At 43.3% G+C, this 66,515-nt stretch overlaps 1 protein-coding gene across 1 annotated transcript; it reads right to left on the bottom strand.

Moving 5' to 3' along the window:
- Positions 1-6,005: 6,005 nt before the first annotated feature.
- On the bottom strand, positions 6,006-17,235 carry IL11 (interleukin 11). The gene is made up of 4 exons (XM_075605301.1): positions 17,082-17,235; positions 15,165-15,251; positions 6,959-7,111; positions 6,006-6,407 (listed from the first exon to the last, which is right to left on the bottom strand). The coding sequence occupies exons 1-4, from the start codon at positions 17,151-17,153 to the stop codon at positions 6,240-6,242; spliced, it is 480 nt and encodes a 159-aa protein (XP_075461416.1). The 5' UTR covers positions 17,154-17,235; the 3' UTR covers positions 6,006-6,239.
- Positions 17,236-66,515: the final 49,280 nt, after the last annotated feature.

Genomic DNA, 66,515 nt, shown 5'->3' with positions numbered 1-66,515 from the left:
TGGGATCAATAGTTCTTTTGAAAGCACCTTGTTTTGTTCCAGAATAATTTTGTGTATAGTTATCATATCCCCTCTTGGATGCCTCTTTCCTAATGTAAACAAATCTAAATTGCTAGCCTCGCCTCATAAATCAGAATTTTCATCCCCTTTATTAGTTTGGTGGCTTTTTCTAGTTCCATAATGTCTTTTTTATGGAGTGGTGCCCAAAACTGTACTCCATATTCAAGGTGTGGTCTTACTAATGCAGTGGCATAATTATACTTGCTATCCTTCAATCCATTTCCTGTTTAATGCCAGAGAAGATCTTATTTGCCTTTGCATCTACTGCATGACATTGGGCACTATTGCTAAGCCTGCTGTCTACAAGCACTCCTAAATCCTTCTTCATCAAGGATTCCCCTAATTTATCCCCATTAAATTTGTAAGTCGCCTGTTTATTCTTGCTTCCCAAATGCATTACCTTACATTTATCTGTATTAAACCACATCTGCCATTTACCTGCCCAAGTTTCCAGTCTCTCCAAGTCCTTCTGGAGAGAAATTACATACTGCTCTGATTCTACCTTACACAATTTAGTGCCATCAGCAAAGATGGAGACTTTGCTCTCTATGCCAACCTCACAGTCATTAATAAATAAGTTAAAAAGCAGGGGTTCCAGTACCGATCCCTGAGGTACTTCACACACAACTTTACCTAACCTCAAAAGAAACTAATAAAGTTAGTTTGGCACAAAGGAAGGATAACCCCAAACGGGGTCAATATGTACCCCGCACAACACCAACAAGGAGGATAGATGAATGTCCTGTATTATGACAGGAAACTACACTGCAATAACGGATGTAAGGGTGGTGCTGACTGGGAATGTATACTGTAATGAACAAAAGAAAGAAAGCTCCCTATTGTGTCGCACTAGAGAAAACACCCTTAACTGAATTAAAAATACTATTTATTGATGAATTAATTAAAATATATTTTTGCAGCGAGATATACAGTGAACCAAATGATTAAAACAAATTAAAAATGAAGGAGGCGTCTGTGTGCTATATATATCAAAACAACAGTGTGAATGAGGGAATAGCTATTAATCACTATCTTTTCCCACGGTTATATTAGACTAGCCATGGTAGTGGCTATTCCTATACAATTGTAAGTCGTCAGATAACTACTCCTATATAGCTGAGAGTGTTGATGATTAAGGAGGGCTACTAGCTCTGTGTGTCAATAACAATGTTTGTATGTGGGGTATTGTTAATCCACACCTCTATATTCACATACACAGTATTACCAGACCACCAGGTTCAGAAATAACTGAGCCTGTAGGCCTGTCCTGGTGAACCACTTGACAAGTAATAGCCAAATACTCCTATAGAAGGAATATAGAGGACATAGCTCTCTTAGACCACAATCTAAGAGTCTGACACTCAAATTGCAGAAATATATAGGATGTAGTCAGAGCGTTGTGCTTCCCATGACGAAGACTCCGAAACGCTCGGAGAGAAATGAAGCACCAGACCCCTCCGACTAGCCTGCGCACCTGGTAGTGACGCTGAGCCTGCCCAACATATGTTTCACCGTTTTGGCTTCATAGTTTGGCACAACCTATCTTTCATAAATCCATGCTGACTATTACTAATAATTTTGTTTTCCATTAGGTATTCCTGAATATTACCTTCAAGTAGCTTCCCCACTATTGAAGTCAGGCTTACAGGTCTGTAGTTCCCTGGTTGTGATCTAGCGCCCTTTTTAAATATACAGTAGGCACCACGTCTGCTTTATGCCAATCTTGTGGTACGGAGGCTGTGGAAATGGAATCCTTCAATATTAAATAGCCAAACCATTATATTACTGAACTTAACTCCTTTAAAAACCCGTGGGTACATGCCAACGGGGCCAGGTGCTTTATTTACTTTAATTTTATCAAGCCGCCTATGCACTTCTTGCTCAGTTAGCTATTTTAGATATTGCGGCTCTATAGAGCGTCTTAGATGTCTCCAAATGTTCACAATTATTGTGTATACATGACGAAAATGCATTTGTGTGGTGGCTGCACTGTGTGTAAAGAACATTCACGACTCAAAGAGAGAACAACTTTTTTTCAGTTTCAGTATTTTTTTTTTATTCAATCTTGATATAAAAAGACATCTTTACAAATAATAAATAACTACTTTACAAAACATAATAATAAATTAAATAACTTACAAAAAGGAAACAAAAATATATCATCTTTAAAGCAGCAGTCCACACCGTTTGTTTGTTTGTTTTTTTGTGTGCGGGCGGGTTATTGTAAAAAAGATGAAAAATGTTACCTCGTTGGAAACGATCTGCTCTACCCTGACTTCTAGAGACATCCCCCCTCCCCCTGCGTCACCAGCAGGTTCTGCACTGGGTAAGAATATTTGCCTGGGTGACAGTATGGCCATGGGTATCGGCCTAGAAAGCTGCAACTTTCTTGGAAGATAATGTCAGGACTTTCTATTAATGACCACGTGGACATTTTTGTACTTTTTTTTTTCTTTGTCCGTGTTTCAAAACACAGGCGCTAAAAGCTACAAATATCCTGGGAAGCTATACGGTTCCCTGAGGTCGGGCAACCCTCCCTCCCCAGTTAAAGTACATTAAAACAAACAAAAAAAAATGGGGACTGCTGTTTAACAAGATGGTGGAAACTATATTTTAAGACTAATGTGAACATTTTGCCTTTTACCTTTTTACTGCTCGAACAATGTGTAATTATCGTTTTCATTATTTCTTAAATTCACTTTAACAACATGGAAAGTAAATAAATATAAGAGAGAAGTTACAAAGCTGTTTTAGCCTATTCTAGAGAGATGTGCTAAGCATTTGTATTAAACACCCCTAAAGCACTACAGAGTGAAAATGGATTTCTGCATATTGCAATGAAGTAATACAGCATTTCTTGGATGATGTGGAATATAAATTGTACCTGAGCTGGCTTGTTTGGCCTTTACACAGTTTTAAAAGCGGCCTCCCTTATATCACTATTTCATAGATCCATGAATTATTACTAGGCGCAATCTTGCACTTGTTTGTGCGAATAATTTAGTAGGCATGTACAGTAGGTGCTCTCTAGTGGTGTAATGATGTATTGCAAGTGCATGCTGGTGATCTGAACATGTTACTCACTTGACATTCCCTCTGCTACATTGTGTGCGTGTTTTAATTATGCAAAACTGCAATATGATTTTATCTGTGGACTCAAAAGCCCAAACTTACAAACGAACTTTCTTTATCTGTCTGTTTCAGTTGGAACTTTTAAGAACTGAGGAGTGGCTCAGTGAGTAAAGACTGACTCTTATAACAATGATATTGAGTTTGAACCTGGTTCAATTCCCAGTGTTGGCTTCTTGTGACCTTGGGTAAGTCACTTTATCTCCCTGTGCCTCAGGCACCAAAAACATAGATTGTAAACTCATCCGGGCAGGGGCTGTTTCTGTAAGATTCTTATATACTGTGAACCGTGCTCTATACTGTAATTGTGAAGCACTTTGAAAAGTGCTATATGAAATGTATTCTTAAGTCAAGTTGCATGTTAAGTTAAAATAAAATGCTGTGTAACTACTATGTAAACTTTCATTGTAATAAGGTAAAGGCAAAATTAAATATTGCAATGCTTTAAAGGTTCTTTAATTTTTTTGTTTTTTTTTTTACCGGGTCGTGCCATGTTTTAGAAATCTGATTTGTAGTTTCTGGCATAATTATTTTTTTTTTTTTGTAAACTCTGATATAACTGTAGTACTGTAAAACTGCATGTTACTACCAACTAGATTATCATCTGATACCAGAATCAGGTTGCTTATTAAATAAAAAATGTAAATACAAAAATGGTTTATTTTAAGGATTGACCTAGAGTAAAAAGTACACAAAATAATAATGCATCCGATCTTGAAGACACGTTCTGAAGATAAGTTAGCAACATGTGTCACCTGGGTATATTGCAAGTCTCGCACTTCACCTGATGTGCCTACGACCTGTTACTTAAAAGAATCAGGATACTACAAATTGAATTCTACTATAGTGAGGTAACTTCAGGATTTAGAACAGCTCCTCATCCCAAAAAATCAAATTTAAAAGGTTTAATAAATAACTACAACTATAAATAACATAGCATAAAAAGAAACATGAAAACCACATAAAGAAACCTCCTATGTGCAAAGGCTTTGAACAGTCAATCTGTATTCTGCATTCAAACAGCATTGGCAATCTCTATAAAAAAAAAAAGTCTCTGAGTTGTATGTTTGTAACATTTCCGTGACTTTTACATCACTGTTGCATTGGTTAATACAATTCCCTACACCCATCCAGTTGCCTGATATTATAGGCGAAAACCAACAAAGGGATTGCTGAAAATTTGCTCCGTACGTTGAAGTCATTGTCAACTAACCGAAGACGTGGGATCAACAAAGAACACCTTGTTGCTAAACAGAACATTTTCCAAGGCATAAAAACAAATATTGTTCGTCAAAGTTCATACAGCAACGGATTAAACCAACGTGGCCAAATGGTTTTTTTCAAGTTATTAAGGTTGTGCTATCAAAGAATCAATTAGGTATGTCATGAGAAATGGAAGGGCACAGTTTCTGTTAAATGTAGAATTCACATTGTTAACCGGTTTTAGGCACTGTAGTACAGGGGGCTCAAGACCCCGAACAGGTCAGGTTTTAAGGATATCCCAGCTTCAGCACAGGTGGCTCAAGTAGTCCCTGCTTCAGTACAGTTGGCTCAGTCTTTGCGTCTTTGACTGAGCCATTGATTGAGCCACCTGTGCTGAAGCTGCGATATCCTTAAAACCTGACCTGTTGGGTACTTAGGACTGGAGTTGAGCCCCCCTGATGTAGTAGAATCTGTTCCACAAATGGGGGAAATAAGTGCAAGATGTAAAAGGCAGATATGGATTTATCCAAGCAGTCACAAGGTGGCGTGTCCCCATTGCTTTACAAAACACCATTGGCATTACAGATCTGTCAAACAGCTTGGCTGAGAAAAGCCAGCTTGTTATAACAAGGCATAATATTTCGGCACATCTCTAAGTGGAAGGATTGAGTGCTGGGCTGCTAGGTGTCACACCCTTTCAGAGCAGACCATGTGTGAGAGGGAGAAAGAGAGGAAAAGCCTACAAAGGTTGTGAGGGAAAGAGGAGGAATAAGAAGACCAATAGCTGAAGAAAATATGATGTAACTGAAGAACATAATAATAATCTCCTATATAGGGGGGCAATATTCACTCAAATAGAATTGGAGCATTTTTGCATTAAAAGCAGGGTAGTGCCGATTTGTCCCAGTGCAGAACTTTAAAGGCACTTGGTACAAAAACCTTTTTTAATGACTACATACTATAACGCAGGACTGTAAGTAACTGTGTGCTGCAGCAGGACACTGCAAGGTTTTTTAATACAACATACAGTAGACAGCTGTGTAATCTGCACTGTGCAACAATTCTAACCAACAGGAAAGTTTGTTCCCACGCTATGAATTTGTTTACTATTGTTTGGAGAGGATCACGAGATGTAATTAATAGGGGACGTCATAAATATCTTTGTGGTCTTTGGCTCTGTATAGAAAAGAAGCTTCAAATGGTTGGAAATGTCAGTATTTGTTTTTTAGTGCCGCGTTTATATTCATTTAAATACTGGATATATGACCATACTTCCTCTCTGCATCTGTCTTGTTTTCTACTGTACTTTCCTGGATTTTTTTTCTTAAAAAGAGAGAGGCAGAAAAGAGTAAAAATAGCAGGAACACGAGTTGATTTCCTGTAACAAAAGCTCCAGTCATTCTGAAAATGTCCACATCAAAACACATACACTTTGTTTGAGAAGTAGCAAACACTGTTTTTAAAATGAATGCCAGCCATCCGCACAGATAATTAAAAAAAAAAAGTCAGTACTCATTTTCCAAAATGTATAAAAACCACTATTTTAAATATTACAAAGGACAATAAATAAATAAATAAATTGCTGGCTGTATAAATAGAAGTGCTACATCTCTATTCTAGGCATTACAACAACATAAAAAGGCATGGCGTGTCCCCAGCGCTGCCCTCCCTGCATAAATAAGGTGCGGTTGGAGGGGGATGGGTGAGTTTGTCCTGGAAGGTCCTCGGCACTGTGACGATCAGGTGAGTGTCTCTTCCCTACCTCCAGGTCGGCTTGGTGCGGTTTCCAGCGAGATCGCCATTGTTGGAGCAGAAGGCCATGTTGGAGGAAACGGCCAGAATCGCTTTCACAACTTGTTTCTCATCAGAACCAAAACACGTGTAGCGTAGTCCAAGAAGAGGTGAAAGTGGTCAAAAATGGCGTGGCCAGTTTGCACTACCCCCCACTGGGTGGTGGAGTTGGGGAGCTGGGGCACTGGTGGATCACTGACACGCGCTATGTTTAGTTTTATCATCTGTGAGAGAGAAGAAAAAGAGGAAGCTCAGATGACTGAGGCAACATGAATATTTACGCAGAATGAGCGGATAATCCCAAGGTTAATTGGTCTGATACTTCTTATTTTAGCCTATACGAGTTGGGTAACTGAAAGGCAGTAAAGTCTCTTATAATCAAAGCAGAGAAGATGGGTTGGTTAAAAGTAACCAAAGAATGGGAGAGAAGCCTTTCATTATTTATTATGGGTAAGTAATTTGGCCAACATAAGCTTGCTGTTTTGCACCCGTTATGCTTTAAAGGTGTAAGTACTATATCTGTTCATTATTTAAAATACAAAAATGTCCCATAGGTTGGGACTTGAACGCACACACAGTGTCACAAACCCTTCAACACAAGAATGGGAATCTAGGTCTGTGCACAGAGATATCATACCCTACCTACCCTAGGTCAAGTACAATTAGGTTTACCAGAATGGTTATGGAGGATTCTTATTTCTTTTATAAGTTGGTTATCACCGACTTTGTGATTTACCTCAAATAACCATCATGGCATTTCAAGCATCCCCCTTACCAAGTGGTCCATTTTCTTCACCAGCTTGTCTATGCGGTTATGAATGCTGGTAAACTCGTGATCCCGAACGACGTGAGCTGCCTTCTTCAGCCAGTCAAAATGCTTCTGATATGTGAAGAGGTCAGAAGTGAGCTTTGTGAGGCCTGTGGTGACCTAGAAGGAAATACAGCCATCAGATATGGAGCAAACATCCCAGTAAGAGCCACATACAGTCATTAATAGCATACTGTAATAACACTGGGTCTCCCCGTGTAAAAACTAACCATGAGTGTTTGTCACAGAGGAAGTGGAAGTCTGTACAATAGAACATGCATCAATATTCCGTTTCCCTACAACTTCTAAATAGGAAAATACTGCACCAGTAGAGCTGCTTTTCCTTGGTGATACAAAACAATGACATGATTCAAACTATTTCTGTCAAATGTATTTAATTGCGTATTAACCATAGTAAACCTTGTACCTTAATCCTCCTGCAAATACAGTACTGTAAGTGAATTCTCCAACTATGTTTAGAAGTAGAATTGTGATCATTTTCAAGAGCCTATCCAGCGACGTAACTGCTGTTTGGGGAACAACCTGGCAGGCGGGTTGTGTTAATGGCTTACTGATCCCTTATCACATCTAAAGACTACACTGCAACTCACATCATATCCCCTTTTTCCTTCTGAAAAAGCCTGTTAAGTAGCCTCCTTTGTGTCATCCTTTCCTTCAATTTATAGTGCTCTTTTCCAGGCCAGTGTGTAATTAAAATGTAATATCTTCTGCATCCTGCTCCTTCCATTATTTTACCATGAACAAACTCCTCAATCCACGTCCTGGGTTCTCCAGTTTAAGCTGTGCTGAAGGGGTTAAGAATGGTAAAGCAGACGCTCAATGAAGTGTTAAAGCAGAAGTTTCGTAGATGGTGAAAATATCAGCCTTCAAACGTCCTTTGATGAGTGGCCCAATTCCCAGGAGGCTGGAGTGTGGAACACTTTTATTGCATTAGAAATTGCTAAAGCAAGTTGGGAATTATTCCCATGCTTCCAGTGCGCTTATGGAAATTAAGCCGACACAGTAATACATTCATTTGGTAGGGATGAGAAAAGTGCTGGCAGATGAAGGGTTACCTTGTTTCGAGGCCCAAGGAGAGACTGAGTCAACCACATGGAAAATCTCAAGGCACAGGGCCCTATTTTTTTAAATTTTATTATATATATAAATAAAAAGAGTTTTTCGTTTCTCCATTTCTGAGATTAATACGGGGGGAAAGTGGCACAAAGAGAACTGATAGCAGTTCAGGCTGTGTAGTAACGAGTACTGTAAGTACTTCAACCCTTCTTCATTAGAGACCCAACCGCACAGCTATTAGATTTATCCCGAAACGGAAGGGTTACTTTAGTTCAGTGTGTGTTCATAGGGAGGTAATACAAAGTATTTATTTATTAACAGACCTGAAGTACCCCAACTTTTTTTATTTACACTCACGTTCATTTTTAAATAAAAAATTTTTTAAATGGTGTTAAAAACGAGTCACATTTCTGATTTAGAGTACTGTATAACATCTTCCTACAATTGGCATACAATAACTTTGCCTCAATGTTGAATATATTTTATTTTAATCCATCACAGTACCGCTACATTTCCTAAGAAACCGCATCCACGGTTTGAGGCGAATTTATTTTTTGTTCCGTGTGACCTTATCTTAATGATTCGAAGACTCCATGACTTGTCTAAGAAAATAGCTGTCAATGGGGTTCCTTTTCTATAATAACCTCAAGGGTTTTTGGCACACAATTGGAGCAGGGAAATGTCCTTTTAAATTGCGCTTGTTGTGTGTCTTAACCTGAAATGGCCTGCGCTAGGTTTACAGATATTAGAGATACATTATTTAATAGTAATGTATTACATTATATATTAGAATCTGTGTGCCAAGAAAAAAAGTGCAGCAGGATTGTTCAACTTGGCATATATCCTAATAAAACTCTAAAGTGTTAGCGCAGAATTAAGTTGCTATGTAAACATTTATTTGACACAGCACAGCTGTTTCAGTATATAGGTTAACAAACTGTATTATTTTCACAGTATGGCCGCTGTAAATAATATTACCACTAATTATTTATATTTACTAATACGAGTTATACACAAGACAATACACATAATTCTGTTTTAATATAAATCGTATTTATCATGACGGAATGCGTCACAAATCATTTAAAAATATATATATCCTAGTACATGTTGTCCTCATGTTGATGCTGAGCAACTTTGGTACTGTACATAGAGCCCTTGAAGCGCTCCTTTGAAGACAGTAATCATTGAGTAGGAGCGGCTCAGTAAGTAAAGACACTGGGGACAATTCTCAAAGCAGTGATAAGTGGTTTTAAGTGTGATAAATGCCCTTATAGCGTGATACTGCCTGCTCTGCTATTCACAAAGCTGTGATAACAGTGCAGTATCGCGCTATAATTGCTTTTTATCACCTATAAACAGTCAATGAAAAAAAGTCGTACGATAGGCCAAAGAATAGGTGTCTGGGGGCCCCTGGGTGGTGCCCGTGGGTGTCTGGGGGCCTTTGGGGCAACACCCTTTTGGCTGTCCGCCTTTGGGGTAACTCAGATGTACACTGGGGTGGTTGGGATTCACTGCAGCTAATTGATTGCTGGTAATTTTGTGGTGTTTACTTGTTTATTGTTGTTTATTTGTTGATTGTTTTGATTGCATTGGATATTGTTGGTGGTTGTTTATTTTTTAGGTTGACCATTGACTGCCATCATGTTAAATTATGCCCATATTATATGGGCATGATGTACACACTGTGCAAAACAATTGGTTGATTGGCATTTGTAATGTGTTTTTATTTTTCTATGTAATGTGTTTTATTTTCGGCCTGCTTTTTTTCCCGCTTCACTATTTATTGCTATAGTGGCTAATCATGCCCATATTATATGAGCATGATGTACCCACTGTACCAGTGAATGGGTGGAGGGTGGGGGTAGTTGCCTGGGGAGGGTGGTTAGGCCTTCTGCGTGGGTAGTGGGGGAGGGTCGGTTAACCCCTTAATTACTATAGCGGTTACTAAATGTTACGGTGGTTAAGGGGGTAGGGGCCATTAGATTGTATTTTTTATTGTATTGTTTCTGGCAACAGAGGACATGGACGGTGATGGGGATGAGGACGGCCTTCATCGTGGCAGCCTGGCAGGGGTGAGAGCAAGTTTTATTTACTTTATTTCTGCTGGTTAATGTTTTTTTTTAAATGGGGAAATGCACTATTATCCATATCTGGATAATAGTAATTTTGCCTATTATTGTACTGTATGTATTGGGGGGAGGGGGGTGGGGGTGGTCGTGGAGGATGTATTTATTTGAATGTGTGCATATATATATTTTTTTTTTTTTTTTTAGGCACCGAGGGCCCCTGCCGGCCTCTGGTATCATTCCTGTGCATAAAAACAAAAAAAATTGCTTTTGTGTGTGTTAGGGGGGTATAGGGGTTGTTGGGGGCATAGGGGGGGGAGGTTGTGTATTGTGCCTTAGCCCTTTCATTGCCTTAGTGGCTATCCGCTAAGGTAATAAAGCTGCTTTAAGGTAAATTTTATTAATAGTGTGCGGGAGCAGGTCTCCTGAGCTGAACCACTTTGATTTCTGCCTCAGGGACTCCCTGCTTCCCGAATTACAGGCCCCAGTATGGGGCATCGGGTGCCGGTATTGCTGCCATTTTTTAATCGTCCGTGTCACGTGACCGTGGGATTTAAATACTAGAGGAGATACCGGCACCCCATATCAGGGCCTGTAACTCGGGAAGCAGGGGGTCCCCTGTCATGGGAGAGGGGGTTTGGCCGGTATTGCAGGGGTTACACCCCATTTGGCCACCCCCTGCTCTCACGTGGGAAGCAAGGGATTAACTGGACTGTGGTCCACTAATGTGTTTTTACCTTGCTTCAGCATCCTAATGTATATTCCCCTGTAAAAATTTATTGTTTCTGTTCCAGTGTTTGCACCAACACCTACACTGGGATTGATGTGGGAGGGAAAGGGTTAAGGTTAACTTAGTGTTTATAGCTCTTTGTTCCATGTTCCCGCCTTTTCAGGCACCATTTTGCAGAGTCCCATAGGTCGCCATTGGGGCTCCATGTATTCCAATGGCAGAAGTAGCAGTTTTGGACCTGTTTTTCAGTGACGACCAGTAGGTGGCGTCCGAGAGGAGGAGCGGCGGTTTCCCATTGTAAGTCGATGGGGCCATTGACTTCAATGGTGATTCCTCGACGCCGATCTCCAGGAACAGGTTGGCAGCCATTCAAACCGCAGACCGCAAAAGCGGATACAATGTCTTTGAAAAGAGCTTTATCACTTGGTTCAAGTTCAATGACAATTGGCGTGGGAATCTTAGGTTCTAGGGCACCTGGGAATAAAATTCTTTTTGCGCCTAGCACCTAGGAACCCACACACACGACCCCCTACGGGTCCGGGAATGAAGGACCCCCGTAAAGGGTAGAGCGGAGAAAGAGGGTCGCGCCATTGAGTTTAATGGCGGAGCGGAGGTCATTGATTGATTCCAATGGGGGAAAGCCGCGTAGCGTGAAAACGGCTAAGTCCGAAATGGTGAAAAATGTAAGTCCATATCTCCGGTTCTGGAAGGACCAGAGGGCTAGGATTTGGGTGGCATGTAGCCAAGGTTCCAGCATGAATGCATGGCCATTCCCAGCCCTCTCCGAACAACCAGACAGAGTGTGGGCAAATGTAAAGATTTTTTGGTTTTTCCATAGACTGCAATGGCGGCGTCTCCCCATTGAAAGCCTGTGGCGGGGAACTCCATTGACTTCAACGGCGGAGCCGCGCCATTAAAAGCCTCTGGCGGCGGAACCCGTTGATTTCAATGGGCAAAGACTGAAAAGCAGAGATTCATTTTTAAAGGGAAGAATCCTGTATTTTAAAAGTGTTTTTACCTGCATTTGTGTATCTCCGGTTCTGGGGGTCGCACAGGGCTGAGAGTTGGCCACAATGGAGATACAGTTCCGGCAAGAAAAGCTGGCAAATATCAGCCCACTGGGCCCGACAGAACCGATTATATTAATATGTGAAGATATTAAACTGTGAATGGTATTTTGGGTCTGGTATGAAAACTAAGAACCCATCTGCTAGGTTAATTTGTAGGATGGCAGACCAGTTGTTGGTCATAAAGCCTCTGATCAAAGGTTGACCGCCCTGATTGTTTACAGTAGGGCGGAAGAACAAAGGACCTGAGTGGTCTGTAAGTGTCATAATTCACACTTGCAGAGAAGGAAGATTCTACTTTAAAGGGGTTTGCTAGCCAGCTAGGCGCCCAGGGTTAAGAGATAGGCCTGAGATTGTATATAAACAAAGCTCAGCCCTTACTCATTGTCTTTTGTGTCATCCTTGAGATTGCTGTATGAACTGCTAATCAAATTTTCTGATTATTTCGTCATTCCAATTCTAAGTAAGTACATATTTTATCTGTTATTTGTATATATCGTGTGTTCACCTTTTTCAAGGAATAAATTATATTTTATCATATCTAGTCGTGTTCAGTTCAACCCAGGTATTTTTGGTGTATATTATAGCTTGTCATAAAGTTACCGTGACATCCCCGAGGCTGAAATCAATGCAGTTTATCTCAGGAGAACCCCTGCTCCCGCACACTATTAATATTTTTTTTAATTAAAGCTGCTTGATTACCATAGCGGATAGCCGCTACAGTAATGATTTTTTTTATTGTTATTGGTGCTTTGATAATAGTGTACATGAGCAAGGGGTCTCCTGAGCTGAACCTCATTGATTTTAGCCTTGGGGACCCCCTACTTCCTGCGATACAAGCCCTGTTATGGGGTGCCGGTATCGCTCTGCAGGATTTAAATCCCCCGGTCATGTGACACGGGAGATTTAAAAGCACTGGGGATACCGGCACCCCATACCGGGGCCTGTATCTCGGTAAGTAGGTGGTCCCCGAGGCTGAAACCAATGCGATTCAGCTCAGGAGACCCCCTGCTCATGTACACTATTATCAAAATCAATATTTTTACTGCACGATCGCCTGTAAGAGCCGTGCATGGAGACGCAGTGTCTCCATGCAGCTCGTACAGGCTGCATTTTTTTTCTATCAGCTATAGCAATATAGAATTTATAGCGCGTTAGCACTGATACAAAAAACAGGTCGCACGATAGTGCATTTTTTTATCGAACTTTAAAAAATGGCCTTCACTTCATAGTGAATCCCGCATTTGGCTTCCTGTCTTACAGCACGATAAAAAAATGCATTGTCGGACGCAAAAGCACTGATTTTATCACTGCTTTGTGAATAGGCCCCATTGAGTTTGAATCAGGGGAACCTGGTTCAATTCCCTTTGTCAGCTCTTTGTGACCTTGGGCAAGTCACTTTATCTCCCTACCAAAAACGTAGATTGTTAACTCTATATACCACCATTATATCCTGAAATCCATTTTAGCAAAAGGGTTAAATGGAGGTGCAAGTTAAGGAAGATTTGTAGCAAAGCTGGTGTAACGTGAAGAATTAATATAATGATTCTATTCATCAAAAGGAGACCGATACAGTAAGTGAGGAGGGCAATAAGCTGGGACCTCACAAAGGATCAAAGTGAGCTTCAAGTCTAATACATTTTTTAAATAATTTGTCAAAGTGTGAACATTTTCCTTTTTTTAATTTGCAGCAGAACTTAGTCTAAGCTGCTAATCAGATTCATCTATGCCAGGGGAAATGTCCAAATAAAAACAGAACAGGAGAAGAAAGAAATGATGGAACCACCTGAAACGTCACGTTCTCAAATATTGCTTAGACAAGGATTCAAAAGTGACTTCACAGCACTGAAACTTGCCTAACTTTAACCTATTAAACATACAGCTACCATTGGTTCCATGTGGAAGTACATTCAGGAGATAAATATGCTTAATGCAGATGAGACCCATTGCTATTGGGCAGTTAAAGAAGACATACAGTTGTCCACAGGGTGTCAGCACAGGCCACAGTCTGCAGCACTGCTGGTTTGGGGTTTCCCAGTTGTGCGTGACCAGGCAAAGCTTACTGTACCATTTTTATATTTTATTGCTGATGCTGTTCCCCTCGCCTCCCTTTTGGGGATGTGTTGTTTTGGCTAGTTTGCTGCTTGTTTTGATTTCAGATGCACATGTGCCTAATCCACATAGGGATGACAGTGAGTGGGGACAGGAATCTATTTCCTGCTCCTCTGCATCCTCAACGGAACGTTTTTATGGATTGTGGGAGGATTTTTAAGCATTGAATTCCTGGGGTCAGGATTTATGCAGGAAGACCCATGTTTGGAAATGTGTTTTAAACAGGTTCCAGCTGTTGATGACAAGTACAGTACTCTGAACATGACTTTCATGTAACATAACACCAGAACTAAAGCCACTTGTGCCCCTTGTCACATCAGCTTCATTATGACATAAGCTGACCCTTGATGACACATTATTGTGGGTATATTATTAGTAACTTCCAGCGCCATTGCTTAGTCTGGAAGTGTTATTATCCTCAGTCCATGACATCATCATCCACGCACAATCGTTTGCAAAAATAGAACTGTTGTTTAAACAACTACACAATTAATTAAACTAACGGCTGCTTTCATGATTAAAATGAATTTGCAGCTTCATTTTCCAGTTTCCCAGCACATCGGTCTGTTGATAATACAGTAGATGAGGTCATGTGACAGCCACTGTTGGATGATGTAACTAATATGAATAAAATCAGTGTATGAGCCATTGCAGGTTTGCAGAATATGAAAAATGACTGCTAATTGTGATTTAATTTTTAGCTATTTAACTACTTGTATTACAGTTAACCCCTAGGGTTAAAGCAGTGTTTTCCGACTTGTCACAGAGTGACGGGAAGAGCAAACACCGTGGGAGATACAGAAAGAGGCAAAGAAAAAAAAGCAGACAGAGAGAGAAAAGTAACACAGAGAGGGAGTGAGAATTAAGGCAATGTCACTGCATCAATAACCTAATACATATATTCTGCTAAGTAAAAACTCGAGAGAATGGGACACTTAAAAACAAAACAATCGTTTTTGGTCCAACCAAGTGTAAAAAGTTTGGGAACCAGTGGGATTAAGGATTTTTGGTTAAAGATTCATATGTGGATTCTTACATAGGCACTTTTCAGGCACAAAATGAAAGACCCCCACCCCACCTCCCCACCCCCCAGTGTCAGAGAATTGGATGTTCATTACCTGAATGTTGGACAAATCCACAGCATTCATAGACAGTACAGGCAAGGTGTCCAGTTTATGCTCTCCCTCTAGCGGATACTTGGCTTTCTGCGGAAGGAGGATACAACGTAAATATGAATATCCAAGCTAACGATGCACAGTGCATTAAAGGAGCAGTCCAAGCAACCGTTTTTTATTTACGTATTTTTATTGATCGGCGAAGATTCGGCTCGGGGTTCACTAAATAACTGCAGAGGAATAGTGAATCAGTATCTGTGACTTTGTAAATGGTTACTATAGAAACAAAAAATGCTTGTTCTATTATAATACATTAAAAATGTCATACAGAGTTGTTTTTAAAAAAAAATGCTAGAAAAAGTATTTTCCTCATACCGAAGTACAGAGCTGATTTATTTACAAAAACAAACACATGCAGGATATGGCTCGGTCTGCAGCTGTAAGTGGGACATTACACTGTGAGAACCACTCTTGTAGTGGGCATCATTTCTATTTGCAACCCAGGGGTTATATGATACAACATAAAGGAGACTGCCTAATTAGAGCAAGACAATATCCGTTTAGTTTTACATAAGTAAAGGTAATGCTAAACATTGCTGTGTGTAGGTTGGAAAAAAACTGCAGCCGCAATGAATTTGTGGCCCCAAAGAGCTTACGCTGAAAATGTGTTACCTGGCGTGAGGACTACAAGTCTCTTACTTCAGAGCTCGGTGCCACGACCACAGGATTAGTGTTCCTTCAATTCCTAACCGTGTTACAGCAAATACAAATACCACTTGTGGGTACATTTGCATGTTACGTAATTTCTATTTTGCTCAACTCCTTGGTCAAAGGGGGAAAGCTATTGTCTATGCAGAATCAGAGCAATGTGGTTGGAAGACGCAAACTGGGGACATTCCTTGGTAATTCCAAGGAAATGCTACATTCATTATTTGTACTGTTGTGCTATAGAAAGTTGTTTGTTTTTGCCACAGTATTTCTATATTCCAGTTGTGGTTTTCTATGGGACTATGGCCCTCCCTGTATTTTAGGACTAACCAGAAACAGGATAAATAAAACTGTGAGCCATAGCACAGCTCAGAGGTCTAGCACATTTGGTCACAGCGATCAAATGACCGCCGGCGCTTGTCCACAACTCGCCGCCGCCGCTTCTCCGCTAAGGTAAGTCACTATCCTTACCCCAAAAACCTCTAATGTTAAGCCCTAATAGTAACTACCCTAAAAACCTTAACCCCTTACCCTGAAGTTAACCCCTTACCATGAAGTTAACCCAGGGGTGTGCAAACTGGGGAGCGTGAATTTTTTTTTGGGGGGGGGGGGACAAAGGGCCGCAGTCACAGAGGCCCACGCTTTTCCCCAAAGCATTTAAATTAAATGCCAGGGAGCGGTAACTTACCTTGGCTCCGGGCGACACGTGTCAAATGACGCCGCGGGTCACGTGATGTCACATGACCTTGGTGTGTCATTTGATGCCGGTTCTTAGGTAAGGGGGGGGGGGGGGCGCACGAGCACTGGAGCTGAGCAGGCAGGGGACGCAGCGCAGAAGTTTGCGCACCCCTGCCCTAACCACTAAAACCTCTAAAGTTAACCCCTTTAAAACTAAAACTAACCACCTACCCTAAAACCTGCCTTCTCGTCGAAGCGGCCAGCGGTGGAGAGTCTCCCTGTGGCTAAACCCCTGTCTCCCTATGGCTAAACCCCTGGCGGGGAGTTGGTGGTGGTGAGACGGCAGCGGCAAATGTCCCATTCCGCAGCACAGTGTGTGAGTTATGCTCTAAAAACCTGCACGCCAATGTCTGACAGCCCAGGAATTATCAGCTGTCAGCCATGAAAATAGTGTTTTTTTCCAGTCCCTGAGTCACTGCTTAACATCACTTTCACAGTTAGGTTGTCTCAGTATAACCCACTGAATGCACTTACAAAGTTGTTGAAGAGCCGTTTGGTGTCACCGAGGAGGTGCTTGGCCATGTGCAGTATGCTGTCAAAGTCCATTCTGGGGTCAGTAGGCTTGCTCCTTAAAAGAGGAAGGGCCCATAACCCCTCATAAAGGCTCAGTATAGCTAGAACTAGCTGGCACAACCCACCTGTAAGAAGAAGAAGAAGAAGAACAAGAAAATAAAAGGGTAATGGTCTTACCAGTTCAGAGCAAGAAACACATAATAACGAATTATAGCACCATTCACAACAGACCTCTGCAATACTGAGATGTGTCACAATCAACAGTTTATTGTTAAAATGAAAAACGCTCTGAATTATCCTGCGCTATTTATCTCATGCAAGAAAAGGGCTGTTAATGGCATTGTGTGGTTAAAAAATAAGATGCATCCTTATTAGCTAAGACTGCACATGTGAGTATAATGGTAGAAGGCATAGTGATGGCAGATGCTGGATTAGCAGTGCACAGAGTTCCACTCTAGTAATTGCCTAGTTTCTTTAGCTATCGGTGGCTATACATGTCAATAAAAATGTGAATAAATAGCCCTGTATCATTGAGGTACACGACTGACTCAGCCATTGCTTGTTTTGAGCTAGAAAAAAAAACACATAGTCAAATGTATTGCTATAGGAGGTTTTCTCCATTAAAACATTGTGGTACAATTGACGGTCACTGGACACATTGTGGGCAAGAAACATGATAACAGGACTATGTCAGTGAAAAAAATCTTATTTGGCCAGGTTTTACTAATAAGAGACCTGTACCCGTGCCATAACCACTGTTATAAACATGCCACCTAATTAAAGAAGAAGGAGGTGTGTGGGCCATGCTGTTTATTTAAGTCTAGAACAGCTGGATAACAGAATGCTGGCCGTCATCCACACAGAATGCAACTTTCCTGTCTTGCATTCTAAGGAACACCAGGGATGTAGAAAATGTAACAAATATGGAATATGAGAAACTACAATCTTAATTACATAGTGGTAGTGGAACCATTTCTGTAAATTACAGAGTGATTTCAGATGGGTATAAACAGTGATGACATGCAATAATCACTCTCTGGTAGCAAGAAGAACTCGTGTTCCATGTTACAGATATAACATATTTTACCAGCATTTTAACATCCCCCTTCCCCTGTAGTTGTACAGTACACCCGTGTAGAAAAAATGCCCTCAACTTATCAAAAATACAAATATTGTGTTGTAGTAAAAACTGTGCATTTGACACATTTATTTGGGAACATTTTGGCTATATTTCTTTGTTTAAGAATTTGGACCAGGTTGACATACAGTACAGTAAGAAAATGACAATAGAAGAGTTAAAAATAAAAATAATACTGTAATTGCCAGGCTTGTAAATTTGCTGCTTCTAAACTAAATGTAGGTCCAAACAATGTGGGTACTGGATAATTGGGCCAAACTCTTCTTTTTTTGTTAAATCTTCAAAATCAGAAACATAGACGAGACATTGTTTATCACCTCCTTAGGGCAGGGACCTCCGTCCTATTGCCTCAGTTTGTCTTGACATATATGTTATCATTTGTCATACAATGTCATTGTCCTCCTTGCCACATTTTACTGCGCTACGGAATATGTTGGCGCCGTACAAATAAAAGATAAATAATAAGGCCCACCCTGGGTTGCTATGGGGATCCAGACATCATGCAGCGGTATTTAAGGAGGAGAGACCGTTCTTGAATGTTAGGTTCCAGGAGGACATGAGGAGAGGAGCTTTGGGGAGAATAGAATAGACCAGCCCCCTCCTCCCCCCCTGCCTACTTTATGTTCTAGGGACAGTAACCTTGTCAGTTACGATCCCTAGAGAAGACTAAGGGAGTCAAAGATAAGTGCAAACGGCATGCGCCAGAGAGCTACAGTAACGAGGAGTTCTGGACGCCGGCGGATCGGCTCATACAGTGAATCTGCATATACATTCCTCTCAGTACGTGGCAGTTACCATAATGGCTAAAGGTATTTGTTTACTTATACAGGACTCGCTCGGATCCCCAATGGACCCAGTATTACCGAAATAATGAGGAAAGTTTCCACAAGTATTAGGAGGGGGGGGGGGAATCTAATCACAGTAAAGGAACAAGATATGTACCTTCATTGAAGTGTTAATCAAGGACACTGGTCGAAGAACGGTATTCATGTATGTCTGATGTAATATACAGTGCTACGTGTCAATATATGGATGAACGGTCCCTGTGTTTGGGAACACGAATAAATGACAGTTGTGCTATAAAAGTTCCTGGCGCTCATAATTATACAGCCTTGCTACCTCATCGCCCTGCCACCTGAATCCAGCACCCTGAGTCAAGGTAACCCATGCAGAGTAGCCATATATAACAAACCAATGTAACCTCCCTCGGAAGCCAGACAGTGATGGTTACATACTGTACTGTGTGTGTGTGTTTGTAATAGCTGTATTTTTAGAAACTGAGTTCAAAACTGTTTTTACAACGGAGTTCAAAACTGTTGAGTAAGTGGCACTGCGGCTTTAAGCTTCTCTTCCGCAAAGTGTCACTGAATGATTGTGTGTGTGATACAGAATCTGAACTAATGGAGAGATGTATGAATGGACAATCTTTTCTAAGCCTTTGTTTTTAGCTCTCCTACAGTATGTCCTCTGCCTTCCCCCTCTCTATGACGTTTATTCCTGGCAGCACTGGCAGAAATAGCCAGGCTCAGCTGCCAGATCAGGAACAGGAAACAAACCAAAGAAATATTATGTTTTGTTGTCGTATGTGCATCGGATGAGTTATGCAAGAACCATTAAAGTCATATGACATTCCAGCCATCACTTCAATGGACCCTTCTCTATCTCTTTTTCCACCCCCTCTTTCTGCTTGCTCCCTCCCACGGATACAGAACTGGTCAGCTTCCACATCGTTTACCTTGGGATCACAAAGAAGTGACACACTGGCTTACATTGGAACAGCTGCACCACTGTCTTGTAAAGCGACCAAGTGTCCCAGCTTGTCTCCCTTTGCAATGGTCTTAAAGGAGCAATCCAAGCAATATCCTACATGTGCGGTCAGTTCTGTAGTATTAGATAATACGTATGACCTTTTTTTATTTTAAAATCCAACTCTTAATGGGCCTAACTGTTGCTATGGAAACATGACGTTGAGGGTCACGTGACACCGGGCGAAGTAAGGGGGGGGGGGGGCAGCCAACGGAGAAGTTAAGGCAGGAGGTGCGGCAGCGTCACAAAAAAAGTTTGCGCGCCCCTGGTCTACAGTATATTGCTGGACAAAAGTGTAAACCTGTTTGAAATGGTCCAGTCTTCCAAAAAATTGTTACTGACTTGGCAACATTAAATTCAGACAGCAATGCACGGGATATAGTTCCTGTGCGCTACTGGAAAGCACTGAACAATGATTTGTGTGTCTGTGACCCTGTTTCTTTACCCATATCTTTTTTTTAATTTTTTTAGGTTATTTGTGTGGAAAAATGTAACAACCCTTGATGCTAGAAAACCATTGTATACCAAGTAATCATAAGACTTTTGAAGTGAAACTTCTTTAGTGGCACCTCATTCCTAATGGAACAAAAATGGATTGTGGGGTTCGAAAATAAAACGGATGTGACGTCAAAGCGCTCCCCCCCACCTGCTCAACATTTACTCGCCGCCGCAGCTCCTAACGAGCACTGCTCCCCCCCGCGCCGCTCCCCTCTCAAAATGTAATTGCCGCCACTCCCTGCTGACCTCCCCCGGCCGAGGCATGGAACGGGGGGGGGCGGGGTTGAGTGCGCTGCGTTCCCCACAGCACCATCAGAAGGGGATCGCTGCAGCGCTCCCCTCGAAGCCAGCTCCCGCTGACGATTACGCGCTGCCCCCCTTCCCCCGCCAACACTGCCTCCATCGCCTCTGCCCACGCAGCACTGCCGGAGGAGGGGCTCTTAATCACGGTATCTGCCCGGCCGCGTCTCCACACACATACATACTCTCTGACTGACACACATACATACTCACTGACTGGCACATACACTGACTGACACATGTGTGCCGAGCACGCGCGTTATAAGTCAATTTCTGTGACAAAAGTCAAAGAAGTTTCACTTACTATGCGCGTGCACAGCACACACAGCTTTTTTTTTTAAGACCAGGCATAGTTGCTTGATTTTTGATTAAATGAGAAAGTAATGTTTAACTAGTCTGGTACTCCTCAATGGCCAGACTGCAAAGCAGAAGCTCTCAGGAAACTCATTGACCCAGATCGACAAAGCGAAGTCAGGACTCCTGATGTCATGTTATCAAAATCAGTGACGGGCGTTATGTCTCCATGGCGAACGCGAAGCCACAAAGCTCACTCGCTCTGTCTCCGCAAAACCCATATTTCAAGGTCTGTATGGGAGATAACGCCACCCTAAGGTATGACCTAAGTAACGCATCATGAAATCCCTGCAGTAACTATATCGGAGCTCTGTGGATAGGCGTCGTTACAGGGGACACCTCTGTTGCATATTATTTGCATTAAGTCTATTATAGTAACGCAAGGGCTCATTACGGCTGAAAACAGCACTTAACGAGGTGTTATTTTAAGTTAACGTCTGGTTAAGTCATTAACGGAGCTTTGTGGATCTAAGCCATTGTTTTTAAATGCTAGAACAGACTGCAGATCAGCAATTGATGAAAAAGCCATATACAGTGATCATTAAACAGCCACTTGTTTTAATAATTAATACATAGGTGGAACTGTTCTGACAAGGAGACAAAAGTTAAACTCATTCAAATGCTATTTATTTTACTACCTCAATATTATTTTATTTATTAACGCTCTTCTTTTTTCCTCCATACCTTTAAAAATTCTGTTGCTTGTTTGTATTTGTTTTTTTTTTTTGTGATATCTTCCTTCTTAGTTTTACAATTAAGCACCTGAGGCAATTGCTTCTTATCATAAAGATTATCATAGAGATTCATTTATGCTTTGGCGGGATTGTTTCTTCAAGCTTTGCAAGACTTCTCCTGTCACGCACGGAAACGCAGAGCGGCGGTGAACGACAGGTCATGATTCCAATTTTAGTGCACTTAATTTTTAGGGAAATATGTACTGTACTGCGAAAGTACTGAAATAAAATGCATATATAAGATTGTGAAATATTATAAGCAAAATAGTCCCACAAGGCATGAAGCAACATGTCAAACTTGGGTTTAAATAATGTCACAGTCGGAGTGTAGCAAATGTCAAGAAACTTTTTTTTGCTGCAGTTTTGCGACATAATTCTTTTGCATGTGATCATTTGCGTATGTATTTTGATTGTGTTGGTAGTACCTGCATTATATCTTAACATGCTATGTGGCCAGTCTGTGTTTTTTCCTATTTACTTATTGGATACAGTAACATTGCCAGTTACAGTATGTACAAAGGAGAATAATACAGGCACAACATATCCCAAGTTTAGATGCTTGCACCCTAAAGCAGTATTCAAAGGATACGTGAAGTGACTTGCCAAATGTGACATTGTGGCTACCTCAATGCTAGTCTTTCTAGCATCTCTTGCATATTCATTAGACGGCATTAGGTCTTTCCTTCATTCACCAGCTGCACCTCCAAAATGTTTCAGTGGTCACAGTGACGAGTCAGAACCAATCCCTCCATTGCCAAATAGCTTCAAATGTGAACTTTTGGCACATTAGAGGCTACCTACAATTTAGCAATGTAGAGCTAAAATACAGTATATAGGCAGTTAAATGATTTTATTTATTGTTAATGAATTATCCCCTTATGGATCTGCAATGCATTAGTCTTCATTACTAAAGATTTTTAATGGATATTATTTTGGTGCAATTGTCCGACTCAAATTCCTAACTAGCCAATCGATTTGACCTCCTTAATGTACAGTATGTGAAACGATCATTAAATGGAACACAGCCAACAGCATAGGGATTTTATTGTAACCTACCATATTCTTTTAAATGATCAGGACAATAAGTAGCGAAGAACTTCTGAAGGTCAGGCCAGCAAAAAATGTAGAGCTTCAGTAGTGGTTTACCTAAATTGCCCCAATATCTCCTATAAACATCACTGAATCCCATGCAGGCTATTACAAACATGCCTAAATTCTGGAGGAGAGACAACAATTCATACATTGTAGACAGGGCAGAGATGCAGTATCTTTTCTGTTAAACTCCCTTCCCAATCCCTGGTCTGACTTCACCCAGAAGGGCCTTGCTCTGTCTGTGGTAGAATATTAACCTGGACACTATATCATCACGTGCCACTGAAGCAGGAAGTTAGGGAGAGATTACACAATCTGCAAAAATCCCAGCAAATAAAACAAAAAGTCAAGGCCTAGATCAATACAACAGCATTTGAAGTTTCAAACATTTAAGAATCACGCAGGCACAGTGTGGTGGGGAGAAAAATATCAGGGAAGGATCCAGCTGGGAAGAGGGAGTCTCAATTTCAAAACAAAGTGCATATTAGTGGTGGGCTTATGAAATGGAAACCTGCATATGTGTTTATATTCATGAATGAGGGGGAGTGCAAAAGACAGGTTTATTACAGGCATGAGATGGAATGCTACAAAGAGAGTAAAATACAACTTACTAGCATAAGTATCATGATATTTGCCATTATCATTTAGTTCAATATTTCAAGTTGTCTTCCATTGCTAAATCAATTGGGTATTAATGCAGCTTTCAGAATATCTCTGTTCTTGTCAACACCTACAGTATGTCATGTTTGGTAGTGTGCCACAAAAGATTACTGCCCCTTACACACTATGTTAAAAAACATGTTTTGTCTGTTCTCACTTTCTATTGAAAAGCTTTTATGATGCACACCTTGGCCAAGTGCTTCTGTCCCATAATGTTTGCAGATTTTACTTGCAGTTTCCTCAGTGTTCCTTCCCACCATTGATACAGATGAGCCAAAGAAGGTAGTTAAAATGAAGATGTTGGAAAAATTAGAGAAGGCAGAAATATATTTTCACCCACCATAACTTAAAACGTGATGGTAAACCCTACAGTCTTGAAAATGCAAAGCCAGCAGTACAACCAACTTCACACTGATGATACCCATTAAGGTTGAAACATGTCTGTGAATGGTTTCTCTGGCTTTGCATCTGATTCCCATGCTGTGCTTTAAAGCTGTGTTAACAGCAAGCATTAGCTTATATGGGCTCCATGTAACAATGGTTTTTCAGACAAAAGGTGACACGTGTGCTCATTTGCATGTCATTTCCAAGAATCCCTTGCTGCAGTGGAAGCACTGTATGCTGGGGATAATGGGGAATGGCAGGGTTGCAGAATATATATATATATATATATATATATATATATATACATACATACATGTGAAAAAGAAAAGATAAAAGCGCACCCCCTAATGCATTATCTTCACAGTAGGAAGATGAATATTTATTTATAATAATAGGTGGTTGGCAATGCACATTTACAAGAAATAAATATGCAATGTTCACATACAGTAAAAGGTATCTTTAAGGAGCCTCGAATGCCCAGCCGGTAGATGGATTATGGGGACACAACCAACTCACTGCGATCACACTGGGCAGATGGCGCCTCTCATAGCATAGACAGCTTGTGCTAGATGGTCAATGGCACAGTCCAGGCTTAACCGCAGGGTCCTCCGCCAGACAACAGGCAATCAATAGGCTCCTAAAAAGTTCAATGGAAGTCTCTCCAATAGTGACGCGGAAGTACCGCGAGACTCAACTGACGTCACCCCTACGCGTTTCGTCCGTGACTGCGTACTTCGTCAGAGGATATATATATATATATATATATTTATATAGGGTCTGCAACCCTGCCATTCCTTGTGGTTATAACTTGTGGTTATTTATCGAAATTTTCCCCTTGCAAAACTAGAGCATAAAAATTCACTGCATTATCAAAGCAAAAAAAACCCTCACATTCTATCCTATGGGACCTTATTCGTGGATACGTCTGGTGCAGTTTGTTTCCCCAGTTTTGCCGGCAGGAGACTTTGATACTTAACCCGCCACTCATTTCTTGTTTGCCATTAAATCACAGATAACGTTACAGAATGTAACCTAACCACAATATTTCACAGTGTGCGATGGGACTGATAAGGAAGGAAATAATTACTTAAGTGTCTGAGGTCTCGGAGCCCGATTATCTGTGATGCACATACATATGATGTATGGTTCTTGTTTGCCAAATGTCTTGCTGTGTATTGTACAGTAGGTTTTTTCGGCATCTGTTTGATAACTAATGTAGAGTTTGAATTGCGTTTAACTGGCGCTTGAACTTTAAAATGTTGACTATATTATTTATTCATTGAGATTAACTGTACATGTCAGATGTCTGGTTGTCCATCTCAAGAAAACGGCTGTCGGACCTGGAATAACTACAAACGTTACAAGTTCTTCATCCGGTTCCAAAACCGTAGAAAACTTGACATAGGTCAGTGATCCATAACTACGCATTCAGAAACGGACACACATGCAGCCGGAGAGAGTTCTGATCTAGTTAACTTAGAAACTAATAGGAAAAACTAAGACCAATAATGTTGAATAAGAGTTTTTCATATTCCCTGCTGTCATTCTGACATATAGTACTTAATAGGATTAAATTTCAATTACCTCTACATTACATCCTGCCACTCACTAACTCTGTCCCGGGAGCCTCATAAAAATGTCGGCATCGTAACTATTAAGTGCTACTAAACCTGTCTATCAAAGATGCCTTTGCATTTCTGTCAGGAGTACACAGTCAGAATCACTGGCACGTGTTTGCTTTGCTCTCGATTTTTAATGTCAGTGGGCTAGCACCATTAATGTTAACACGAATGCACAACCATGAAAAGTTGTTATTCCGGGCTGGAGTTAGAACTTTTAATATTCTATCATTATAAATATCTGCCATCCAACAAAGAGCGTGTGTGTTGTCTGTGATTGTGAACAGCAGAGGTTGGGTCCTGGCACGGCAGGGAGGTACAGAAGGCCAGGATACAGATGCACATTGCGAGGCTGTGTGTGTGGTCTGTGTAATGGGATGACAGGCAGTTCTGCATGTCAGGATTACAGCATAGAACACTGTGTGGGGTCACAGCACTGGCATACGACTTCAGGCATGTATGGCGATCTCTCAAACCTAATCCTTTCTACTTTGGAGCTAAGGATGTTCAATTCTTACTACAATACCCTTTAACTCCTGTAAAACGGTGTTGTTGATTTTATCACCCTGTGCTGACATATACAATGCAGTGATGCCCCTCACACACTGAATGGCTTAAAACACAACAGCTAATTTTGGATTCTCCATATACCTATCCCGGTGTTTTGTTTTCCTTATTGTAATGCACTTTGTAATTTACAGTAGAAAGTGCCAACACCAGATTTACACCCCACTCCTTATCTGCTATATATAGAATCCATAATTATAATCTGTTTTGTTTCATCTGCACTTAAGATGTTGCATAAACACCACTTGGCACTGATGCACACTGGCATTCGAAATGTCATCAAATAATCCAATAGGTATATGATGTTCCTTGTAGAAGACAAAGAAAATACACTGAGTACAAATGTAAGTGGAAAACTGCTATGAGAAATGTATGTGAACCTAAAGCTGGATGCACCTGTAATTCATTGAACATAGTAAGAAACAGATGTTTCCAGAAATGCATTTGTAATATGTGTGTTATAATCAAACTTAATGAAGCATATTTCATAAATCACAGGAGACTGGCTCTGGGTGATGTGAAAGACATTGAACAAGTTAAATCAACTTGTCTATTTGTACCCCAGGTACTGACAATTAGATTGGATGCTCTTTGTGGGGACAATTTATAATGTTTTACCATTCTATTTAAAATAAATAAAACTATACACATACACACATATACACATATGATATACACATACACACATATAAACACATACTGTACACACATACACACATACACACATATACACACACACTCTTAAGTTATGGTGGGTACAAAAAAGTGACACAAAACCTCCACAGTAAAGCATATAGCAAATGGAAATATTACAGTATGCTCATTTACATGTCTTAGACAGGTCTGCAACCCTGCCTTCCACCATTATCGCCCAGCACACAGCGCTTTCACTGTAGCAAGGGATTATGGGAAATGACATGCAAATGAGAACACAGTGCCACCTTTTGCTTCAAAACCACATAACATGGTCCCCTGTAAGCTTATGCTTCCTGCATTTCACAGCTTTGAGCACAGCCTGGGTTAAGATGCATAGCCAGTAAATCCACCCACAGGCAAATGAGCACACAGTAATATTTCCATTTGAGATATATATATATATATATATATATATATATATATATATATATATTATTGTATAGCAGAATGTCAATTTGAAATGCTTCATTTGCAAAATATTTATGAAAATGCACTACACTCGATAACAAAATGATTTCCTGGTTACATCTGCGTAAATATACATTGTGCATTATCCCCACAGAGTTTTACCAGGAGGAAGTTATGAGACCAGCAGGTCACCAATGGATATTCAGCAACCTTAAGTGGCCCGATATGGTATTGTAGAAAGGTGTGCCTCTGTTACGGAGAGCTAGGATAAAACAGCGCCCGCTCCCTTCAGCCTGAGAGCTGGCAGAGAGGTGCCTCGGTCAGGCCGGCAGTCAGTGTACCTATTAGAATAAACCCATGAGGACATCATTAGGCAGGGCGAGGTTGACCGGTGAATGGGTTTTGCTTTCAGTGCAGAGGCGGCCAATTTTATTTATTTTTTTGCCATGTGAGAACGTCCAACCTCTCCCAAGTCGCCATAGCAATTCCTCCAAGCCGTAAAAGAAGGTAAGGCGATGTAAAGAAGGGGAAAAAAAGGAGAGAGAGAGGCTGAAGTGGAATTCGGAAACACTGATGATGCTCAGGCTTTCCAGGGAGGCGAGGCTGGGCGAAGTCAAATATTTTATGGAAAGAGGACTGTTAAGAGCGAGGAAAAGGGCATTTAGAGAGAGGTGCCACTGAATGGGCCATTCTTTTTCCACCCAAGCCGAATACTTATTGGAACGCTTGATGTTCTTCCACTAGGAGAGACAGTTAGTCTGCTGCTAAGCACTCTGCCATAGGCCAGTTGCCTGCGCTGTTCAAGTGAATCCTTTATTACAGTGAGTACTGTGATAGTTAATCTCCTGGTATAATGAACGCTTTTATAAGGAAGTTCACAGCCTAGGTGAAATCACTGTGTGGTGGGGTGGGCGGATCAGAAATATATGCTTAGCCCAGCTTTGCAGACTTTTGGATTTATTTAATGATTGCTGTGGGTATGTACTGTAGCACGAAGCAGCTGTCTGCTGCAAAATGAGGCAGAAAAATACTGAGACTTGCTCAGCACTGCCGTTTTTTACCTGCATTCTTATAGCATTTCCTTGTCTGCCCACATGAGGGCATCTATAGAACACATTCACACATCATATAATATGGTACAAAAACACTAATGGTTTCTATGACAATGCACTCTATAAAGTTATTCTATTTATTCTAACTAACATTGTTCACTATTTCCATACAACTGTATATATTGCATTGAGCTTCTGTCTACCACGTAAAAAGTTAATGATATCAGAACACGTACTCTATTGTGGGGAGATGGGTTTTCTTCGTAATGCATCAAGGTCCTCTAAACAGACCCCAAAACAAGCAAATTATACATCAACAATGCTACGGGCACTTCTATAACAATAAAGAACAAAAAACTCGAATATATCAGTACCATAAGTAGAGAGATGGGTCAAACAGACATCGCACAACTGACTTGTTTTAGATTATGCATGTCTCTGACATTCCTTATGGCTGTGTACACTAAGCACGTGTGTGTGTGTGTGTGTGTGTGTGTGTGTGTGTGTGTGTGTGTGTGTGTGTGTGTGTGTGTGTGTGTGTGTGTGTGTGTGTGTGTGTGTGTGTACGTACACACACACACACACACACAACCAGACATTTGATATGTACAGTGTGTGTGTATATATTCACACACACTGTACATAGCAGATGTCTGATATATACATATACACACCTGCAGCACTCACCGAAGATAGAAAAAAATATTTATTGCATCAATATGACGGGAACACACACAAAGTAGAGAGACGTTTTGGACCTCCTGGTCCTTTATCAAGCTGGCTATGGTGGCCTCATACTGTATGAGGCCACCATAGCCAGCAAGCTAGGAAGTTGTTTTGGTGCCAAATTAGGCTTCTTTGAATCGCTACAAAAGGGAGCAGTGTCCTATACACTGCTACTAGAGCTTGATTAAAAGGAGCAGGAGGTCCGAAACGTTGCTCTAGTTTTTGTGTTCCTGTTCTATTGATGCAATAAATATTTTTTCTATCTTCAGTGAGTGCTGCAGGCCTGTTCTCTATTTATACAATTTTTGGAGCTGGATGGTGGTCCTGGCCCCTCTGCGTGCACCCTGACTCCAAAGTTACGTATTTTTTCGATTTTCTATGTATATAGTTCAACATTGAGTGCCCAGGAATTTCTTTAGTGTGTGTGTGTGTGTGTGTGTGTGTGTGTGTGTGTGTGTGTGTGTGTGTGTGTGTGTGTGTGTGTGTGTGTGTGTTATACGGTGGAGGGTTTTTAGTCACCTTTTCACTCACCATAACCTTAATAATGTGTGGTGAAGACCTACTAATACGTCTCAAACTGCAAAGCCAGTATAACCAACCTCATACTGATGAGACCCAGAGTTTGTGAGTGGGTTTATTGGCTTTGCATCTCATCCCAGGCTGTGTTTAAAGCAGCATGCATTGGCGTAAGGGTTCTCCATGTAATGTGGACTGGGACAAAAGGTGGCACTGTGTGCTCATTTGCTTGTCATTTCCCAGAATCCCTTGCTGCAGTGGAAGCTCTGTATGCTAGGTGATAATGGCGAAAAGCAGGGTTGCAGACCTGTCTAAGACATGCAAATGTGCTCACAAGTAATGTGTGTGTGTGTGTGTGTGTGTGTGTGTGTGTGTCTATATATACATTTTTTTTGTTCTTATTAATGCTGCTAATGTACACAGCTCTGGACATACATTTTGTAGGCACAATGAGTTCCTTCCCTGAACGTCTCGCAGTTTCATCTTGGTCACTTTTTAAAGCCCAAGGTCACAAGGACACCTGACACCGGGATACAAACTGGTTTCACCAGCATTAAATGTGCTGTTCTTACCATTAAGCTACAGTACTCTTTTAGCTGCTTTTTTTCCCTGTGTGCTATCTATTCATATAATTTCCAAAGTAGGTACAGCAGTAGTGACTTCCGGTCATTAAATGGAGCCACCCAGGCTTGCAGCGTGCTGAAATTCAAACAAACATTTCTTTTTTCTCTCTCCAGAGAGCTGCTTCCTACCAGCGCGTCTCTAGGAGCCTTTATCCTGAAGTCCCAGTAAGTACCAGAAGATTGCCTACTGATAATAAACCCAACTGCAATAATATGCATCAATCTACTTATCTCAAGTGACTAATGAAGTAGCTCTAGGGTTTTAATTTGTGTGCAGAACGTGAGTAGCGCGTATCGGGGTCATGCTTCCGCAAACAAGGCACATACCCATTTTTATATCACTTGGATCTTATATATTTTTTATGATGCAATTGTGAATCATGTTCGGTATGCATCTGTGAACAAAGGTGGAATAGTGGGTAAACCTTTAATGTCAACTGCCTGTTCTGTTTCTCTGCTGCGGTTGTTCATTTTAACAAGATTCTTTTCTCTGTGGATTTGACGGTACATTACAGTAAATTTGAGATAAGGAAGCGTTTGCTATATCAGGGTGTTCACGGTAACATTGTCCATTGTTGAGTATAACTGGGACAGTCCCACTTATAAGCATATATTGGAATAGTAAAAGCATACAACATTCCCTACTATTTTTAATTTCATATAATAAATAAATGATAATAATAACTTTATTTATATAGCGCTTTTCTCTCAATGGGACTCAAAGCACTTCACAGTTACAAAAAGGAAAAAGAAGAAAACATGTCAGGTTATGAAAGAGACCAAACATAAATAAAGATACAATACAGGATGGGACTGTACTGTAGTTATTAAAGGCCGGACAGGTTGTGACTCATTAATTAAATAGCTGGTAGGTTTAGCCTGAACAAAAAGAACGATTCCTGCACTCCTACTAATGAAGCTGCAGGCTTATAACGCTTTGGCCAAAGGGTTTAACTAAATAACCCTTATTCATGAGATCACTATTTTATTTTAGCCTAATTAGTAGAAGCGCAGGAATTGTTCTTTTTGTTTTTCTATATGTAAGGCCTATCTTTTTACCAGCAGCAAACTTCTATAGGGAGGAGCGCAGTATTATGTACAGGTTTAGCCTGAGCCTGTTTTGGTAGATTCCCAGAGGGGGAGGGCCTCTCAAACCGAACGAGACAGACTGTTCCAAAGAGTAGGAGCAGTGTGGCTAAAAGCTTGGGCCCCAAAGGAAGTCACAGAGATTCTGGGAACTGTTAGGAGTCCTTCATCTGCAGTTTGAAGTGATCAAATGGGAATTTTAGGAACTAGAAGCTCTTTCAGATATCTGGAACCCTGGTCATGTAGTGCTTTGAATGTCAACAAGGAATTCTTGAAATTAGATAAATTGAATAGCTGGGGATATTTTAGATTAAATATTTTTTATAAAAAGTATGTTAACAAATGTAAAGCAATGTGAAACTCCTGCAGCTTCTTGTGCTAGGGGCTAGTAATTGGATCATACATAACTGAAGAAGGTACGCTAAACACTAGTGATCAGGACTGAGTTGTCAAATAATTTTCAGACCACCACAGTGATTGCCATTTTTAATAGTTTTAGCCCCAAATAGTTTTCTTTCACATGGGTAACTCTTGAAAACGACTAATTTTTAGTAATAGTGTACATTCCTTGTTTCATGCCTGAATGCTAATTGAATTGCTCAGCTAATGACAAGACATTGCATATTTTCACCGAGCAAAATGTCAGAAGTCTCCGAAACTGCAGTAAGGTGCTGTAATATAGTAATGCATTGACCGTATTGACAAACTCTTCCTGAATGTTTAGCGTCTCCCTGAAAATATGTTCCTCATACCTATATAAGGCATTGGAGGTTTTTGAAATCTCCCATATTTTTATACCAAATCTCCCTGAAATAATCTTTCAAATGTTGTCTCTATCACACAATCATATTGCCCACTAACGGGACGCAAGAGGGACTCTTTTATGCCATCATATGCAGGTAAGCAGCAGAAAACTCCGTAACAAAGGAGTTCATAGAGTACCTGCCAGCTGATTCCAAGTCGCCTGTATGATATGGTATTGTGTTTCCATACATAGGAAACTTAGCAATTTGGTTTGGTGGGATAACATATAATAATAAATAGATGATGCATCTCTAGCACACAGCTGACCTACTGTAGAGTCAAAGAGATAGATATAGAATTAAAAATCACTGACATTTTCTTCGTACTCTTTATTGAAAACGAGAACACTGCAAGTGAAATGGACAATAGCAATGGCAATTGTTTAGTGACTGGGAATCTTTCTGTTTTGTTCTTTTGTTTCCCCACCAGCTAAAAACGGGGGAAACGTGTAACTGAGAACATGATACTTTGGAACAAAACCATGATAACCATGATCAGAAGCAGCTCCTATAATAACTAGGAAAAACAGGGCGATTACTAATTCACAGATACAACCTTTTGTTTACAATCTTCCAATTTCACTTTCTTTTTAAAGGAAGGAATTAATTTTTTTTTTTAAAAACCTCTCCCACTTCATATTTTGACAGAATAAATATTGCTTACATTTTTTTTAAATCAGTCCAAAGAGATTTGCCCCGATGTCGATGTTTGTTCCCCAATCACACACAGTACCACTACTTTTAGTAAGTCACTACGTTCAAGGCTTAGAAGAGCCTGCACTGGAAGGCATTAGTGGTCTTTCAGCAAATCAGAGCATGTAGCTGGGTGACACACCTCTATGCCTTTTCCCTTTGTGCACTGTACAAGTACAGTGTGCTCTGCTCAGTGGAAACAGAAACAATCCTAAATATCACCATTAAGCCGCAAACCGTTCCAAAAAAGAAGTGAAACAGGAGATCAACACAGGCACTGTAGGTAAATCCCACACTAGGACGATGGCCGTTACCAGCTGTAAAACACACGCACACTTATATAATGGACAGGAACCCAGTGTTTTTCATCCGGATTTCTGAGTGACCTATTGGTCTCTATTTTCAGCAGCCCCTGTTGAAGTACTGCAGGGCAAGGTATATACAAATCTTATTTTTAAGAGCCGATTTCCAAAAAGTGCTTTGTCTCTTCTTACATATTTACCCTCAGCCAATGTGTGAATGGATATATGTGTGTGTGTGTGTGTGTATAGATATAGATATATGTATGTGTGTATATCTATATACAGGTATGTGTGTATATATAGATGTATATATAGAGAGATGTCTGGTGCACACTAGTATATAAAATGAAGGATATACTTATCAGCAGAAGGGGTGCCGGCGGGAGGACAGGGCACTCCAGCAAGTCCAGAAAATGTAGAAAATCCGCCAACTCTGAGCTTGAGAAAGGTCCGAAACGTTGCTCCTCATACGTGTGATTGCCATATGTGGCGAATAAATCTCCTTTTGCTTATACAGTACTTGGGGAGTGCTGCAGATTTTCTAATATATATATATACCCTGGCTGTGCTCAAAGCTGTGACCATGCAGCAAGCTTAAGCCTATAGGGAACCATGTTAAAAATGGTTATTGAGGCAAAAAGTGACACTGTGTGCTCATTTGCATGTCATTTCCCAGAATCCCTTGCTGCAGTGGAAGTGCTGTATGCTGGGTGATAATGGGGAAAGGTGGGGTTGCAGACCTGCCTAAGACATGCAGATGACCATACAGCTATATTTGCATATATATATATATATATATATAGACACACACACATACATACATACACACTTTTTGTTATTGATTCATTATAGGGAAAGATAAGTTTTCAATATTCGTAAATGTGGAGATCTGAAAGTTGGGACAGAATTCCAAGAAAGGGCTTTTAATGCATAAATTCCTGAAAGATGCAAGGCTACTTTTATGGGGGAAACGCCTGCGTCATGCCTCCACCCTCACCACACTCGCCATTCTTCCCTATATAAAGCTGTGTTATGTATTGTATTTCCGATAAAGACCTTTTTCTTTGCTTAGGCTATATCTGGACATGGAAGTCTGATCTAAAGAATAAGGGAGTAGTGAGCGGGGGCGAGGGGAAGCACATCCCTAACCCCAAAAAATCCTGTCTAGGGGACATCCTCTTTCCTGGGGATACAGAAAAGTGTTCTTCACTGTGCAACTTTTCCGTGATTGCGGCTGAGGAGGAACGTTGTACACATGTCATCTTCCAGGGGCTGAAATTTTGGTGGTTTGGGGGACAAACATGTCATTGGAATGGAAACATGCTAAATTATATCAGTGAGACTCTATAAAAGTCTATGGAACTAATGAAGGCTAAAAAGAGCAGCCAAGTCTCAACATATATCAAGGCTTATTCAGGAGACAGAGTTTGTATAAGAAGGGTTGTGTGGTGTCTGTGGAATACCCCCAAGTAGTCATGGCTGCAGGAGAAAACCTGCTCTCACTGTGCAGCTCACACTTCTGGGTGAAGGGAAAATGCTGCATGTTCCATGTAAGATGCACTGTGAGTGTTGAGTAGTGGGAGGTACAGTAGTGAGGTAGTTTCAGTTTGCAGTGGTGGGCTCCACCTCTTGCAGCTGCAGGACAAGAACATGTTTCCTGTCCCTCTCTGAAGGACCTGCATGCTCTTCTCTTGAAAGGTACAGTATGTGATAGGGAGGAAGAATGTGTCAGGTGAGACTGAGAAGGCAGAGATAGAGACAGAGTTTTGGCGAAAAGGGAGGAAAAGAGGCAGAGACGATGAAAAGAGGAACAGAGGGTGAAATAAAAATGTCAAGTACAAGAGAGTGGGGGCGAAAGGAATTAAGAGTAAAATGTATACAAGAGATAATCAAAAGTAAGGTAGAAGTGATACCTTTAAAGCTGCAGTTCAGTCTTTTTTTTTTTTTTACTTTAATAGTTTCATGTGGGCAATCTCTAATTACCTAAAGAACTGCATAGCTGCCGGTCAATTCGTTCTCCGTCTATTGATCGGCAAAGTTTGGCGACATCTTTAAATATGGGGAATGTAAATCGTTGCTATAGGAACAAGCATGCTTGTTAAAATAGAATACAAGAAAATTGGTCTTTCAAAGTTGTTGTTTTTAAAACAGAAAATGCTACAAGTATTTTTTCTTACTACAGAACTGATTTATTACAAAAAACACACATGCAGGATATTGACTGAACTGCAGCTTTAATAGTTAACTTGTGGTTAAAAAGAGTGCAAGATTTCAGGACGCATTGTGCTGTTTGTGTATGTCAGAGACTATGCATATATGAGGGAATTTTCTGGATGTTTCAGTATCTAAATGTATACAGGCATACCCCGCATTAACGTACGCAATGGGACCGGAGCATGTATGTAAAGCGAAAATGTACTTAAAGTGAAGCACTACCTTTTTCCACTTATCGATGCATGTACTGTACTGCAATCATCATATATGTGCAGAACTGATGTAAATAACGCATGTGTAACAGGCTCTATAGTCTCCCCGCTTGCGCACAGCTTCGGTACAGGTAGGGAGCCGGTATTGCTGTTCAGGACGTGCTGACAGGCGCATGCGTGAGCTACCGTTTGCCTATTGGGCGATATGTACTTACTCGCGAGTGTACTTAAAGTGAGTGTACTTAAAGCGGGGTATGCCTGTATGCAAGTGAATGAATATGTGAGTGAGTTGTTGTGAGTTTATGTCAAGCCTATCAAGTATCACTAAATTAAAGCCAGGTTCACATCCCTGATGTCATAATCATTATTTAAGTCATCCTGTGACTTAAACTGAATGTCACTCCTGTTTGAACCTTCATTATAAAGAAAACGTTGTTGTATTGCAACCCAACTGTTGGGGTCTTGTATCTGTAATTATTGGTACGTGATTTGGAAGAAGTGACATACTGTATGGGTACAGTAAGAGAAAACACGGGGAGAGGAAGAGGTGGCATGAATGGAGAAAGGTGAGATGGGGGGAATCGAAAAGGCTTGGATATGGAGAGTAATTGAGATACAACGAAGGAAGGTAAAGTCACCACTCCTCGTGGCAAGATTTCCAACAATGGCGGAGTGGTGCCCATATCCAAATGTAATAATCAAGAGACGGGTATTCCAACAGTCACGCAGCAATCCACCCTCACCAACCTCCCTTTTTTTTCTTCCAACGGATGTTTTTTTTTCTAGAGTTGAATTGTGGTGAAGGGACGCTGAGGAAGAGGAGATTACACTAGGTGGACTTACCATCCCCTGGAAAAAAATCCAGCAGACATCCTTGCCACTTGAAGTATGATTTTAGAAGAGGTTTGGGAGCGGTTAGCAGTTATGATCAGACCTTGGAAAAAGTGCTGAATCGACTACTATTGCAGTGATGCTCAACTCCAGTACTCAAGACCCCCCCAACAGCTCAGGTTTTAAGGATATCCCTGCTTCAGCGCAGGTGGCTCAGTCAAAGACCCCTGTACCACTGCACAGCTTCTCTACTGTAGTAAGCTTCAAGAAAATGAGAACACTCAGCCATGTAACACTTTGAAACTCATTTTTGTTTCATAGCTTAATGTAACTGAACAGTTTTGCAAATTGAATTCCGAACTGTGATTGATGACATGACATTGTTTTCTTTATAAACTAGTTAGGCACTTATACCTAAGTAAAGGCAAAATGTGCAGTAGGGATCAAGACTACAGTATAGAAAGCAGATTATGGTTATTTATTTTTTAGTTCTCTACAGAACACTTTTTTTTTTTATATACATAATATTTCTATGACACACAAAATGTTACAACCATGATGTGGTCAGAATGAGAAAGTGAAGGTAGAATCCCGTTTAATATAAACACTTTTGGAATGAGTAAGTGGAGCTGTAACTTGAAAGCGTTTAGCCATTCGATATTGGAATAACTAACTTCATAAGTTCTGTTAATCACCACAAAAAAATAGGAATTTCAGTGCCCTCTGGAATTCCTTTGGAAGAGTAAAGCGTTCTCTGCAGATACTGTATAACCCTGACACTAAATAAGTTATAGTGAGTAAAAAGGTTACAAACCCCCTACACCACACAGTGTGCAGCAAATACAAATACCACTTGTAAGCACATTCACGTCTCAGACAGACAGCCACAGGCTTATAGGGGTCCATGTTAAAATGGACAAGAAGTAAAAGGTGACAGTGTGTGCTCATTTGCATGTCATTACCCAGAATCCCCAGCCGCAGCAGAAGCATTGTATGCTAAGAGATAAAGATGAAAGGCAGGGTTGCAGACCTGTCTGAGACGTGAATGTGCTCACAAATGATATTTTATCTGCAGATACAGTAACCTCCAAATAATTCTACCGTGCATTAAATCCCGTGTTCTTGTAAAAAATACATAGGTATATAGTTGCAATTCTACGATCTCTGCGTTCTGAAGTATGTAGTAGACTAAAGCCAGGCTACATCAAGCAGAATATCACATCGCTACTGTATCTGATAGAGGTGGGACATAGCCAACATCGCGGCTTGATGAATCCCAGCCTTAGTGCCTTAACCCCTTTTCTGCAATGCATTGCAGACCCCTCTAGCAGAAAAGGGTTTTTAAAAAGTAGTGGCACTGTCCCTGATTGTGAGAAATCCTAGCCCTAATGCCGTAAGAGGTATTTTTAATTAAAAAGGTTCATGCAATCGATCTGCTCTAAAAACAGAAAGGGAAATATTCTTTTGCAATGAAATACCTCTTTCTTTAAGAACAAAGAGAGGTACTAGAAATAGAGGTACTGGGGAATTTGAAATGAACGATCGTGGCACTGCGCAGCGCCATCGCACTTCAACTTTAGTTTGCATTTAGTCCGTTTTATAGCATCAAATATATGAAATTGTAACAGCGAAAATAAAACGACTTGTATAACATGCTCTGTCTACGGAGCTGTTCAATGGAAAATAGTTTTCATAAGTAACTATGTTGTCAAAGATTTCTACCCTTTAAAGAGGAACTGTAAAACATGCAAACATGCTCCGAACAACCGGCTACAGTCATTCTTTCAGTGCCGGAGACACATCACTAGTCCCTCTATGACTAAAGTTAAAAGGTTTTATTAACGGTATATAATATCACATCTAATACATGGTGGTCTCTACCATCACGTTCACATTTGTGTGGTGGTTGCCTAGTATTTCTTTAAACCACTTCTGGTAATACTACAAAGTACTAAAGCTTTAAAAACAAGAAGACGAGGGAGATAAACAGTACGTGACCGGTTATCTATCTCTCAAACATCTACCTTTGCATGTCAGTGGCAACATTTTTACTCTGGCTCAATAAAACGACCCACCCACCAGGAAGCTCTTTGGCCCTTGAACATGCCTATGCAGGTTACAAAACAGAAGAGAAGAGAAAATAGTTTCCCAATGTTTTACGCCTGCCAGATGAGAAGCATCCATGCCAAACTAAGCCTTTCCGAGCTAACGGGGACCCTGCAATTCAGTGTGATACACGGTAAGGGGAGCTGTGAGACGTTCTGTAAGAACACTGCAACTATTTCATATTGTTAGAAGAATTAAGAAGACAAGTACAGATGATTATGTCAGAGAATGGAAAGTAGGGGTTTGCAGAAAGAGTAGATTTGAAGCGAGAGAGAGAGAGAGAGAGAGAGAGAAGATCATATTTTTCGGAGGACAGTGCATAAGATAAAGTGGTTAAGTATCTGGTGATTAGTTGGAAAGGAAAAACAGATTGTATCAGCAGGATTTTACTGCAGATTCAGTATGGGGATTTCATACCAAACCAGTTTTTATTCAACTAAATGTTATTATCATGATCTGTAAATTCCTTGTATTCTTAGTAGGGAGGAGAGAGTCTGCTGAAATAGATTATTTATATCAGCTCATGATTAGGAATTAATTTGGGGCAGCATATTCAATGGCTACTGGGCTTTCTTCCTTGCTGATTTAAACATCATACACTGACATGACAGAAGCTTGATGTTACCCATTAATCTGTGATAGTGCCGATCGGGGCTCTATTGCACGGAAACTCCCATTGATTAAGGGAGTACTTCTATACAGTATATACTTTCAGGCCAAGCCAAAAATAACCAACAAAGTCTATTAGGATTTTTAGTCTGAAAAAAGCCAGAAAGGCTGTTTCTGCATATAAAGAATAAAGTCCTTATATGAGAGTTCCCGTGAGATTTTGATCCGCTCGGCACTATCTCAGTTTAATGAATAATCCAATCACCTTTTTACTTATAATTCTGCAAATGTGTAAACTAATTATTTAGATGAATTGGTGTTAAATAGAATCAAGTTTGATTTGACATTTCAAGCACATCAATATTTTAAACATTTGACCATAATGAAAGACTTAAAAAAAGAAGTGTTAAACTGCTACATAATAATAATAGCATGTTCTTATATAGCGCTGCTAATTGTACGCATCGCTTTACATTTTGCAGACACAGGTCCCTGCCCCATGGAGCTTACAATCTATGGGGTTTTATTGGTGCCTGAGGAACAGGGAGATAAAGTGACTTGCCCAAGGTCACAAGGAGCCGACACCGGGAATTAAACCAGGCTCCCCTGCAACAATCTCAGTGTCTGCCAATGTCTTTACTCACTGAGCCACTCCTTCTCCCTACATATATATATATACAGTATTAATTACACTGTCCTAGTTTTATTGAAGTAAAATGTGTTATGTGTGTGGGCTTAATACAGTGCCGGACAGGAATTAGATAGAGATCAGTTTGAATGTATTCTATCCGAAAAGTCAATGAAGGTAAAGTTTCTTCTTTTGACACCAGGAGGTGCTATTTGGCCAGTAAGACTTTTACTTAGAAACTGAAGAGATGAATGATTTCATAGTGGGTACCATATAGCAATAGAAACATATTTCATAATGATGTTCTAGTCACAACATTTCAGACTTATATCAACATACAGTATCAATCTACAGAAGCTAATAAGGGCTGAGAGGAATTCCCTTAAGGCTCATAAAAACAAATGTCGTCATTCTGTTTCTTCCTTAGAGCCTAAAACTCAACCAACTCAATCAGGACCTATTTAACAGAGACACTTTCCTAGTGACATCACCGCAAAGAACAATTAGCAAACAGAAATAGGTACACATCTTAGGGAAGGATGGGAAGACCATATAAAATAAGAGTTATACTTACTTTTCATATTTAGTTTTTTTTCTCTTTTGAGGTTGTTTTTGGGCGTTTTTTTCCCCCTCTTGTCTGTATTTTTCTTGATCTTGCCGCTTTTTGATTTGTTCGTGAATTTTTTGGCTATCACAGGAAATTGCCCGTTTTTTTTTCTTTTTCTCTCTTTTCTTTCTATTGCCACTTCTGTTGTCGGTCAGCGTCCCACTTTTAATTCACCTGCTCCCCGGCAATGAGGTAGAAATCACACCCAAGGCAAGACACCGACTTCCTCATTCACTTTGTGAGAAAGTCTGAGAGAGAGTGAGTGTGAGTGACTGAGTGGGTATGTGTGCGTGAGCATGTGAACTCACACCACTACAAAATTGGGGGTTTATATACAGCACCACTGATGGAAGAAAGCAAGTCCTTTCTGTATGTGTGTTTTTTCAAAAGATGACACATCTTGACTCACATCTTTTCCATTGAGAAAAAAAAATACCTCATACCAAAAACCCCTCCTTCCTAAAAGTTACATTTGCATGGGCGGCATGCATTAAAACACTATGACACATTCTACTGCAATTTGCCTGCATGTCTGTGTTGTTCCCTCTTTAAGATGTAAGTCTAGAAGGAGGGGAGCTGAGTGCAGGGAGAGAGAAAGGTTGATAAGGTCAAGAGAGGGAGACACGACCCCCCTGCCATTATTAACACTTCTAAAGTGCATACAATTATATTTTATTATTGTCCTATGTAATGCGATCTAATTCCCTTAGTGAAGGGTACTCTGTCGTTTAATAGCACGGTCTTCATTTGATGTATGGGACCAGTGTAGAATATGGGAAAAGTGACTGACTTTTTTTTCCCCCCTTTGGAAGTGGAGCTGTACTGTATGTATGTGTAAATATGGCATGAGGGATGAAAGGAGAAGCAAGAACCAGGGTTGAAATATGTTTCCGGTCAAGTTAGAGCAAATATAAAAGGAGAAAAGCAAAAAGGAAAAATGGAGGAGTGTTCTATCTAAAATGTAATATACAGTCAAATACAGGGGGGGCTAAATATTAATGGCAAGGGTATGTATAGCAGAGCTGTGCACAAAGAGGAAAACACACAAAATAATGAAGGAAAAACAAATCCGTATATCAATAGATAAATTATACTTTTCGTTTATTGTAAATTAATTTTCAAATAACAATATGCTCTGTCGCTTCTAAAGTGAAGTCGCATTTATACCATATACTAGGGTTTGCCAGACGTCCCGTATATCCGGGATTCTTTTAATGCCTTGACGTGAAATGCCTGAACTTAAAATTACTGTAATGAAATCCGTGATAGAAACGTAATAGATTTCTGCTTGAGTGTAATAGTTACCTATTGATGTCACCTTACTAAATTATTAAATTTAGGACACTGCCGCGTCATCTCGTAATACCATAACACCCGCCCCTATAGGCGCTACTTTTTCTCCCACCACTACTTGTTAGTTCAGTGCGCGTCTTTCCCCGCCCAGCCGAGAGCAGAGATTATAAAACCCAAAAATGTAGCGGTCACTCGAGATACCATTCAGCCTGAAGCATTAGCAAATCATTCATCGCTCATTCTGACGTCACCACTTTCATACTGGATTTCGGTGTACTGTATTATAAAACCATAAAGTTGGCAACCCTACAATATACCCTTCTCTGCCAACCTCAGCTGTGTTAAAGGCAATATTGTCAGTGTTCTTTTTTACTCTGTTGTGACCAGAGACACTGCTGTATGACAGTAGAGAGATGGTAAATGGCTTATGATTTTTAGCGCAAGAACACAGATACTTTCTCCGAAGAACACTAGGTTTGGTGCCCAGGTAATATTAAGTATCTCATCTTATTTTTAGAATACCTCAAAACAGTTTACCAGGAACTTATAAAGTGCCACATAGTAACAAAGAAATGGTGCACGTCTGTACATTTGAGTAGATGTGCCCTCAAGAAAGTGCTCAGATAGGACGTGGAACAAAGTTTCTACTGCAACATGTTTCATGTGGATTAAAGGGGTAGAGCCATGTAGATTCTAACGTATTCTGTTCATGTTGTAGTCCGGCCAGGCAAATTACCAAATTATTCCCTGACACGTTGGGATATTGGTAGATCCCAGTAAGCACTCCGCTGATTGGTTAGACCTGTCTCCATGTCTGTGTGTGTAGGAGAAAGACTTGTTTATTGGGTTCCAGTTGAGGATGAATCCAACTCATGTGGAAAGGAGTCCATACCATACAGCAACGGTGCGCAAAGGGGGGGCACGGGCGGTTGCTGTGGCTCCGCGCTCTTACCCGAGCACTTTAAATTAAATGCCGGTGGATCGCGTGAGGCCTCTGTAACTCACCAGGGTTCTGAAGAGTTGCTGGGACGTGTCGCCATGGCAACGCGACATCAAATGACGCCGCGGTGTCATGCGGAGTGACATCACACATCCATCTACATGGCAACGGGGGTCACGTGACCCCGCAGCGTCATTTGACGCCGCCAAACAAGGTAAGGGGGGCGCGAGGGGGAGCAGGCAAGGGGGCGCAGCTCCAAAAGGTTGCGCTGCCCCGGCATACAGTATCAGTTGATCAAGCTAATAGTAATCAGGTAAGGATTAAAGCAGTAATCTGTGCTTCTCTTTATAAAAATAATATATATATGTATACAGTATAATATACTGTATATATATAGATATATAGTATATATCTATATGTGTGTGTGTATACAGTATAATATACTGTATATATATATATAGATATATAGTATATATCTATATGTGTGTGTGTATACAGTATAATATACTGTATTGGCCCGACTATAGTACGACCTCACACATTATACGACCCTAAAGATTTGAAGGTGTTCTACATGGAAAATAAAAGGTGTTAGGATGCGCATATAATACGAGTACAGTTTTCGAAGGATATTTTTTGGGGGAAAAAACATAGCACTATATTCGGGCCAATACGGTGTGTATGTATGTATATATAATAATAATAATAATAGCATGTTCTTGTATAGTTTTTACGTAGCGCTTTACAGACATTTTTCAGGCACAGGTCCCTGCCCCGTAGAGCTTACAATCTATGTTTTTGGTGCCTGAGGCGCAGGGAGATAAAGTGACTTCCCCAAGGTCACAAGGAGCCGACACCAGGAATTGAACCTGGCTCCATATGTATGTGTGTGTGTGTATACCACACTTATTAAGGTTATGGTGGGTAAATAAAGTGACAAAAACCCTCCACAGTAAAGCATATTGTAAATGGAAATATTACTGTATGTTCATTTGCATATCTTAGACAGGTCTGCAACCCTGTCTTTCACCATTATCACCCAACACACAGCGCTTCTACTGCAGCAAGGGATTCTAAAAAAAGTGACAAAAACCCTCCACAGTAAAGCATATAGCAAATGGAGGGTTTTTGTCACTTTTTTTACCCACCATAACCTTAAGTGTGGTGAATACCTACTCTTAGTCTCAAACCAGCATAGCCAGCACAACCAACCTCACACTGATGATACCCATCAAGGTTGAAACATGTCTGTGAGTGGGTTTACTAGCTTTGCATCTCACCCTAGCCCATGCTTAAAAGCTGTGTTTAAAGCAGCATGCATTGGCTTAAGGGTTGCTCGTGTAATATGAGATTGAGACAAAAGGTGGCACTGTGTGCTCATTTGCATGTCATTTCCCAGAATCCCTTGCTGCAGTGGAAGTGCTGTGTGCTGGGTGATAATGGTGAAAGACAGGGTTGCTGACCTGTCTAAGACATGCAGTAATATTTCCATTTGCTATATATATATATATATATAGCTGTTTTGTCCTGTTTAGGCACATTGGCCACTTAGGCGTGAACACTAATGTGAATGTCTTCTCCAAAATTCAACATGGCCCCATAAAAGGAAGGATCCATTGTATATATTGTGCAGCATCTCTTCTTACGTTGTTGAGTGATTTCATTTTATTGCAACTTCAGTGTGTATATACAGTTAGGTCCGGAAATAATTGGACACGGACACAATTTTCATAATTTTGGATCTGTACACCATCACAATTGATTTGAAATGAAACAACCGAGATGCAATAGAAGTGCAGACTTTCAGCTTTAATTCAAGGGGTTGAACAAAAATATCGTATGAAACGTTTAGGAATTGCAACCATTTTCATACACAGTCCCCTTATTTCAGGGGCTCAAATGTAATTGGACAAATTAACACAATCATAAATAAAATGTTAATTTTTAATACTTTGTCGAGAATCCTTTGCAGGCAATGACTGCTTGAAGTCTGGAACGCATGGACATCACCAAACGCTGGGTTTCCTCCTTTGTGATGCTTTGCCAGGCCTTTACTGCAGCTGTCTTCGGTTGTTGTTTGTTCGTGGGCCTTTCTGCCTTAAGTTTTGTATTCAGCAAGTGAAATGCACGCTCGATCGGGTTGAGATCAGGTGATTGACTCGGCCATTGCAGAATATTCCACTTCTTTGCCTTAAAAAAACTCTTGTGTTGCTTTCGCAGTTTGTTTTGGGTCATTGTCCATCTGTAAAGTGAAGCGCCGTCTAAATCAACTTCACTGAATTTGGCTGAATCTGAGCAGACAATATATCCCTATACACTTCAGAATTCATCCGGCTCCTTCTGTCTTCTGTCACATCATCAATAAACACTAATGACCCAGTGCCATTTAAGCCATGCATGCCTATGCCATCAAACTGCCTCCAACGTGTTTCACAGATGATGTGGTATGCTTCGGATCATGAGCCGTTCCAAGCCTTCTCCATACTTATTTCTTCCCATCATTCTGGTACAGGTTGATCTTGGTTTCATCTGTCCAAAGAATGCTGTTCCAGAACTGGGCTGGCTTTTTTAGATATTGTTTGACAAAGTCTAATCTGGCCTTTCTATTCTTGAGGCTTTTGAATGGTTTGCACCTTGTGGTCAACACTCTGTATTTGCTCTCGTGAAGTCTTCTCTTTATGGAAGACTTGGATAATGATATGTCTACCTCCTGGAGAGTGTTCTTCACTTGGCTGGATGTTGTGAAGGGGTTTTTCTTTACCATGGAAAGGATCCTACAATCATCCACCACTGCTGTCTTCCGTGGACGTCTAGGCCTTTTTGTGTTGCAGAGCTCACCAGTGCGTTTTTTTTTTCTCAGAATGTACCAAACTGTTGATTTGGCCACTCCTAATATTCCTGCTATCTCTCTGATGGATTTTCTTTTTTTTTGTAGCCTAAGGATGCCCTGTTTCACTTGCATTGAGAGCTCCTTTGACCGCATGTTGTGGGTTCACAGCAACAGCTTCCAAATGTGAATGCCACACCTGGAATCAACTCCAGACCTTTTACCTGCTTAATTGATGATGAAATAACGAAGGAATAGCCCACACCTGTCCATGAAACAGCTTTTGAGTTAATTGTCCAATTACGTTTGGTCCCTAGAAAAAGAGGGGGCTACATATTAAAGAGATGTAATTCCTAAACCCTTTCTCCAATTTGGATGTGAATACCCTCAAATTAAAGCTGATAGACTGCACTTTGAGCCCATATTCATTATTTAACTGTAACTTGAATTTATTTTGGTGCACAGCCGAAATAACAAAACTTGTATCAGTGTCCAATTATTTCCGGACCTAACTATATATTGTACACACACACACACACACACACACACACACACACACACACACACACACACACACACACACACACACACACACACACACACACACACGATTGATAAGCAGAAATGCACCAAGCTAATTTTCCTCTAATTACTCTGTACTACATTTAAAAGACTTGACATGTTTCTTTATTAGGATTCTGGGTAACAGGAAACTAATGACTGCTTAGTTCTTGTTATATTCAGTATTTGACATAAAACGGATCTTTCTGTGGACAGACGAGCATCAATTATTCTCAGTAGTTTGAAGTAGGGGGGTGGTCTGTTTTTCTTTTTTTTTTTCTTTCTTTTATTTTTTTAAAGAATCAAAAGTAATCTTTGTATTTGGTAAAGGAAACCACGAGGGCACCTGGTGTCTACTCTTATGTAAAATAAAGTGCTCTTCCATTGTATTAACTAAATAACTGGTGATGGTCTAGAGCTGGGGGGCTGAACCCCAGTCCAGCTGGGAGGAGCAGCACACACCTCTCCCAAGGAAGGGTGGAAGAGAACTGAGCTATACTTTAGTGCTTCCTCTCTGAGACACCAAAAGGGGAGGGCACACGGTCTGTACCATGATTGGTTACACACAGACCCTTGTGGCACCACCTCTTCGGTTACTCAGAGAGTCAGCATTGGGGTCAATGCCCACAGGATAACATATATATATATATATATATATATATATATATATATATATAGTCAGATAAGGCAGTTGGCACTCCAATAGGTGCTGGTAAGCCACAGGTGCACGTCCCATATAGAGAATGTAGTTATACGTTACCGTTCCAAGGATTGGTAAACAAGAGACAGCACTCAAAGTTGAAAATCAAAGTGTATTAGTGAAAGCAAAAATACATCCAGAAACCCAACGTTTCGGTCCTACAGAATGGGACCTTCCTCAGGGGGATACGGTATCCCCCTGAAAGGTCCCATTCTGTAGGACCGAAACGTTGGGTTTCTGGATGTATTTTTGCTTTCACTAATACACTTTGATTTTCAACTTTGAGTGCTGTCTCTTGTTTACCAATCCTTGGAACGGTAACGTATAACTATATATATATATATATATATATATATATATATATATATATATATATATATATATATATATATATATATATATATATTTTGGTATTGGACCGGGTCCTACTTTAAAAATAAAAAACGGGTACCCGGCCAAAATCAAATGATCTACTTGGCCGGGTACCTGGTTACCCGGTTGGCACTTACCTGGGGGTGGAGGAAGACGGCGGCAACATCTAGGCAGGTCAGCAGAGGTCCTGTAGCGGTGGCAGCACCGCCCTCACGGGTCTTCCTCGCCTTCTGTTGCTGACAGCAGGTAAGTAATGATGTATTTTTCAGCTACCCTGACATTTACCTATATATATATATATATATATATATATATATATATATATATATATATATATACAATACACACTCTTACATCACTAACATTCAGGGACCATTTAACATCTTAAGTCATAAATCGCATACTGCACGGGGGGTGGGGGGGGAGAGATAGACTTCAGTCAGATACATTCTAAGATGCACTGTTTTTAAGTAAAACCCTTGCTTGCTTTATCCATTGTAACATCGCCGGAAGAAGAGATCAGTGTATCTCGAAAGCTCACACAAATAAAAGTATTTCGTTAGCCACAGAATGGTATCGTCTATTCATTTTGATTTATTTGGGACAGGGAGTCCCTCAGAGCTGAATTGCGGTACTTCAAGCTCCTGGGGGCTCTCTGGTACCTGAGATATTTCATTTTGAAATATTTATTGCCCAGGAGAAACAATATGGCTACTGGAGTCGGCCTCACTCTAACGGTGAATAGGAAGCTGTGACATCATTGTAAGATGGCATTGCAGCTTCCAATTGGGTAACCCCACAGCTATCTTTGTTTTTCCTGGCAAAAGTAAAATATTAAATATCTCGACAATCGGGGGATCCGTGGAGCTTTGAGTACTGCGGTTCAGCTCCAGAGAACCCCCTGGCTGATATGCATTCCTTTGGCAGGGGTTGCTGCTTTAAAAGACTAATCTTTCAGTGCATATTTGCATTACACTTTTGTCATAACATCCTATATCCTACGCTGAACACACTCTTGCATTGTGTTTGCGACAATGAAATAAGTCATTTGATTTACTTTGATGAGCCAATTCAGCATGTAGCAGAATAATAATAATACATTAAACCAACATAGGGGTTTATTCTATATCAGTCAAAGCGACCGATATGGCCATTTTCTGCCGAAATTCCCAGTTGAGTTCAGTGGGGAATTACGGCCAAAAGCAGCCGATCTGCCATTTTGGCTGATATAGAATAAGCACCAAAATATGTTACAAACTTCTTCAGCAGCAAAAGGTGCAGTTAGACTTCTGCTCAATATTGCATAGCTATGCTGTGTACATACAGTATTTTTGATCTCAGTGGTGATCTCATTACCACATTAGGTCACATTGTACAGTTCCTGCACATGACATCATCAAACCTAGACAACACCAATAGTTTGGTGATGTCATGCATAAGAAGCAGAGAAAAGTAAAAACATAAATCATTTCACAATGTACATACCGTGGAACCAGTAAGTGATAGAGCATCAGCATTTTTTATTTTTTTATTTTACTACGAATTTAATAGAAAACAACTCCTATGTTTAATTATGCATACTTTCAATGTTCATTTTTTAATGGCGTTTAATATTACCGAAGTTTACTTTTAACCCTCTGGCTGCCAGAGGGTCTCGCAATGCATTTCAAAGCAAAAGGTTATTAAAACGGTTTAAAACGGCTTAATTAACCACAACAGGCTCTTAAAAAAGAAAACATCGATGAGATTATGAATGCTTTTTTTGGCTGCACACTGATGGCTTACTTTAGCATATCAGTGGTCAGCTTTATAATTGTTTTGCCAGATTGAGGCCAGAGAAGTTGTATTTGTTCAGTAATGCATTTTAAACTGGTGGGCATGTTTTTGGATGAGTGCATTGATGTATGTGTTATTTCACAAAGCCCTTTTTAAGATGATTCACCAACAAATAAAATGTAATCTTTTTGCTTCTGGTACGTGCCTGCAGTGTATTGTTCTGCTTGGCTAATATGACCATTTTGCTTTTTTTTCCCCCAACAAGTAGCAGGTTAAATTAGTTTGTAAATCCCATGTGTTCACTTAAAAAGCAAAGTATATGAAGTGGGCTCCCTCTAGTGGATGCTGTTTTTTTGCAGCTGGACATTCTCCTGTGATTTGCTGTTGGAAAGATGTCGCTGATACTGTACATAGGCAAAAAATAAAACACTTTATTTTCTCAACAAGCCCAATGGAGTGCCTGTTTTATGGTTGTTTAGCCCTGATATATTACCACACTGGTGATTTATAGTGCACCCGTGGCAGGAATCATGTTTTTAGGAGTGCACCTAATTCTATATGATCAAATACACAGGGCCAGATACACTACACAAAATTAAGTTATTTAACATAACGTTAACCTGAACTTTCGTTACGATAATGAACCTCTGTTAATATTAGCGCAGGGAAATAACGATACATAGGTCACACCAAAAGTTGACGTTATTCCCAGCCAGACCATGATTATCATATTGTTATTTCATAGAATTCCCATGTTTAAGTCAATAAAAAGTGGTACATTAATTCAGTTTTGTTGGTCCGGTACTTAGCATTGTCTATTGAAATGGTTAGAAGTGTAAGACCAAGATATATCGTATAAATAACTGTATATAAAAAAATGTATTAACACAACGAAAGATGCATCTGATAATGTGTAAAATAATAAATGTTTTAAACTGCATATTTGTTTCGATTGAGCACGGTGAATGCAGGATATGTTTGCAAGAGTTGCCATGATAGACTGTATCTTGTGATCTTCAGTCTGTGTGTACATTAATATTACAAGTATTTATATGGGAATAATTAAAAAGAGACAGAAATTGTGACTTTAACATGTATTCACACTCTGTGCGAGAAAAGGAGCATATATAAGAATGTCACATGGACCTGCAGAAAACCAATAACACATGAACCAAAAAATGATCTTCCTCTTTTTTTGCAGTGGAAGGGATGGGTTCACCTTAATGGTGCTTGGACCACTTGTTCATTAAGTGGACATGGGGAAGTTGCTGAAGGGGGAACAATAGGATGGGACATTACAAGCGAAACCCCAGATGTAGCCAAGGACTCGCTGAATGCTGCTGGAGTGGACATAATTGAATGTGCTCGCAAGCACTTTGCTGCATGCTGTTCTGCCAGGTTAGGCCATTTACAGCACCAGTAAGTAAGTCCATACTATTGGTGACATTGGTGCTAAGTTGCCGCATGACTGAGTTGCTTTATCACTCTATAATGGCGGCTATTGCATGAGATGTTGCATCAAATGTACATTCATATTACGATATGCCGTTCGCTGTATTTGTATCAGCTGATGCTGATCATTTAAAATTGCATCATCATACTGCTGTAGAGGTCCTTCCCGAGCTAATTGAAGCACAGGGGTAGCTGGAGCTTCATACGCAGGAGCTTCATACGCAGGAGCTTCTGATGCAGGTGCTTCTGAGGCAGGAGCTGTAAGTGCAGGAGCTTCTGACGCAGGAGCTGTAAGTGCAGGAGCTTCTGAGGCAGGAGCTGTAAGTGCAGGAGCATCTGACGCAGGAGCTGTAAGTACAGGAGCTTCTGACGCAGGAGCTGTACAGTAAGTGCAGGAGCTTCTGATGCAGGAGCTTCATATTGTTCCGCTTGCACTGTTTCTATGCCTAAAAGCTTGGCATGGTTATCTAATTCTGCATCAGTAAACGTGATGGTCCTAAGACTTGAGGCTTAATCATCATCAGCAGCAGAGGTGAAATCTTCCTGAGCCATCCTCACACCTGTGGCATCAGGCTAAAATAGTGTACACGTTTTCCTATATGTAGAATTTTAGTGTGTGCATGTGCGTTACGTTTAACAAACATGCAGGACTGCCAACAGGGAGACAGACGGAACAAATGTCCCTGGCCTGGCTGCTCTGCGGGGCCCGGCTGGCCTGGATAGGTAGTTGAGCCAAAGTTCCTGCAATGTCAGCAACTGGTCAGGGCGGTCTTTCCCTTCTGTTCCCAGACAGGCCCGCCTCTTCCAGCTAGTAGGCAGGCTTGCCTCTTCCTTTACTTCCTGGACGGGCCTTCCTGTCCTTTCAGTTCCTGGGCACTTCAGTTCCAGGGTCTGTCTGCCTCTCCTTTCAGCTGGTGGTCCTGTGCCCTCCTCTGAGCTACCCCCCTATGTTCTGACCCTCCCTTTCCCCAGGTCCTATAAGTCACGCTTCCCCCCTCTCGTGCCTCACTCCTGCGCTGACTCCCTCTTATGCCTCACTCCTGCGCTGACTCCCTCTCATGCCTTGCTCCTTCCGGCTCCGCAGCACAGTGCTGACTAACCTGGCTGCCAGTCACTACAACCAGCAACAGCACAACCTATCCAGCTTAAAGCAACATAGGGTGTGCTGCGCTGTGTAGCCGGCAGGAATGAGGCATGGAAAGGGGACATCAGTGGGAATGAGGCACGAGAGGGGGATAGTGGTAGCAGTCAGGCAGAGGGGCGGGATAGTGGTGGGAGTGAGGCACGGGAGGGGGATAGTGGTGGGAGTGAGACACAGGAGGGGTATAGTGGTAGCAGTGAGGCACAGGAGTGGGATAGTGGTGGGAGTGAGGTACGGGAAAGGGATAGTGGTGTGATTGAGGCATGGGCGTGGGATAGTGGTGGGAGTGAGGCACAGGAGGGGGATAGTGGTGGGAGTGAGGCACAGGAGGGGTATAGTGGTGGGAGTGAGGCACAGGAGGGGATAGTGCTGGGAATGAGACACAGGAGGGGGATAGTGGTTGGAGTAAGGCATGGGAAGGGGATAGCGGTGGGAGTGAGGCACAGGAGGGGTATAGTGGTGTGACTGAGACATGTGCGTGGGATAGTGGTTGGGAGTGAGGCACAGGAGAGGGATAGTGGTGGGAGTGAGGTACGGGAGAGGGATAGCGGTGGGAGTGAGGCACGTGAGGGGGATAGTGGTGGGAGTAAGGCACGGGAAGGGGATAGTGGTGGGAGTGAGGCACGTGAAAGGGATAGTGGTGGGAGTGAGGCACATGAAGGGGATAGTGGTGGGAGTGAGGCACGGGAGGGGGATAGTGGTGGGAGTGAGGCACGGGAAAGGGATAGTGGTGGGAGTGAGGCACATGAAGGGGATAGTGGTGGGAGTGAGACACGGGAGGAGGATAGTGGTGGGAATCAGGCACGGGAGGGGGATAAGGGTTGGAGGGAGGCAACGGGAGAGGGATAGCGGTGGGAGTGAAGCACTGGAGGGGGATAGTGGTGGGAGTGAGGCACGGGAGGGGGATAGTGGTGGGAGTGAGGCACGGGAGGGGGATAGTGGTGGGAGTGAGGCACGGGAGAGGGATAGTGGTGGGAGTGAGGCACATGAAGGGGATAGTGGTGGGAGTGAGGCACGGGAAAGGGATAGTGGTGGGAATGAGACACGGGAGGATAGCGGTGGGAGTGAGGCACGGGAGGGGGATAGGGGTGGGAGTGAGGCACGGGAGGGGTATAGGGGTGGGAGTGAGGCACGTGAGGGGAATATCGGTGGGAGTGAGGCATGGGAGAGGGATAGCGGTGGGAGTGACGCACTGGAGGGGGATAGTGGTGGGAGTGAGGCAGAGGGGTGGGATAGTGGTGGGAGTGAGGCACGGGAGGGGGATAGTGGTGGGAGTGAGACACAGGAGGGGTATAGTGGTAGCAGTGAGGCACAGGAGTGGGATAGTGGTGGGAGTGAGGTACGGGAAAGGGATAGTGGTGTGATTGAGGCATGGGCGTGGGATAGTGGTTGGAGTGAGGCACAGGAGAGGGATAGTGGTGGGAGTGAGGCACAGGAGGGGTATAGTGGTGGGAGTGAGGCACAGGAGGGGGATAGTGCTGGGAATGAGACACAGGAGGGGGATAGTGGTTGGAGTAAGGCATGGGAAGGGGATAGCGGTGGGAGTGAGGCACAGGAGGGGTATAGTGGTGTGACTGAGACTTGTGCGTGGGATAGTGGTTGGAGTGAGGCACGGGAAGGGGATAGTGGTGGGAGTGAGGCATGGGAGGGGTATAGTGGTGGGAGTGAGGCACAGGAGAGGGATAGTGGTGGGAGTGAGGTACGGGAGAGGGATAGCGGTGGGAGTGAGGCACGTGAGGGGGATAGTGGTGGGAGTAAGGCACGGGAAGGGGATAGTGGTGGGAGTGAGGCACGTGAAAGGGATAGTGGTGGGAATGAGACACGGGAGGGGGATAAGGGTTGGAGGGAGGCACGGGAGAGGGATAGCGGTGGGAGTGAAGCACTGGAGGGGGATAGTGGTGGGAGTGAGGCACGGGAGGGGGATAGTGGTGGGAGTGAGGCACGGGAGGGGGATAGTGGTGGGAGTGAGGCACGGGAGAGGGATAGTGGTGGGAGTGAGGCACAGGAGGGGTATAGTGGTGGGAGTGAGGCACATGAAGGGGATAGTGGTGGGAGTGAGGCACGGGAGGGGGATAGTGGTGGGAGTGAGGCACGGGAAAGGGATAGTGGTGGGAATGATACACGGGAGGATAGCGGTGGGAGTGAGGCACGGAAGGGGGATAGGGGTGGGAGTGAGGCACGTGAGGGGAATATCGGTGGGAGTGAGGCATGGGAGAGGGATAGCGGTGGGAGTGACGCACTGGAGGGGGATAGTGGTGGGAGTGAGGCACGGGAAGGGGATAGTGGTGGGAGTGAGGCACGGGAAAGGGATAGTGGTGGGAGTGAGGCACGGGAATGGGATAGTGGTGGGAGTGAGGCACGGGAGAGGGATAGTGGTGTGAATGAGACACGGAAGGGGGATAGTGGTGGGAGTGAGACACGGGAGGGGGATAGTGGTGGGAGTGAGGCACGGGAGGGGGATAGTGGTGGGAGTGAGGCACGGGAGAGGGATAGTGGTGGGAGTGAGGCACGGGAGAGGGATAGTGGTGGGAGTGAGGCATGGGAGAGGGATTGTGGTGGGAGTGTCACGGGAAGGGGATAGTGGTGGGAGTGAGGCACGGGAAAGGGATAGTGGTGGGAATGAGACACGGGAGGAGGATAGCGGTGGGAGTGAGGCACGTGAGGGGGATATCGGTGGGAGTGAGGCACGGGAGAGGGATAGCAGTGGGAGTGAAGCACCAGAGGGGAATACCAGTGGGAGTGAGGCATGGGAGGGGGATAGCGGTGGGAGTGAGGCACAGGTGGGGGATAGTGGTGGGAGTGAGGCACGGGAGGGGGATAGTGGTGGGAGTGAGGCACGGGAGGGGGATAGTGGTGGGAGTGAGGCACGGGTGGGGGATAGTGGTGGGAGTGAGGCACGGGAGGGGGATAGTGGTGGGAGTGAGGCACGGGAGGGGGATAGTGGTGGGAGTGAAGCACAGGTGGGGATTGTTGTGGGAGTGAGGCACGGGAGGGGGATAGTGGTGGGAGTGAGGCACGGAAGGGGGATAGTGGTGGGAGTGAGGCACGGGTGGGGGATAGTGATGGGAGTGAGGCACGGGAGGGGGATAGTGGTGGGAGTGAGGCACGGGAGCGGGACAGTGGTGGGAGTGAGGCACGGAAGGGGGATAGTGGTGGGAGTGAGGCACGGGTGGGGGATAGTGAAGGGAGTGAGGCACGGGAGGGGGATAGTGGTGGGAGTGAGGCACGGGAGCGGGACAGTGGTGGGAGTGAGGCACGGGAGAGGGATAGTGGTGGGAGTGAGGTACAGGTGGGGATAGTGGTGGGAGTGAGGCAAGGGAGGGGGATAGTGGTGGGAGTGAGGTACAGGTGGGGATAGTTGTGGGAGTGAGGCACGGGAGGAGGATAGTGGTGGGAGTGAGGCACGGGAGAGGGATAGTGGTGGGAGTGAGGCACGGGAGGGGGATAGTGGTGGGAGTGAGGCACGGGAGGAGGATAGTGGTGGGAGTGAGGCATGGGAGGGGGATAGTGTTGGGAGTGAGGCACGGGAGGGGGATAGTGGTGGGAGTGAGGCATGGGAGGGGGATAGTGTTGGGAGTGAGGCACGGGAGGGGGATAGTGGTGTGAGTGAGGTACGGGAGGGGGATAGCGGTGGGAGTGAAGCACGGGGAGAGGGATAGTGGTGGGAGTGAGGCAATCAGAGGAGGATAGCGGTGGGAGTGAAGCACTGGAGGGGATAGTGGTGGGAATGAAGCATGGGAGGGGGATAGTGGTGGGAATGAGACACGGGAGGAGGATAGCGGTGGGAGTGAGGCATGGGATGGGGATAGTGGTGGGAATGAGACACGGGAGGGGGATAGTGGTGGGAGTGAGGCATGGGAGTGGGATAGTGGTGTGAATGAGGCACGGGAGGGGGATAGTGGTGTGAATGAGGCACGGGTGGGGGATAGTGGTGTGAATGAGGCACGGGAGGGGGATAGTGGTGGGAATGAGGCACGGGAGGGGGATAGTGGTGTGAATGAGGCACGGGAGGGGGATAGTGGTGGGAGTGAGGCACATGTGGGGATAGCGGTGGGAGTGAGGCATGGGAGGGGGATAGTGGTGGGAGTGAGGCATGGGAAGGGGATAGCGGTGGGAGTGAGGCACAGGTGGGGGATAGTGGTGGGAGTGAGGCACGGGAGGGGGATAGTGGTGGGAGTGAGGCACGGGAGGGGGATAGTGGTGGGAGTGAGGCACGGGTGGGGGATAGTGGTGGGAGTGAGGCACGGGAGGGGGATAGTGGTGGGAGTGAGGCACGGGAGGGGGATAGTGGTGGGAGTGAGGCACGGGAGGGGGATGGTGGTGGGAGTGAGGCACGGGAGGGGGATAGTGGTGTGAATGAGGCACGGGTGGGGGATAGTGGTGGGAGTGAGGCATGGGAGGGGGATAGTGGTGTGAATGAAGCACGGGATGGGGATAGTGGTGTGAATGAGGCACGGGAGGGGGATAGTGGTGGGAGTGAGGAACAGGTGGGGATAGTGGTGGGAGTGAGGCACGGGAGGGGTATAGTGGTGGGAGTGAGGCACGGGAGGGGGATAGTGGTGGGAGTGAGGCACGGGAGGGGGATAGTGGTGGGAGTGAGGCACAGGAGGGGGATAGTGGTGGGAGTGAGGCACGGGAGGGGGATAGTGGTGGGAGTGAGGCACGGGAGGGGGATAGTGGTGGGAGTGAGGCACGGGAGGGGGATGTGGTGGGAGTGAGGTACAGGTGGGGATAGTGGTGGGAGTGAGGCACGGGAGGGGGATAGTGGTGGGAGTGAGGCACGGGAGGGGGATAGTGGTGGGAGTGAGGCACGGGAGGGGGATAGTGGTGGGAGTGAGGTACAGGTGGGGATAGTTTTGGGAGTGAGGCACGGGAGGGGGATAGTGGTGGGAGTGAGGCACGGGTGGGGGATAGTGGTGGGAGTGAGGCACGGGAGGGGGATAGTGGTGGGAGTGAGGCACGGGAGGGGGATAGTGGTTGGAGTGAGGCACGGGAGGGGGATAGTGGTGGGAGTGAGGCACGGGAGGAGGATAGTGGTTGGAGTGAGGCACGGGAGGGGGATAGTGGTGGGAGTGAGGCACGGGAGGGGGATAGTGGTGGGAGTGAGGCACGGGAGGGGGATAGTGGTGGAAGTGAGGCACGGGTGGGGATAGTGGTGGGAGTGAGGCACGGGAGGGGGATAGTGGTATGAATGAGGCACGGGAGGGGGATAGCGGTGGGAGTGAGGCACGGGAGGGGGATAGTGGTGGGAGTGAGGCACGGGAGGGGGATAGCGGTGGGAGTGAGGCACGGGAGGGGGATAGCGGTGGGAGTGAGGCACGGGTGGGGGATAGTGGTGGGAGTGAGGCACGAAAGGGGGATAGTGGTGGGAATGAGGCACGGGAGGGGGACGGAAGAGGGTCTGCAACTGAAGCACCAGCAGTTAGTTTTTAGACACCAAGGATTTTTCCACCCCTGATGTAAGGACTGGTTCAATTGCTTTCTGTAAGTTTACCATGATAGAATACCTTCACCCTACAAGTCTCTCTTTTAGTTTGAGGCACTCGCCTTTTCTTTCTTCATTTTATCGGGAAAGGGATGTTCCGAATAGTTATTCTTTGCTAATAGGCTTAACGTCATGTAAGTCTGTAGGTGTATCCTGTCCAACTCACAGAAAGCCACCGGTACATCCGTTCTAATGAATGGGATGACATAGATCAGGTGCACCCGCTCTAATTAATGGGATGACGTAGATCAGGGGTGGCTAACACCAGTCCTCATGTGCAACCAACAGGTCAGGTTTTCAGGATATCTCTGCATCAGCACAGCTGGCTCAATGACTGAGCCACCTGTGCTGATGCAGGAATATCCAGAAAACCTGACCTGTAGGTGGCCCTTGAGGACTGGAGTTGTCCAACCCTGACAGATAGTGGCATCTCCTTTTTCATGGAATACCAGTACCACTTATGAATGTATTGCACCTAATGGAGCAGTGTTGCTATTTCATTTGTAACCCACAGAATGACGCTAGAGTATCTTTTGTAACATATAGCATGGCATAGGTGTACTACTGTATCCCCCAATTCATGTGGATAAATCCTTCATAGCTTGTATAATGTATAGTCTACAACGTAGGAAATAGAAGAGGATTTCGGATAGATGTAATATTATAATATTTATACAGTTGTAGCGCACTTTCTCCCACCCTCTGGGAGATATGGCAGCTACAGTACTGTGTGTGTGGTGCATTACTTGTGGCTCACAGGAGGTCTGAGCCTCCGCTGCTGGGACCCTGGGGTGTGCCTGTACCTGATCTGTCTGATGCCAGCGCCTCCACCTGTGCGGGATCCTAACAGTGTTGGATAACCCCGTCACAGGACAATGTACTCAGTAACACACACCAGGATATGGTATAACGATATTTACAGTACTAAGCACAAACTGATAATGCACATATATTACCCAACCACACAGTATAATACGTATAGCAATAGTCCCACACAGTACTTGGGTGCAAGGGCACCAATGTCCGACCTACAATAGGCACTCCAACCCCAAGTGTGTGTGACAGCACTGCCCACAACTAACGTGTGCAGAGTTGGTGCACTTGTTGATACCTGCCGGGTACTCCACCACCCGGTAGCGCCGATTGAAGACAAAAAACCCATCTGGTCCCACGCCGTCGTCGTCATCGACGAGTCCGCCAACACGTGAGGTGGTGTCCAGCAAGAGTGTCCCACCATGAAGATAGTCTCTTGTTTGTGGGTGATGATCTGGTCCCAGACCACCTGATGTCAGGTTGCAGCCACGTCCTAGCTGTGTCCCTCACACTGGTACTACAGGGGTAGTGTCCCTATCTAATGGGCATATCCCTGCAGCGACCACAAGCTGAGGGGAGTCGGGGCCTAAGGGGGTCTCTGACCTAGTGCAAGGGTCACAGACACACTGCACACACCCTACCCTCTTCTTGTCCCAGCTCCGACTGGCGTGCTCCTAGCGCGTGAAATGTATCAATATCTGGAAGCAGGGGATTGCTGCAGCCCTATTGGCTGTGGGGCCTCACATGTCCCTGTCTCCTGGAGGCTCATGGAACTTGAAGTCCCAGCGTGGAGCCTAGCTGTAATGGCCACTGTACCGTGAACCTATCTGCGCATGCGCGATCACACTGCGCATGCGTGCGTATTATCAACATGGCGGGGCCCTGCAAGGGGAGCCACCGGTGATTGTCGCCTCCTTGACATTGCCGGCACCTGCCCCCTGCCTCCGCTGCCTAGCGCACCTGTGCCGGGAGGTAATGGGGCCATAGGAAAGCACAGAGGGGGGAGACCTGGTCTCATGGTATTAGTTTTTTTTCTGTTAGAGTTCTCCTTCCGCGTGTGGACGTGAAACAGCCATCGTCTTTTCAGGATTCTTTCCCCCCGGATGAGAATGTAATAAGAAACTCACAATTTCTTTTTTTTCTGACACACAAAGGTGTGTGTATGTGAATTTGACTAGCACTTAATGTATTGAAGTTTAAACAAAAGTGTATTGTATTGTATGTCTTTATTTATATAGCGCCATTAATGTACATAGCGCTTCACAGTAGTAATACATGTGGTAATCAAATAAATAACAGATAATATAAATAACAGATCATGGGAATAAGTGCTTTAGACATAAAAGTAACATTAAGGAAGAGGAATGCCTGCCCGAGGAGCTTACAGTCTAATTGGTAGGTAGGGAGAACGTACAGAGACAGTAGGAGGGAGTTCTGGTAAGTGTGTCTGCAGGGGTCCAAGCTTTATGTATCATGTGTTCAGAATATCCACAGTGCTATTCATATGCAAGTGTGTCTTAAGGTGGGTCTTAAAGGTGGATAGAGAGGGTGCTAGTCGGGTACTGAGGGGAAGGGCATTCCAGAGGTGTGGGGCAGTCAGTGAAAAAGGTTTAAGGCGGGAGAGGGATTTAGATACAAAAGGGGTAGAAAGAAGACATCCTTGAGAAGAACGCAAGAGTCTGGATGGTGCATAACGAGAAATTAGGGCTGAGATGTAAGGAGGGGCAGAAGAGTGTAAAGCTTTAAAAGTGAGGAGAAGAATGGAGTGTGAGATGCGGGATTTGATCGGAAGCCAGGAGAGGGATTTCATGAGGAGAGATGCTGAGATCTAGGAAAGAGTAGAGTGATTCCGGCAGCAGCGTTTAGGATAGATTGTAGAGGAGACAAGTGAGAGGCAGGAAGGCCGGACAGCAGGAAGTTACAGTGGAGTCGAAGACTCTTTTATTGGTGATAAATCAAGTGGATTGTGTCTGGCATGTGCACCCACCCTTTTTCCTCTTTACTACGCTGTGGACTGTGTTATTAAATTGATGCACTATTTACATCCACAGTAAAAAGAATTCTCCTTGAATGCAGTTGGCTTGTATAATGTGATAATATAGTTGGGGATTCCCTATGGTGCATATCATGACGCACAGTTGGCGGAATCGGACCTTTGGTCGCCCAAGTCTCGCCGGCGTTTCACCACAGAGGGACGTTCGCCGCAGCTGCTCCCCCGCCGCCCGCCTCACCAAGGTAAGTTCATTTAAGAGTTCATTTAGCGGTTAGGGATTTTTGGGTAAGGGGTTACATTTTTAGGGTAGGGGATTTGGGTAAAGGGTAAGGGGTTTTAGGGTTAGGGATTAAGGATTTTAGGGTAGGGGGCAGTGTTGGTATTAGGAGTTTTAGGGTAAGGTTAGGGATTTACCTTGGTGTTGAAGCGGCCGGCAGCGAGATGAGTGGCGGCTAAATGCAGGCGGAGATTTGGTTGCGGTAAAACGGCTGCGACCATATGTCCTAGATCGCTACAGTTCATACCTGATATAATGCACTGGGTTGATTTACAATAAAACAAATGGAACGTTTATTACTTTGCAAATAATTTCATGATGTTGGAATATTGTCTGTACTGTGTTCAGTGTTCTGGAACCTTTAAACGTCGGGCACAATAAACCACTTTTTGTGATTATCACTTGTTCTGTGCCGGTGGGTATATTGGAACTCCAGGAATCCTTACAGAATATATATATATTGTGACAAACGGCTTACTCCGGGGCTCCGCCGTCTGTCCGGGACTGTTAGAACACGGTCTTTTAGGGTAGGTTAAATGATGAGACGTCACGTACTGTTCCTTTAAACAGGCTATGCCTGGTTTATTCAGTCCCAGGCACTGAGACTGCCACAGTTTAAACAGAAAACAAAGCCAAACAAAAAGCTGCTCGTCTGAGCGATAACTTAAACTTAGATGTCCCTGACTCAGAGTTGGAAGTGGCTTGTCCACTTCCACCAACAAAATAAGTACCTTTGCAGTCTTTAGACAAACTAACAGAATGAATGAAGCGATTTGGGAAAGAGGCTTTCTCACCCCTCTGCAGTTCAGCAGCCTTCCAGGCTCTTGGGCGGGGCCCAGAGGAAACAGGAAACAGGTCTTATATACCTGAACTCTAATCAGCATGACAGGTGACAGAAAACAGGCAGCAGACAAACTGTGGAATGGAGTGCCTGTACCACGAGGCTGCCCGGTTCAGCTTAGACAGGACAGAAACTGTTCAGTATCCTGGGAGCCCTGTATATGGAGTTTATTACCAACCCCTGGTTTCTGTCACATATCCTCCCCCCCAGCTCAGACCTCGAGGGGTGAGCGACCATGGATATTAGGGAGTGCATCCTTGACAACCCGTCGGCATTGCCATGTTTGTGCCCCGACCTGTGTTCCACAGAAAATTTAAAGGGCTGTAGGCTTAGGAACCACCTGGTCACCCTAGCGTTCTTCTCCCTATTTTGACACATCCAGGTAAGGGGTGCATGATCTGTGACCAATCGGAACTTTCTCCCCAACAGATAATACTTGAGTGTCTCTACAGCCCACTTTATTGCGAGACACTCTTTCTCGACTATGGAGTAATTTTTCTCCTGGGGATTTAGTTTCCTACTTAAATAAAGGATGGGGTGCTCCTCCCCTTGAGACTCCTGGGAGAGTACCGCCCCCAGCCCTACCTCAGATGCGTCGGTTTGGACTACGAACTCTTTGGAGAAGTCAGGTGTGACCAACACTGGTTGGGCACAGAGAGCTTCTTTCAGGCTTCTAAAGGCCTGTTCGGCTTCGGGGGACCACTTTACCATTAGCGGTCCTCTTGCTTTTGTGAGGTCGGTTAGTGGGGTTGCCTTAGTTGCAAAATTGGGAATAAACCTCCTATAGTAGCCAATTAACCCCAAAAAGGTCCTTACTTGTTTTTTTGTGACTGGCCTTGGCCAATTTTGTATCGCCTCTACTTTGAGTGTTTGTGGTTTGAGTAACCCTCTACCAATAGAATACCCCAGATACTTGGCCTCCTCCAGACCAATAGTGCATTTAGCGGGGTTAGCAGTTAGTCCAGCAGACCGAACTGCGTCGAGCACAGCTTGGACCTTTGGAAGGTGGGACTGCCAATCTTCACTATGGATTACCACATCATCCAGGTAGGCGGCAGCGTACCGAACATGTGGTTTTAAAATTTTATCCATCATTCTTTGGAATGTGGCGGGAGCTCCATGTAAGCCAAAAGGCAGCACCTTATATTGAAAGAGGCCGTCTGGGGTTGAGAAGGCTGTTTTTTCTTTTGCCCTTTCTGTGAGGGGAACCTGCCAGTACCCTTTTGTTAGGTCTAGGGTTGTGAGATATCGGGCTTTGCCCAGTCTCTCTACAAGTTCATCCACCCTGGGCATAGGATAAGTATCAAATTTTGACACCGCGTTTAGTTTCCGGTAGTCATTACAAAACCTTGTTGTACCGTCTGGCTTTGGGACTAAAACTATAGGGCTGTTCCACCCACTTTGGGATTCCTCAATTACGCCTAGTTTTAGCATTTTTTTAACCTCTAAACTTATAGCCTCTCTCTTGGCCTCTGGGATTCGGTACGGTTTAAGGTTAACTCGGACCCCCGGTTCAGAGACTATGTCATGTTTAATTACGTTAGTTTTACCTGGCTGTGTAGAGAAGATTTCTTTGTTCCTTCTCACTAAACTCTGGACCTCTCGTTTCTGATGCACGGACAGTGTTTCAGCTATGCTAACCTCTGGGTCAGTTTCTTGATTCTCTGACGGACCTGGGGGTACTAGGGTTAACAAGACCTCTCTATCTTTCCAGGGCTTGAGTAGGTTTATATGGTAAATTTGCTCAGGTTTCCTCCTACCTGGCTGCCTTACCCTATAATTTACTTCTCCCACTCTTTCCAAGACCTCATATGGCCCATGCCATTTAGCAAGGAATTTACTCTCCACGGTGGGAACCAGAACTAGTACCCTATCACCTGGAAAAAAAATTCTGACCCTAGCACCCTTATTATACGTATTCCTTTGTGCTTCTTGAGCTTTCTCCATGTGTTCCCTCACTATGGGTAGGACTGCAGCAATGCGGTCCTGCATTTGGGCAACATGCTCTATTACACTTCTGTAAGGGGTAACCTCGTGTTCCCAAGTTTCTTTGGCTATATCCAGTAAGCCCCTTGGATGTCGGCCATACAATAGTTCAAACGGGGAGAAGCCTGTGGATGACTGGGGAACTTCCCTAATGGCAAATAACAGGTATGGTAACAAACAGTCCCAGTTTTTCCCATCCTTATCGACCGCCCGGCGTAACATGCTCTTTAAGGTTTTATTGAACCTTTCCACTAAACCATCTGTTTGTGGATGATAGACTGAGGTTCTGAGATGCTTGATTTTTAGGAGTTTACATAGCTCTTTTGTTACTTGGGACATAAATGGTGTTCCCTGGTCAGATAAGATCTCTTTAGGAATTCCGACCCGGGAAAACAGAAGTACTAACTCTTTTGCTATGTTTTTAGCTGAGGTGCTACGTAAGGGAACTGCCTCCGGATATCGGGTAGCATAATCTAATATTACCAATATATGCTGATGTCCCCTAGCAGACTTTATTAGGGGTCCTACTAGATCCATAGCAATCCGGTCAAATGGTACCTCTATTATGGGAAGGGGTACCAATGGGCTGCGGTATGCTTTGAACGGGGCGGTGATCTGACATTCTGGGCATGAGGAACAATAGTTTGTAATTTCTGCCAGAACCCCAGGCCAATAAAAGCTTCGGAGAACCTTTTCTTTTGTCTTTTCCACCCCTAGGTGTCCCCCCAATGGATGACTATGTGCGAGGTGTAATACTACGTTACGGAATGTCCGTGGTACCAACAATTGTTTAGTTGTAACTGATTTTCTTTTATCAACCCGATATACTAGGTCGTTCTCTACCTCGAAGTAGGGGTAAGCAAGTGACCTATCTGGTTGGCCATGAGTACTATTCTGGTCCCGTATATTTCCCCTTGCTACCGCTAATGTGGGGTCCTCCCACTGGGCCTTCTTAAAACTCCCAGGACTGACCTCTAGGTCAGCGAGGGTCTTATCCTGTACTGGGGTGGTAAGTGCCTGATCAACATCTTGATTTGGGGTATTCCCTACCAAAGTAGTGATGGGGAAGGGAATTTCACAGCACTCCTCCTTTTCCCCTTTCTTATTTGGGCCCTCGTCAACCTCCATTTCTGAAAAAGGGAAAGGATTTGTTTCTTCTAACACTTCGTTATGGTCTGCTATTGAACTCTGGGCGCTATTCTGAGCTGGGGACCACATTTTTAGAAAATGGGGAAAGTCGGTCCCTATTAACACATCATGTGCCAGTTTGGGTACAACACCCACCTTGAAATCTAAAGAACCAAATTCTGTTTCAAAAAAAACATCAACAGTGGAATATTCATGATTATCCCCATGTATACAACAAATTGCCACTCTTTGTGAACTGTTTACCTGTTTCTTCTTAATGGGCAATAGGTATTCGGACACTAGTGTGACCATACTCCCAGAGTCAAGAAGTGCCCGAACCCTCTTACCATTAACCTTTACAAATGCCCACAGATGGTTATTCAAGGGGTCCTCTGGGCTAGGGCCCATACATTGGGACAACAGCGAATAAGGTTCCACGCTGTTGCATTGCATGGGCTCCTCATTTAGTGGGCAGATTTTTGCTGTGTGGCCCCTCTCATGACAATTTACACATTTAGGTACATAGTCTGTGTCCCACTTAGAGCCTTTTCCCGGCTCCCCATGTTGGCTATTGCCCTTAGTGTGCGAACCACTGTTGCTGGTGCTGCGTGAAGGTGGTCGCCGCTCTTCAGCTCCCCTTAACCCCGGTACCCTTTTACCGTCTCTGGAAGAGTCCTGGAACCTCGGGTAGTGGGGTTGCTCCACGACTGTGGGTTGCGGGTGCTCTCCTGCTGCATTGTACCTTTCTACGAGGGCCACAAGCTCATCCGCATTGTGGGGGTCACTCCGACTGACCCAATGGCGTAAGGCAGAGGGAAGTTTCCTCAAGAACTGGTCCATGACCAACCGTTCCACGATGTGGCTTGATGAGTTGATCTCGGGTTGTAGCCACTTCCGGGCGAGGTGGATGAGGTCATACATCTGGCTTCGGGTGGCTTTATCCATCGTGAAGGACCATGCGTGAAACCTTTGGGCGCGAACAGCCGTGGTTACGCCGAGGCGGGCGAGGATCTCGAACTTCAATTTTGCATAGACGTTAGCTTCGGCTGGCTCTAGATCAAAGTAAGCCTTCTGGGGTTCGCCGCTTAGGAAGGGTGCGATTAGACCAGCCCACTCAGCTTCTGGCCATCCCTCTCTCTGTGCCGTGCGTTCAAACGTGAGAAGATAGGCTTCCACATCATCCGAGGGTCCCATCTTCTGAAGGTAGTGGCTTGCCCTGGTCATTTTCGGAACTGGGGCTGCCGCTGCCAGTGGAAGGTTACTGATAGTCTCCCTCAGGATCTCGAGTTCCTGCTGTAAGCCCTGAGCGAACCGCTGTTGCTCCTCTTTCAGCAAGCGGTTTGTCTCTTGCTGGTTTGCATTCGCCTGTTGCAGGGCTTCATTCGCGTCTCTCTGGACAGCGACATTGCGTACCAGCGCACTCACCACGTCTTCCATCTTGTTTGGAGAGAGAGAAAAAAAAAACCTTTTTTTTTTTTTTCTTTAAAGTTCTTTAACCCCCAGACCTTTTAGTGTTCTGCCCGCATTCTCCACCATATGTGACAAACGGCTTACTCCGGGGCTCCGCCGTCTGTCCGGGACTGTTAGAACACGGTCTTTTAGGGTAGGTTAAATGATGAGACGTCACGTACTGTTCCTTTAAACAGGCTATGCCTGGTTTATTCAGTCCCAGGCACTGAGACTGCCACAGTTTAAACAGAAAACAAAGCCAAACAAAAAGCTGCTCGTCTGAGCGATAACTTAAACTTAGATGTCCCTGACTCAGAGTTGGAAGTGGCTTGTCCACTTCCACCAACAAAATAAGTACCTTTGCAGTCTTTAGACAAACTAACAGAATGAATGAAGCGATTTGGGAAAGAGGCTTTCTCACCCCTCTGCAGTTCAGCAGCCTTCCAGGCTCTTGGGCGGGGCCCAGAGGAAACAGGAAACAGGTCTTATATACCTGAACTCTAATCAGCATGACAGGTGACAGAAAACAGGCAGCAGACAAACTGTGGAATGGAGTGCCTGTACCACGAGGCTGCCCGGTTCAGCTTAGACAGGACAGAAACTGTTCAGTATCCTGGGAGCCCTGTATATGGAGTTTATTACCAACCCCTGGTTTCTGTCACAATATATATATATATATATATATATATATATATAACAGTATATGTTTTCCTTGGTTTGATCATGCCTGCATGTTTGCAGAGGATTATATAAACACAGCACTTTAAATAGCCAAACAGGAAATCCCTTGTTCCGCTGTTTAATGTTACAGATACTTCGGTTATATACAGATTCTTAAAATCATCCCCACTGTTTGGGATAAGCCCACACCAACTCCCGGACACGTTACAGAAAAGGGAATGGGGCAGCGTGACAGAGGTAGTATCTCGTGTAATAATTACAATGCGTACAGTATACTCAAAACAAGCCCAGGCACGCGTCACGTTAACAGGGTAGATGATGTTTATAGTATGTAATAGTGACTAATTTCCGTAGCAAAACTGTGCTATTCATTAACAGTTGCCCAGCGTTATGCGCCCTTGGTGTTCCCTGCATAT

Source organism: Ascaphus truei, chromosome 6 (assembly GCF_040206685.1).
Source record: "Ascaphus truei isolate aAscTru1 chromosome 6, aAscTru1.hap1, whole genome shotgun sequence".
NCBI lineage: Eukaryota > Metazoa > Chordata > Amphibia > Anura > Ascaphidae > Ascaphus > Ascaphus truei.
This window is presented reverse-complemented; position numbering and strand designations above follow the sequence as displayed.

What these genes read in the sequence shown, in the direction of transcription:
- IL11 (XM_075605301.1), bottom strand. Translation starts at nt 17,153, where the DNA reads ATGGACTTTGACAGCATACTGCACATGGCCAAGCACCTCCTCGGTGAC. An exon ending in AACGGCTCTTCAACAACTTT is followed by an intron (nt 15,252 to 17,081) that starts GTAAGTGCATTC and finishes CTCCTTCCGCAG; the next exon opens with AAAGCCAAGTATCCGCTAGA. An exon ending in TGGATTTGTCCAACATTCAG is followed by an intron (nt 7,112 to 15,164) that starts GTAATGAACATC and finishes ATTTCCTTCTAG; the next exon opens with GTCACCACAGGCCTCACAAA.